At 46.2% G+C, this 71687-nt stretch overlaps 1 protein-coding gene, 1 non-coding gene and 2 pseudogenes across 2 annotated transcripts; 3 read left to right on the top strand and 1 right to left on the bottom strand.

The window, feature by feature from the left end:
• Positions 1-2545: 2545 nt before the first annotated feature.
• Positions 2546-3038, bottom strand: LOC142452679 (mitochondrial import receptor subunit TOM22 homolog pseudogene; annotated as a pseudogene).
• Positions 3039-10476: 7438 nt separating this feature from the next.
• On the top strand, positions 10477-10640 carry LOC142454154 (U1 spliceosomal RNA). The gene has a single exon (XR_012785674.1). It is a non-coding gene; the product is annotated as a U1 spliceosomal RNA (small nuclear RNA).
• Positions 10641-19082: 8442 nt separating this feature from the next.
• On the top strand, positions 19083-19178 carry LOC142453944 (U6 spliceosomal RNA; annotated as a pseudogene).
• A 31092-nt stretch (positions 19179-50270) lies between these two features.
• TNFAIP3 (TNF alpha induced protein 3) lies at positions 50271-68704 on the top strand. Its single transcript, XM_075554481.1, has 9 exons — positions 50271-50547; positions 54211-54520; positions 58184-58374; positions 59436-59583; positions 59738-59908; positions 61138-61318; positions 63209-64104; positions 65117-65298; positions 66560-68704. Exons 2-9 carry the CDS (start codon positions 54226-54228, stop codon positions 66845-66847), a joined length of 2352 nt encoding a protein of 783 aa, XP_075410596.1. The 5' UTR covers positions 50271-50547; positions 54211-54225; the 3' UTR covers positions 66848-68704.
• Positions 68705-71687: the final 2983 nt, after the last annotated feature.

The raw sequence follows: 71687 nt of genomic DNA, 5'->3' as shown, positions 1-71687 counted from the left end.
ACAATGTCTCCCAGGGAGTAAGCCAAGTGGGAGAGAGAGAGAGAGAGAGAGAGAGAGAATCTCCCACCTCTAAGGAGGAATACAGGAGTTCCCAGAATCCTCAAGAGAAGGCCATGACCACACAGAGGCCTCATTGGCTATGACCTAATTGACAGGCTAGACTCCACCCCTTGACTCTGAATCCTCAAATTGACATCAGATTATGTAGCTACCACAGGTTGCTAACCTAAAAGATGGTGGTTCAAACACACCGACCACTCTGAGGGGATAAAAGACAGTCTGCTCACTCCTGTAAAGATATGCCTTGGAAGCCCGATGGGGCAGTTATTTTCTGCCTTATCAGGTAACACGCGGCTCAAGCACAGGGACAATTGTGAGGGTGATGCAGGACTGGCCATTATTTCATTCTGTTGCACAAAGGTTACCACAGACTGGACCAGACTCAATGGCACCTAGTAACAGTAACAATACCAGGTGACAGTGACTTTGGTTGTAGTTTGGTGTTGGAGGATGTCTGACATGTTTGCTCTCAATATACACAAAAGTATATTTTTTACTGCCCAACCATTAAATCAGAACAGTAGAACCCCAGGCCTGGACCCTAATCTGTTCTAGAAGGAGCATTGAGATATGATGCAGTTGAGTTCCAAATCAACTTTTCCCATAAGAAATAACTGAAAATGGATTAATCCAATATTTACCACCAAGTTTTTGCCCTAATCTTACCTTTTTTTGCAAAACATTACACAGATATTTCTTTTTATGCAAAACATTACACAGTAAATAAGTTCATAGTTAAATAATACAATTTAAAAGGTTTTTAACAGCTATAGTACGGCACATCCCTTGAGATGGATGCAGATCTGGATCTGTGGACACGATTGCGGAGAGGAGGGATGGAGAGAGAGTGTCCTTGTTTGGAAGGGGAATCCCCTTCCGTAAAATCAACTGGTAGCTGCTTTTCAGGAGTTTTTCCCCTTCTTTGCCTTTTTTCACGAGGACCTAGCTGGCTTTCTATATATATATATATATATAAATCTGTCTAATGTGGTCAGCTGTTGGCGTTTCCTTAACTGTTTTCTAAAAGGGTTTACTGAATTATCAACAATATCGATAACACAGTTAACCAGTTCCTTATCATGATGATTCTTTTCAAAAAACTCTTTCTTAGGACCCATGTTTTTTATCTGAAAACAGTACAAAAAGCCACAAAAATTAAGAAAAGTGTAGCAAAATGCTTGGAACACAGACGCAAAAGGTTTAACAATGCGTACTAACAATAACAACAACGCATACTGACAACAATGCCAACTGACGCAGAGTGCCGAAACATGGACTGCTTTTGTTGGCAAAAATCACATGTGTTGGGTCAGATTCCAACGTTTCGTCCGAGCTCCAATGCAAAATTTTCTCGACATTTCACGTCAAAACGTGATTATGTGGAATACTGATACAGTCGGGTCTGGGGTTCTACTGTCAGTCTTAACTTGGATTCTACAAACACTGACACCAGTAACTAACCCCAGAGACTCTGATTTAATTGGTTTGGGAGAAGGTAGTTTTGTTCTGCTTTTTAACAAGCCCTCAGGCAACTCCAAGCCAACAAAGGGGTGAGGGGGTCCCAGTCAAGAGAGGTCCTGCTTCTATTCACATTTTTCATGCTTTTTATGTTTTCCGGTCATTGGCCCTCAGACTTCAAAGAATGGTTCTATCAGTAGACTGTTTCTTAGAAAACATCAAACAGTATGTAATAATGTAGAATTTCAAAGTTGGTTATAGTCATAAAGGTCAATTAGTTAAGTGGTTTTAAAATTCTTTTTTTGAGCTGAACTCTTTCTTCAAAGGAAATCTCATGGGGAAACCCAATATAGAGAAACACAGAGAGAGACTCTTTCTGAGGAAGGGGCTTGAGGCTGCATCTGGTCTTCCTGGTACAATTAGTTCAACACTCCCAGTCAGTGACTGTACAGCTTCGCCTGATCAACGTCAGTGTTTGAAGCTGCTTCGTCTTTTTTTCATTTTCAGTTGGAATCATTTTCAATATTTAAATACAAAAAGTGATTGCTGTCATTTTTTATACACACAATACAGGGTTATCAGCCAAAATGCAGAGATACCAGCTCCTCCCAACACATGGATACACAGTGGGGGGTTTGTGCCATGCCACTGTAATGCATTGTGCCTATTTCATGTTGTGTGTCTTTCCCCCACCTCTCCACTGAAACAGCCACGTCACGAATGCTCGGGGACATTCCTCCCAGGGTCTCAGGTCTGACCTCACCATGGAAGAGTGAGGGCGGTCTCGGGAGGAATTTAGTGAGGTGTGGGGCGGTGGGTAACCATCTGCATTGCTGCACTTGGGTTGGCGTGTGGACAGAAGAGGTATCCTGACCGAGTGGAGGGCACAGGTGCAAGGTGGGATTATCTGTAGGGTAGAGGGATTCTCCCTCTGGTTCCAGACAGATCGATGTACCAAACTTTGACCGAAAATAACAGAAACAATTGAAATTCAAACTTCTCCCACTAAGCTCAATCCAGATTAAAGCTAGACCTTCCCAGGCAGTGAAGGCAGAGGCCCTGGCAGTGAAGGCAGAGGCCCAGGCAGTGAAGGCAGAGGCCCTGGCAGTGAAGGCAGAGGCCCAGGCAGTGAAGGCAGAGGCCCAGGCCGTGAAAGCAGTCCTGTTGGGGCCCTGGGAGTATCTGTCCTGTTGGAGTTGCTGCTGTTGCTCCATTTGCAACTTCTCTGTCTCCAAGACAACAGGGAGAAGCAGAACCATCAAGGAAGTGGTCCTGCTCCATAAGGCTGCCCTGGAAAACCTGTACATTTTTTGAGCCACATAAAAGGAGAGATCAAAAGTGGCTCCGGCCGCGGACCATCTCTCTCAGGGAATATCTCTGTCAGACTCGAGTCTCTCTGACAGGGTCTCCTCTAGCTCCTCGAGTTCATCCTCCTCTAGCTCTTCCTCAGTCCTCTCCACATCGTCTTTTGGGAGTAACTCGTCCGGGGATGCTGGCGCCCCAGGGTCAGCGGCGGCCATGGCTGTAGGGGACACCTGCGTTTGAAGCTTCTTGACCCACTAAGCGACTTCCATTTTCTTTTCTTTTTTTTTATCTCCATCATTTCTATTTATTTATTTAAATTAATAAATCTTTTTATTGGGGCTCATACAACTCTTATCACAATGTGACTTCCATTTTCAACACAGCTCAAAACATTCTAAAGTTTGAGCTCAAATCTAACTCTCAATTATTTCCTACCCTAGTGCTGGTTCTTTTCTTAGGACTTGAAAGAACGGATCCCGTCACTTCCTACCAGAACGTTCTCCCCATTTAGTCCCCACACCACCCTCCTGAAGAGCTTTTTAAAAACCTTAGTATGTGCAATACGAGTGAATAATTTAACATGGCCTTTAGCCATAGCTTTTATCATTCCCATCAAATAACCTTAGTTTACCTGATTGATCTGGATAAGAAAGTTGGGGAAGGTATTTAAGAGGTTAAACGATTCAGCTGTGAGGGACTGTTAATGGGCTTGTGATTGCCGTCTTGCTGTGTATAAAATGAGCCATCTCCCAAGCAGGAGGGGAGATTTTATTACCAGCAACAGAGGAGAACTAGGAATAGAGTGTGTCCTTTGGAGCCAGTTTTGGCACCAGAGGGTAGCAGTGGAGCAGCAGCCAAACCGTGAGACAGAGCAGTGGCCTCCCCAGTCCACAAAGCTAGTGCGGCTGAATGCTTTTTCACAGGAGAGTAAATTATGGAGCGGGATGACTCTGAGCCATGAATTGAGGGAGCTGGGTTGACCATGAAGCTGGAGGGCTTCAGGCTGAGTCGTATGACACAGTGGCATGCCCTTTGGGCAATTATTGACCCGCATGAAAGAGCTTTGTAACATTGCCAGAGCAGGGCAGAGGCCTGGTCTAGAGGCTCAGGGCCAGAGAGGTCACAGCAGAGAAGAAACTGTCCTGATGAAGCAACTGTATCCTGAGCATTTCTCCCCTGAGTTGTAACCTGTTAACGTCCCTAATAAACTTCATAATCAAGAGCATTTTCTGGTGAATTCTCTTTGGCCACTGCAAAGAATTACCGAACCCAGCCACCGAAGTGGAGTTCCAGGAGAGAGATACAGCTGGTGGCAGACCGAGTGAGGAAGGCTGCCGGGTAAGAGCATGTCCCTTAAAATTCAAAAAACCCACAAACAACTGCCCCTGGTTTGCCTCAGAGCTATGGAGTAGGACAGAGTAGAACCGCCCCCCAGGGATTCCAGGACTAGAAAGCTTCATCTTCTCTTGCAAGGTGCCTAGAGGTAATGTGTTGGAACCTACCACTAGGCTTCCAGGGCTCTGACTTCAGCCTCGTAGAAATCAGTTTTGTGCATTGCTGACGTGGATTTTGACACCCCCCCTTTCCTTCTTGCGCAGCGAGAGGAGATCAAACGTCATTTCTTCTCTGTTTTTACATTCCAGATCTCCTCAGATTTTGTACAAACCAGATTAGGAGCATCTAATGAGCTCCTTTTGCTTCAGACAAAACTCAAAGAAGCTTCTCTTTTACTTGTTCTTCAAATGATGGCATTTTTGAATGTTCTCTCCATCATCTTCTCTGCCTCCTTTTATGATTGCTCCATTGCCAGACCCCCAAAATAGCTCAAGTGTCACAAACTGCTTTTTCAGACTGCATGTGAAGACAATCAGGACTGGGCTGGTAAACCATTCTTTCCCAGGGTGGTTAAGCATTGGGCTGCTCACCGGAAGGGTTGACAGTTCTAATCTACCAGCCGCTCCCGGGGAGGAAGATGTGACCCTCTGCTCCCATAAAGATTACAACCTGGGAAACGTTATCTCTGTCCCATAGGATCACTGTGAGTTGGAACTGGCTCAGCGACCACGAGAATTTATTTCATCATGAAGGTCCCTGAGCAGTTCAAACTGTGTGCATTTGACTACTAACCTAAAGGTTTGGGGTTCAAGTTCACTTAGCAGTGCTTCTGAGGAAAGGTCCGGGAATCTGCTTTCGAAAAGATGAGAGTCAAGAAAACCCTGCCCCACCCGGGGTGGCCATGAGTCAGGATTGTCAAACCAGCAATAGATTTGCTGGTTTAGGTTTGATTCATAACTCATCAATCATTCCACTCCTATACACCTCTCTCTTTCCCCTCTATTGGAAAGATTGCTCAAATCCTTCCACTTTTCTCTAAGCAGCCTCGGGCTTGATAAAAAAGGAGCAGAGTTCGCTTCCACAGCTCAGATGTTTGCCCTGTCCTGGTTACTTGATAGCTAGTGTGATCAAAATTGCTGCAGCTCCAAGCAACTCCACCCAAATGGCCAAGTTGTTTGTTTGGTGAGGGTTCCTCTTTCCTCTTTTAACCCCGACACCCATTAGTCAGCAAAGAACTCGGCTGTGTAAAGCAGGATGCATAGGTTGTTAAGTTCACCAGCCTCTAAAGGGCCCCTCCCTAATCCTCTTAACCAGTAATTCCTGAATGAAGTTAAGGATTAGGCCAGATGCCAGGAGGTTTAGCTAAAGAGGGTGGTACATAGCACAGGCAGACTGTATTTTGATGTATCTCAAGTACTTAGGATCCAATAGCAAAGACTTGTCTCCACAAGGCTGAAGAACAGAGTTGGGTTGTGCCTATCACCGTGCAAACGTCTGTCCCTGATACTACAGCACCTGACTTCTTTATTGCATGACTCTCATATTCAAGAGGATGTACGGAGCACCAATGGAATTATGCTTGCCTAACCATTTGATTCTAAGTCGAAAGAAAACCAATGGCTCCTTGACTTTGGATAAAGCTGATAGAAACACCATAGTTGTGCTGAGAATGTCACCCCATACACACCCCATACATCCTCAGTTGGACCTTCCGAAGATGCCTCAGAAGAGAGTCCCGATGACCTATTTCCAAAGACTGCAGCCATTGAAAGCCCAAGGCAATATGTTTATATCATGACGCACATGGGTTGTTTGTCATGAGTTGTAATCAGTGTGACAGCAGCTGGTTTGGGATGTTATTGTTGGTGTTCATTACTTATATATTGAACTGTGACCTGCAAAATTTAGTGTTATAAATCCTAAGGATTTACAAGACAAGGAACCACTTATCTGTTATTTGTCATACTGTGGTGGTGTGTGTGTTACTGGAAACTGTGTCACTGATAGTGCAAACGCCAGAGGGTCATCCAAAGTGAAAGGTTTCAGCAGAGCTGGCAGACAAATAACAGACTACCACAAAAAGAATTTCCATCCACTCAGAAGTCTATCCACTTCTACTCATAATCTTATGAATAGCAGCGTAGCATTGTCAGATACAGTGCCAGAAGATGAACCTCTCAGGCCAGAGACACTCAAAATATAACAGAGGAAGCACTTCTGAAACGTTCATTTGCTGATGGTGCACAATTCTAAATGAAAAGAAACAGATTCAAAATCAAGTAGTTGGAACTTGAAATGTATGAAGGATGAAGCTAGAAAAGCTAGAAGTTGTCATAAATGAAATGGAATATATAAAAACTGATATCCTAAGCAGTAGTGAACTGAAATGGGTTGATACTGACCATTTTGAACTTAAAAAAATCATATAGTTTACTGTGCCTTGAATGATAAATTCAACAAAAAAGGCATCATATTCATTGCAAAAGAAAAAGGGGAAGCATTTCAAAATACATTATGAAATTGGACTTTGGGCCTCTACTTAAATCTTACCTCAGCATAAGGTTTGTTCTTGGGCTTCTACTCAAGAACTCCCTCAATGCAAGAACACTTTGTTCTAATAACCTGGCATTCTGTGATGCTCACCTTCCCTACACGATCACTGATGACAAAATGGGTACATAAGCAAATGTGGTAAAGAAAACTGAGGGTTCCTGGCTATTAAAAATTATAGCATCTGGGGTTTAAAAGGCTTGAAGAAAAAAAAAGGCTTGAAGATAGGCAGCCATCTAGCTGGAAAGCAACAAAGCTCACATGGAGAAAGCACACCAGCCAGTGTAATTATGAGTTGTCGACAGGATCAGGAATCAAGCATCAGAAGACTCAAAACAAATAATTATATTGATTTGAATGAGGGGGGTGCAGAGTAGAGACCCAAAGCCCATCTGTAGACAATTGGAGATCCCTTCACAGAAGGGTCGCAAGGAAGGGATGAACCAGCCAGGGCACAGTATAACACCGAGGAAACGTACAACATTCCTTTAGTTCTTTAATGTGCCCCCCACCACACACACACACACACAAATTATCATGACCCCAGTTCTACCTTACAAATCTGGTTGGACCAGAGCATGTACACTGGTACAGCTAAGAGCTCTTGACACATGGAATTCAGGACAGACAAACACCTCAGGAACAATAATGGGAGTAGCAATACCATGAGAGTTGGCGGTTGGTGGGGGGGAAAGAGGGGACTTATCACAATGATCGACATATAACCACCACCACCAGGTGGTGATGAACAACAGAAACAGGAGACAGCAGATGGTGTAAGATATGAAAATAATAATTCGTGATTTATCAAGGATTCAGTGGGTGGGAGGGTGGGAGAGGAAGAATTAAAAAAAAGTGCTGATACCAAGGGCTCAATTAGAAAGAAAATGTTTTGAAAAGGATGATGGCAACATATGTACAAATATGCTGGACATAATAGATGTATGGATTGTTTTAAGAGCTGTAAGAGTCCACAATAAAATGATTTTTTTTAAAAGAAGAACAGTTTGTTCTAATAATGTGGCACTGTATGGTTCTCAACTTCCCAACATGATTGCTGAAGACAAAATGGGTACATAAGCAAAGGTGGTGTAGAAAGCTGTTGGTTCCAGGCTATTAAAAGATCTGGGGTCTTAGAGGCTTGAAGTTAAACAGCCCTTTAGCAGGTAAGCAACAAAGCCCACATGGAAGAATCACACCAGTCTTAGTGATCATGAGGTGTCAATGGGAATAGGTATCAGAAGATCAAAAACAAGCAATCAAATTGACATGAAAGATCACAGACAGAGTGGAAACCCCAAGCCCAGCTGTAAGACAATTGAACAGTCCCTCACAGAAGGGCCCCATGGAAGAGATGATATATCCAGGGTGTAGTAGAGCACTGATAAAACACATAACTATCCTCTAGTTCTTTAATATTTCCTCCCCTTGCTATTATGGTCTTTGTTTTACCTCATTAATCTTGTTAGACCTGCATATGTTCAGTTGTATAAATAAGAGTATTCGATGCATGAAAGCCAATGTAGATAAACCCTTCAGAAACAGTAATGGAAGTAATGATTCCCTGAGGGTACAGGAAGAAAGGGGGAAAAGGGAACTGATAGCAATGATGACTGTATAACCCCACTCTAGGGGAATGAATAACAGAATTGTAGGTGAATGAATACATTGGATGGTGTAAGAGACAGCAAATAACAATAATATATAATTTAATATAATACTATGGATTTGTGGGGGAGGGAGGGGATAAAGAGGAGCTGATATCAAAGAGTTCAAGAAGAAAGAAAATGTTGTGAAACTGATGGTGGTAGCAATTAGATAATTATGCTTGATCTAATTATAGATTGTTATAATATCTATAAGAACTCCCAATAAAATGATTTTTTAAAAATCTATCATGAAGTACAGTTCTGGCAGTGATAGGGTAATATCTACTGGAATACAAGGAAATCCAATCAATACAATTATTATTCAAACTTATGTACCAACCACTAATGGTAGTTATGAAGAAGTTAAAGACTTTTTACCAACATCTGCAATCTGAAATTGATTAAGCATGCAATCAAGATGCATGGATAATTATTACCAATTGGCATGCAAAAGTTGGAAACGAAGTAGTTGGAAAATATCTTGGTGATAGAAATGAAACTCTAGATCACATAATAGAATTTTGGAAGACCACGGACAACATCATCGCAAATACCTTACCTTTTTCAACAACACAAAAAGTGACTATACACCTGAATTTTTCCAGATGGAATACACAAAAAACAAATGGACCACATCTGTAGCAAGAGATTGTGGTGAAGCTCAAAGCAGCAGCTAAAACCAGGCCAGGAGCTGACTGTAGAACATAGCACCAACTGCTCATCTGTAAATTGGTACTGAAGCAGACAAAAATTAAATTTGTTCTTGAGATGGTCTAAAAATTCAGGTGGGTGCATTCCAGGTTGTGTTCTGGCTCTTGTGGACTTGTTTTAATTTTCTTTCTTAAAACAAGTCCACAAGAGCCCAAATACAACCTGGAACACATCCATCTGGATTTCTAGACCATCTCAAGAACAGATTTAATGCAAAGAACACTAATGAAAGGAGACCCGATGTGCTGTGGGAGGACAGCAAGGGCATCATTCGTGAAGAAAGCCAAAGGCCATTAAAAGTGCGAGGGGGAAAGAAAGCTTCCTCTAGAGCAGGCACCCCAGCTTCAAACGTCTAGCTTCCTACATCATCGTGAGACAATGAATTTCCGTGTGTTAGAGCCACACTGCGTAACAGAGATCACCGTGAAGAAAGAGGTGCGGATTGCTTTGGTGTTAACAAAACCCTTTGTTACCTCTTCTCTCAAGACCCTAACTCCTTCCCACTCTCTCTCATCTTACGGTCTTCTCCTTTCTTAAGGATCAGAGACAATGTGTGGCAAGTCCTTGATGTTCGCTTTACCGCAGAATCTGTTATAAAAATTCTTGTTTGTCTTCCTTCTCTGCTTCACCCTAATGCTCAAACCCTCCCACCCCCAGTGCAGTGCCCCATGGGGAATTCCCCTGCAGCCTCCACTGTGAGCTTTGAGCACTGCACTATCAGAAGGTTTAAAAACTGGGTCCTTGCGCTTGAAAAGAGTCGAACAGAGTTAAAGTGAGGGGGGAAGGGCCTACAAGGTAGCTCATAACAAGTGCCACATGAGTTGAGAAAAAAAATGCTCTAGCCTTGTTAAAATTCTGTAAAAAAAAAAAAACAAAAACACCTCCCACCAGGGAAAAACATTCACTCCTGAAATTCTGTAATCACATGGTAAAATAGCAGAAATAATAGTTATTACAGCAAGGTTCATTGCCAACCTGCCACATGCAGTGATACAATCTTGCTTACTGAAACAAAGAGGAGTTGAAGCACTTAGTGATGAAGGTCAAGGATTTCAGTAGGGTACGGATTATGCCTCAATTTAAAGAAAACAAAAATCCTCACAGCTGGAACAATAAGTAACATCATAATAAACAGAGAAGAGATAGACATTGTCAAGGATTTAATATTATTTTGATTTATAATCAACATCCCTAGAAGCAGGAGACAGGAAATCAAATGATGTGTTGTTTCAGGCAGATCTGCTACAAAAGACCTCTTTAAATGATTAAAAAGCAAATTAGTCATTTTGAGAATTAAGGTGTAACTGACCTAAACCAGGCTATTTTCAATTGCTTTATGTGCATGTAAAATTTGAACAATGAATAAGCAAGACCAAAGGAGAATGATGTACTTAAATTGTTAATGATGATACTTACCTGGCAGGGGAGATACCATGATCACGAAGGTGTTTTTCCCAGGGCGAGGCTCACCCATTGCACTCCGGATGGGCTGACCCCTTTGATTTCCCCAAATGTGGGAAACTTGACTGCATAATTTGTGGTAGTGGGGGACTGTGTTTGCGCTCTCCCCTGTTAAGAAAGAAAGAGAGAGAGAGAAGTTGTTAATGATGGATATCAAATATACCTTGACCTGACAAAAAGATGAATGACTGTGTCTTGGAAGATGGAAGGGCGACATGATGCCTTCTTACATAATTTGGATGAATTATCAGGAGGGACCAGTCCCTGAAGAAGGACATCATGCTTGGTAAAAGAGAGGGTCAGTGCAAAAGAAGACGCTTGATGAGATGGACTGACAGAGTGACAGAAACAATTGGCTCAAATAGAGCAATGATTGCGAGGTTGTCACAAGACTAGGCATAGGTTGACTATGAATTGGAACCAACGTGATAGCACCTAACAATGACAGGAATAGCATTCGAACCTGTCTAACAACTGGGGGTATAATAATCAGGATCCCGATGAAGTGAAGGTCAAATATACCTCCATCTTTCCCTTCTACAGCACCCTCTGCTTTTTATTGTTTGGCAATCCATTGCAGTGGCCACACAGCTCACAGACTAACTTCACAGCTTGTGTGGCTTATTAAGGAACAGGATACAACTCAGGATCAGACTGAAGAACCATGTATGCAAAATATGCCCCTTTCTGTGCCAGGACAGCTCTCTGGGCTCCTGTCAGCAAGACAAGCCTCCTCTCTGACTTGAGTGCAAGCCCCCGTTTAAGCCCTACTCAAAACAGATTCCACTTACTCTCCTCAGAAAAGGCTCCTCTGAACGCTGGCACTTGTAGCAGCTGGCTCGGCCACTGGCCCCTTCCATGTCTCTCACTGTCTGCAGTATTCAGACCTCAATTCGTGTTGCAGCTTTTCTAAGAGATCCCTTGCATCCTCGCTCCACTTCTTCCATCTCCATTCTGCTTTTTTTCCTGCTTCTTTCTGTCTCCAAAACCTCTGTGGGACTGGCTATAGAGGAGAGTGAGTACAAAAGTATTACTACAAAGTCACCTCGCTCACTGTCACGGAGCTGATTCTGACTTACTGGACCCTATAGGGCAGAATAGAACGGCTCCTGTGAGTTTCCGAGAGATAACTCCTTATGGGAGTCGAAACCCTCATCTTGCTCCCAGAGGGCTGCTGGTGTTTGTGAACTGCTAATCTTGTGGTTAGTAGCCCAATGTGTAGCCCACTACATGACTAGGGGTCCTCACAAAATCAAAGCACACTTTATTAAAGGAAAATATGGAGGTTTTGTTTCTCAAATTATCCTTCATTGACATCTATAAACTTCTTTCTAACCATTGACTGCAGAATTCCACACTTTAATAAGTTTTTTTTCTTTCTTTTTTTATTAATCATTTTACCAGGAGCTCTTACGGATATTATAACAATCCATAATTCAGTTAGATCAGCATAATTTTACACTTGCTACCATTGTCAGTTTCAAAACATTTTCTTTCTTCTGGAACTCTTTGATATCAGCTCCCTTTATCCCCTCCTTCTCCCACCTTACCCCCCCCCCCGGAACCCTCATTATTATAGTTATTATTATTATTTGCCATATCTTACACCATCCAAAGTGTCCTTTCACCGGCAGTTCATTCTCCTGGAGTGGGGTTATACAGTCATCATTGCTATCAGCCACCCCTTCCCTCCCCTTTCCTGTCCCCACTTCCCATACACTCAGGGAATCATTACTTCTGGTACTGTTTCTTATGGGTTATCTATCTTGGCTTTCGTGCATCAAATGCTCTTAATTATACAAATGGGCATATGCAGGTCTAATATGATTAATGAGGTAAACAAAGACCATAATAGTAAGGGGAGGAAATATTAAAGAACTAGAGGATAGTTAAGGGTTTCATCAGAGCTATACCACTCCCTAGATTTATCATCCCTTCCATGTGGCCCTTCTGTGAGGGCCTTTTTTATTTACACTATGTCAAAGGGGCAGTTTTAGCATCCTTAAGGAATGCCAATGTGTTCATTTTCAATAATTTTGTTTGTTTGGGGAACAAAATGAAAACAAAAGGGACAGTATCAGGGTTGTAGGGTGAATGGGGTATGATCTAGTCAGTTCCCACTTACGGCGAGCCTGTGTCCAACAGAATGAAACACTCAGTGTCTGCTCCTGCCCCATTCTCACAATTGTTCTTATGTTTGAGCCGCTGTGATAGCCACCGTGTTGCTCTATCTTGCTAAGGGTCTTCCTCTTTTGTGCTGCCCTTCTACTTTGCCGAGCATAAAGTCCTTCTCCAGGGTCAAGTTCAGAAGATTAAGATTGAAGGGGTGGCGTTAAGCCTTTTAATCAGTATGACCTCGTTTGGAGTCGTTAAGGAGATAAATAGCTCACCGGAAGCAGGAAGCAGTCTGACTCGCTGGGAGACACACGGAACTACACTAGTGCCCTGAGCTGAGGGAGTCACATGGAGACCCCTGCCAGCACTGAGATGCTTACAATGCAACTGGATCCACAAGACTTCCCGCCCACTGGCCTGTGATCTTCCTGCATGCGGCGTCACTGCATGTGTTTCATGAATCTGAAGAGGACTTTATACATTTGTATCAAACATATGGGCTAATATCGGACTTGTGGACTTGATCTTGACTGGGCTGGGATGTTTTCTCAATATTCAATTGCTCTTGTATATAAACCTCTTTCTTATATACATATGAGTGTCTATGAATTTGTTTCTCTAGTCTACCCGGACTAACACAACTGGTCTCTCCTGATAACATGAGCAAAGTACCTAAGACAAAGTCTCACCATCCTTACTTCTAAGGAGCATTCAGGCTGTACTGCCTTCAAGACAGATCTGCTTGTTCTCAGCAGTACATGGTACTTTCAATATTCTTCCCCAGCACCATAATTCAAAAGCATTGATTTTTCTTTAGTCCTACTTATTCAGTGTCCAATTTTCAGATGCTCATGAGGCAATTGAAAATGCCATGGTGTGAGTTAGGAGCACCTTAGTCCTCAAAGTAACATCCGTGCTTTTCAACACTTTAAAGAGGTCTTGTGCCACAGATTTACCTAATGCAATATGTGATTTGAACTCTTGGCTGCTGCTTCCATGAACATTCGTTGTGGATGCAAGCAAGATGAAACCCTTGACAATTTCAATCTTTTCTCCATTTACCACGACACTACCTAATCGTCCAGTTGTGAGGATTCTGGCTTCTTTACACTGAGTTGTAACCCATACTGACAGCTGCAATTCTTACAGCAAGTACTTCTAGTCCTGCTCACATCCAGCAAGCAAGGTTGTCTCATCTGCATATTGCAGATTATAAATGATCCTTCCTCCAATCCCGATGCCACATTTTTCTTCATCTAATTCAGCTTTTCTGTTGATTTGCTCAGCAGACAGACTGACTAAGAGTGATGAGAAGATACAACCCTGACAAACACACTTCCTGCTTTTAAACTAAACAGTATCCCCTTGTTCTGTTTGCCCAACTGCCTCTTGATCCATATACAGGTGCCCCAGGAGCATAATAAAGAGTTCTGGAATTCTCGATCATCTCAAGGCTGCCCATAATTTGTTGTGGTCCACACAGTGGAATGCTTTGCATAGTCAATGAAACACAGGTAAACATCTTTCTGTTACGCTCTGCTTCCTGGAGTCAGCCATGAGTGGATGTGGCCAGGTTTCCTAATGAGACTCTCACAGGACAGCCTTTGCTGGCCTCAAAGAACGAGCAGGTGCATTGTCATGATAGGACCAAATGTCTCAGTGCAACTTCCTGGCCTTTTACTCACCAAGGAAGCTTTTAATTTTCTTAAAACTCCTTGCTAATAAGGGCCCATGATTGTCCTATAAATTTAGAGGAAATATGTGAAGATTACCCTTTGGGGACCCCCAGAATCAGGTGTCATAACCTAAATTGACCGCTCTGCCTTGAATTGAACTGGTCCACTGCATCTCTTTGAAAGTTTCTGTTTTAAATGAACCTTAAAATAACAATTAAGCCACCTAATGAGACTAACACATATGAGTCCGTTACTGAGAGAATTGTCTGGAGCCATCCACCGTTTGCCGAGACATGTAGAAACATGTCTGGTTTGGAAAAAAACCTATGCAAATATGAACTGGTACACTATTAAGCACACACACACACTTGCCTCCTTATGGATTTTAAGGCTTGGCCCTAACCAACAGGGGCTCCCAAGCCCCTCTCTGTAAGCCATAGACAATTCATTTTCATAGTAGGCTACAATGGATCTAACTGCCTAGTCTATTGATCAGTCTCTCCAAGGTGTATGCCAATTACAGGGCAGGCTTCAAACATAGACCTGGGAAAAAAGTATCAAACTAAGTTGTTTACAATTTACCCAGGAAGTGACAATCAACCTAGACAAAAATATCAAGTTCTCTGGGTTAGGAAAGTAGGGCAACTGTATGTAACTCCTCACAGTTAGAGAGGGGGAAATCTCTCAAAATGTTTTCCAAAGAACCAAAGTGAAAGGTCAAATACGGAACTCGCATCACCGCACGTATTTAATAGCATTTTAATATCTTATTGCCTTTATAACTTCGTTTCACAAAAACTACTTCCACTAAGCTACTTAGCCTAGTGAGGTGCACCCAGTAAGAAGCAACCCCATTGTTCTCAAGTTGATTCTGAGTCATGTAGATCATCTGAAGCTGTGATTCTTTCTAAAATCATTTTATTGGGGACTCACACAACTCTTATCTCAATCCACACATACATCAATTGTATAAAGCACATCTGTACATTCATTGCCCTCATCATTCTCAAAACATTTGCTCTTCACTTAAGCCCTTGGCATCAGCTCCTCATTTTCCCCCTGCCTCCCCTGTCCCCCCTCTCTCATGAACCATTGATAATTTATAAATTATTATTATTTTGTCATATCTTGCACTGTACGACGTCTCCCTCCACCCACTTTTCTGTTGTCCGTCCCCTAGGGAGGAGGTTATATATAGATCCTTGTAAGCGGTTCCCCCTTTCCACCACCCCCTCCCTCCACCCTCCCGGTGTCGCCACTTGCAGCCCTGGTCCTGGCCGCTGTAGCTAGTTTCGTCTCTCTCCTTCAGAGCCGCTGGTGGGTTTGAACGGCCCAGCTTGCGGTTAGCAGGCTAACACGGCCTGACAGTGCCAAGGAAGAGGAATAGTCAGTCCATTTTACAAATGAAAAGATTAAAAGACCGAGGCTGAGATTGCCTAGGAAAATTCCCCAGATGTGCACCTAGTAAGTGGCAGAGCCAGGGCTTGAACCTGGGTGTTAGGTCTTGTGGTGAAGTAAAAGTACTTGGCCTGGCTCGCCTATTCATAACCTTTGTAACTCCTGCACAGTGCGTGTGTGGGAGAAGGCAAATAAAGTGCTGCAACCTACCTTGGGTAAAAGAGTGAGCTACTTCAGAATCACTGGAAGATGATCCCAAGACCAAGAAAGGAGAGCCACTGGTGGGGCGCCTGTAAGATCTCTGTTGGAAGTAGCAGAGGCAGCAGAGGCCTCAACACCAAGCCCATGAAACTGAGCAGAGAAGTCACCCCAAGACAGTGAGGGAAAGCGGAGGAGCTGTGCTTAGAGCAGGAGGCAGAGGGGTAGCCTTCCAGAAAAAGGCAGGCCTCAAGGGATCACGTGGCTGAGAGACTGAGGCCCAGAGAAGAGATGCCTACCCACATGGCTGAGAAGAGGCATTGCAGGCAGAGGACTATATCTTTAACATGTTTCCACTTGTCCCTTCCCTAATAAACCCCATCATCATGAGTATTGAGGTGAATTCTGTGTGGCCATTGTCATGGAGTATGAACCCAGCATGGAAGTCAAGTGTCCTGGAGGAGATGGTGGGTGTCAGAATAAGGCAGAGAAGGATGGAGAGTGGAGGCTTGTCTGGCTTCTGCTTCATGGCAATCATCCTGGGACTGGTGTGGGGTTGGATTCGCCTCCCTGGTGTAGCCAGAGGGGGTCCCCATGCCAGCTACTCAGGTCCTTTCTTCTTTTCAACTCTCGGCCTTTGAGTCGATCCACCTCACAGGGATGCTACAGGACAAAGCAGACCTGTTTCGTGGGGTTTCCAAGTCGATACATCTTTATGGAAGCAGGCCGCCTCATCGTTCTCCCCAGGAGGCACTGTGGGCTCCGATTGCTGACGTCCCAGTTAGCAGTTAGTTGAGCACCAAACCACTGTGCCACTAGGGATCCTTTTTCTGCTGAAGGGGGTTAGCATTGGTTCGCCTACTACTTAACAGGTTTACGTTGAGAATTTAACTTGCTGTATCATCTACCCTTTACAACTACTCGGGGAGAGAAAAAACAAATGAAAACCAAAAGGGGAGGACCGCGTGAGGAGGAGGCCCACAGGGGTCTAAGTGGACCCATTGCAGTGGAGTGGATCCGGGCTCCTGATGACTCCACACGCTTCAGCGTAGACCGTGCTCCATGGCCTTCAGTGGCTGGTTTTTCAGCAGTAATCACCAAGCCTTTCTTGCACAGCACTTCAGCGCGGACTCATATCTCCAACCCTATGGTTAGTGGCCAACCACGCTAGCTGTTCATGCCACCCAAAGATGCCACCTGTCAAGCCACTTTCCCCAAACCCGTCTATTAGGATACGGTAGAGTTTGCATGTAAACCCAGAATAGTTTTCATTCCACTGTATTCCATACGTGCTTAGGAATGTTGCTCATGAGATCAAGAGATGATATCAAAAACACAATAAAAGCAAGTTGAGTTTGGAACAGGTGAAACTGACATCAGCAACTATCTCATCAAGGTTAGGCAGCTCTCTGGCAGCTCACACTGGTCCAGGGTACGGAACCGAGAGCAAAAGGGCATCATGGGCTAGTGGTCGGAGCTACTTAACTGTCCACACTAGATGCTCTTTTTTTTAAATGGCTATGATTGTTTGAAAGTAGATGACTTAACCTTTCTTGTGAAGTGTCTCTGGGTAGATTTGAACCATTAACCTTTGTATTCATAGCTGATCTCTGAACTGTTTACACTAGCCAGGGGCTTTGGTTATTTTAATAAACACTAATTACTAATCTATTTAGGAAAGGAACAAGATTGGATGTAAGTATCTTTCTTGGTCCTTATTGCTCTCCATTATAACAAAAGACTCCTTCTAGAATCAGTGAGGGGTTAATGTGCAGGGGAATTCAAATAAGCCCACAGACACCCTCTAACAAATTATTTATCCCTTATGTTTTTAAAATGCATTCATTCTTTGTATTGCTTTAGACATGTAGAAACAGCTTTAAAAAGAACTTTCATTTAAAGCTTGGGATGTAAGCAAAAGTCCCTTTAGAAGAAAAACATTGAGGAAAGCGTTCAGAAATAGTTTAAAGAATGCGTGTTCACCAAAACATATGAAAGTAAACATATTTAACATCAGGTGGGAAAGTTTATAGCAGCCACGTGAGATGGCAGCCCCTTTGGAGGCTTCAGTTTAAGAATCGTTCGCTATTTTGACACATGACTGAATGATTTTCTCCTGGGTGCACTGGACTTTTGTGAGAATTTCTTTCCTTTCCCCTGAATGATGTTCACACTGACCTGGTTCATGACGCTGACTCAGATGATAGACTGACTGTGGTTTGAAGAGGTTACTTCATAATTCGAACATCTTTGTCATTGACCATCCCTGGGGATTCCAAAGTATTTCTACCCTGAAAGGAACTCCCCTTTCCTCAATAAACCCCAGCTCCCAATAAGAAATTAGCCACTTCTGTTAGTGAAAATGGGACGTTTTTAAAGTACTAACTAATAGTAAAACCAGGTCAAGGAAACTCTCTCTGAAATGCATTATTGACCATATTAGGAAAAGACACACGAGAGAGAAAAAAAGCTTCATAAAACATAAACTGGAATCATGTTATTAAAAGCTAACTACCGGGGGTGGGGTGGGAGGAGCATGGAGTGGACACCCAATGCCCATCTATAGACAATTGGACATCCCCTCACAGAGGGGTTACAGGGAAGAGATGAGCCAGTCAGGGTGCTGTACATCACTGATGAAACACACAACTTTCCTCTAGTTCTTTGGTGCTTCCTCCCCCCACTATCACGACCGCAGTTCTACCTTACAAATCGGATTAGTCCAGAACATGCACACTGCTACAGACAAGAGCCCGAAACACAGGGAACCTAAGATTGATAAACCCCTCAGGGCTTACAAAGAGAATAGAGATACCAGGGAGGTTAGGGAAGGGTGGGGATAGAAAGCAGGAATCGATCACAAGGATCAATTAGAACCCCCTCCCAAGGGGACAAATAATGGAAAAGTGGGTGAGGAGCGATGGAGGACAATGTAGGATATGGAAATAATCATCTACAGCTTATCAAGGGTTCATGAGGGAGGACGGGTGGGAAGGGAGGGGGAAGAAATGGGGAGCTGACATCAGGGGCTCAAGTAGGAAGAGAATGCTTTGAAAATGATGATGGTGGCATATTACAGAATGAATGTATGGATTGTGATAAGAGATGTAAAACCCCCAAATAAAAGGTTTTTTTTTTTTTAAATAGTGCCTGCTTCGGGGGCACATATACTTAAAAAAAAAAAATTGGAACAATACAGAGAAGATTAGCCTGGCACCTATGCAAGGATGACACGCAAATTTGTGAAGCGTTCCATATTAAATAAATAAAAAATAAAAATTTACTATCCAAATGGTTGTTGTTATTACTGCTTTTATCAATAAAATAAATTCAAGTTAGGGTGAGAGGGAAGAAAACAACAACCAAACTAATTGCCCACAAGTCGATTCCAACTCCTATGGGATGGAGTAGAACTGCCCCCGGGGGGTTCTGAGACTGAAGCTCTTCGGGAGCAGAAAGCTTCTTCTTCCTCCCTCGGATCGTCCGGGGTTTCAGACTGCTGACCTTACGGTTCACAGCACAACTAGTAACCCGCGACACCCCCAGGGTTCCTAGAAAATAAAAAACGATAGCTGATAATCTACCTAAGGACTCTTGCTCCGCTTTGAAGATAATTCACAGGTAAAGCATCTATTTCTGGGCAGTCTTTACTCAAATTCATCATAGATAAACACTGACATACACTGCACTTCCTGTGTGCTATCTTGCAACAACGGGCATGGGACACCCAGCAGTTAGAAAGCTCACTGTTGAATGGAGGAGTTCATACTATAGTGATAACCCTTTATACTGATTACAGATTATTATGCACGGACTCCCGGAGGGCTGTGCTCTGTCCTCAGATGGCATAAATGAGGGGACACAGGAGCCTATGGACAGGCTCACATAGCCCATGTTCAATGTATTTCCTGATGACAGACTTTCATGGGAGGTTTTCTATTTATTTTTCAAGTAGAGACTGTATTTATTTTTCAAATGGATTCACTTACACTCACGCCTCACTTATCAATCTAGCTAGAGTCCAAAGACTAGGTCATTATGTAACAACTGGTATTATGGGGAAAAACAGTTAAGATGATCAAAATAGAGGATGATTACATCACTACTTAACTGCTAAGTGACATCATTTCTGCCAAGCCACTGAAAATCACAGTGCAACCAAGCTGATAACTCACCTTAACCTTCGCACCCAGTATTTCTTTTGCTTTGAACCTTGGTATTTGTTAAAAAACCAAAATGTTATTCTTAGTACATTGTCTATGTACAACATAGTCAGATAGCTGATTTTTTGCTATTATCATAAATGTGTAATGTCAGATAATGAGATAGTTGATAAGTAAGGAGTAGGTGTAGTAACTTACTGGCCAAGGTGGATTAGTCAGTACATCCTGAAAAAATACAATGCACTCATTTTTAACCCAGAAACATTTTTTTAAAGTAAGAGCCTAATTAAGATTTTTAAAAAAGAAGAAATCTATCTGAAAATTAAAAGGGTACTGGTCAAAAATTCAACAGTGGTTGACGTTATACCAAAATCGAGCCCAAGGTTTCTTCGATGCTATATTACAGTAGTTACGGTGAATTTACAGAGTGAAAATAGTGTGGCGCTTTGTGCAAATCACAGTGGTTTTGTTTGATTGTGTGTTTTTTACTTTTTATGTGAATTGTGTCAAGGTTTCAAGGGAGATTAATTTTCCATTCAACAATTCATACACATTTTGTTTCATCTTATTGATTGCAATCCCCACAATGAAAATAATTTGGTATGAAACAACATACTATAGATAAAATACTTGAACTTTTCAGATTTAAAATTCCCAAGTAGAACAATGAATAATGGGACTTTTTAAGGGATTAAATGATTCAGCTTCACTATTTAGCTTTATTCAGTGTTCGAAAACAAACAAAAAGGGTACACATAAAATGTCATGGCTGTGTGCTTAGGGAGTGTACTCAATTTATCCTGGGTCAGTCATCCACTTTTCCCTACCCTCACCCCTCAAACAAGGACGTGCACAATCTGATTCTTTTCACAGAACCTCACCAAATGCCTTGGGCATGAACGATTCCATCAATCAGTGCTTCTAAGTGTCCATGTGAGGTCTGGGAACAGATGACTGGCTACTCTCTAAAGACAGCATTGGGAAGTGTCAATGAACCAATTCAATATTTTCTAAACTCACCTACTTATAAGAATCACAAGGCCAACGTGGAACGAACACATTTCCAGGACTCTGTTCAAGCAATTATGAGTTGTGAGGAGCCTAGGAACCTCAATTCTTAACAAGTAATTCCTGCTGATTACTATTGACCAAACAGATTTAGGAAATACTAAGCAAGGTGACTGACTTTGCTATTTACAATATTTCATTTGGTTGATTATGGCCTCTCTACCAAGGACATTCTCAATGGTCCTATTGTCAACTCCCATCCTCATTTTCCTCTTGGAATCTCACCTGCTCCCTTAAATGAAGATGGTTGAAAATCGTATCCCAGTCTGCCCTCCTCACAGGAAATTCCAATCCATTCGTGCCTGAAGTTATCATTGATAAACCATTCACTAAAATCCTAGTAAGTAGAGTGATACGTGTTCGGTGCAAGAACTTCTAAAACTATGGGGAGATGGCATAAATGTATCATTCAAACGGGCTTCAGGGCAAAAACAAAACACTTGGAGAAGTGAAAATGTCTGAGGCCTGAAGTTAGGGAGTATACCAAAGAAACGAACTTCCCAATCTCTTGTTCACACTTCCTCCAGACAAAATGATTTGCACATTCCTACTTCAGAAGATATTAGGTTCTACTGTGATCAAAGTTTGTGATATGATATTTGTGTATTTTGAGCATAAATGGTCAGGTATGTGAATATGGTAACTCCCACTAATGCAGGAACCACATGAAGAACTCTATTCATTCAGCAGCAGTCTACAAAATGCCTATTCTAGGCCACATGGCACTTTTTAAGCCAATCTACAGAGACTAACCAGTCCTGGTGGCTTCGTGGGTAACATGTTGGCCTCTTAGTCCAAAGGTCAGCATTTCATACCCATCAGCCACTCCTCAGGAGAAAGAGCTGTCATTTCGGAAACGCCAAGGAACAGTTCTGCTCTGTCCTGTAGGGTTGTTATGGGCTGAAATTCAGTTGTTGTTCACACTGGAGGAAGTGTGAACAAATTAGATGCTGGTCTCTAAGATACAACAGCTGAGCTTCAAGGGGCTCCTCACTAATTGGGATAACGTCTGTTATACGAATAATAATAATAATACGAATATTTGTTAAGACACATATATAGTATATATGACATATATATGTTTAAATACATCTGTGGACATACATATAGACATACACATACTTATATATGAAAAATGCTATGAGAGCAGAGAAAACAACACCATAGGTGTGAGGAAGAATCACTATAACAAAGGAAATGGCACATATTTTTGTACGTGTCTATTTTTTATCTTCTGCGAACACCGTTCTAAGCCTAGTAAGAGGACATTTGCACTACTTTGCACATCGGCTCTTGTTCCCTTTGCAGTTGTCATTGGTGTGGCTCCTCCCAGGCGTCTGGAGAATGGTGCCCAGGCAGGTCCTGGGGAACTGCGAGCCTTCCCATTCCAGGGAGTTAGGAATTTGAGTTGTACTTTAAGCTAGTTGTAGACTTGAAGTATGTAGTACAGAGAACATTCATAGATCTGCACTTCAGGTTTATTTTCAGAGTTGAATACGTGCAAGTAAACTTCTTTGACTATCAAAGTGTTCGGTGATTAGGTGGAAAGGTATCTCTCTATTCTATCCTCTTCCTATACCTGTTACATTTCAAATGAAAACAAACAAACAACTTCCACTCCCACTCAAGACTTCAGGTCCATCCACAATATAATCCCAACTGAATTTTTCTACCTTAATCCTTCATTTATTAGTGAAATGGAAATCCATATATATAAGAAAATTGAAATGGTATCGTCCATTAATGAAAGTCTAGACACAACAGAAGGAGTGTCTTCTTTTTTGCTCACACATTCCAAAAGTCGGTGCACATTTGGCTGTTTGAAATCTGAATTGTGCTGCCTTATAAAATGAAAAGTATTCAAGATTGTTGGATTTCCCAAAATGGCAACGCAGTGCTTGCTGCCAGGTAAGCAGTGGACTGCTAGTGACAAGATCAGCAGGTCAGACCACAGGCTGCTCTGCAGGAGATAGTCTAACTATCTGCTCCCGAACAGATTCTAAGCCTCAGGCTCCCAGCAGAGCATTGCTATAAGTCAGAGACTGACTCATTCTCAGTGGGGATTTTTTGAGGGGAGTGTTAACCCTATTATTCCATCATTTGTCTATCAGTTTGTCAGACTGTGGTGGCTTGCATGCTGCTGTGATGCTGGAAGCTGTGTCACCAGTAGGGTCACCTACTGGTTCAAATGCCAGCCAGGTTACTCAAGGTGAACACGTTCCAGTGGGGTTTCCAGACTAAGGAACAGATTATGAAAAGGGACTATCCTGCTTCTGTGGGATGAGCTACTGAAGGCCTTATGGATAGCAGAGGAAAATTGTCAGATATAGTGCTAGACGATGAGCCCCTGAGGTTGGAAGGCACTCAAAATCAGCGGCTGTAGGAATGGGCTCAAACACAACAATTGTGAGGATGGCACAGGACCTGGCATTGTTTCCTTGTGTTGTTCATGGGTTGCTATGGGTTGGAACCAACTCGATGGCATCTAGCCACACCACCTTGTTATTATACTACTGCTCTTGTAGAGCAATCAGGTAATTATGGAGTACTTAGGAAAATGTATTCCTTTATAATAAACTTCTCTAGTAAAAAATAAAACAATATAGTGTTAAAAAAATTTTTAATGTCATCCAAAGGCTGATCTCTGTGGGACATCAACCAGATGCGAGCAATGGACAGTTCTAATTCCCTTTGGTAACAGTATAGCTGAGGACCATGGCTTCTAAATCCAAAAATGAGTGGATGAGAGCAGCCAGCAAAGTGTATTTTTCTAATCTGGAGAAAGCCGTTCTCTCTGTGATAGGGACACATATGAGCATAGGAGGATCTAGCTCTCTTCTAGTGAGCTGAGAAAACTTGGATCCCGAAAAAGCCAGGCATCCTGGGGAGCACAAGCAGTGTACACTCAACTGCTAACCTAAAGGATGATGGTTCAAACCCACACCGCAGAAGACAGGCTTTTAACAATCTCCTTCCGGAAAGATTAGAGCCAAGAAAATGCTCTGGTCAATTCTACTCCATAGCACATCGGGCAGCCAGGAGCCAGCTTTGACTTTATGGCAATGGGCTTGGTTTTGAGTTCACAGAGCGACTGTGGGAGAGAGAGAGGAAGGCAGTGAACAGGCCCACCCTGGAGATGAGCGACTGGTCCATGAAGCTATTTGCTCTACTTGCCTGAGACGCGACACTCAGGAAGAACTGCAAACTGTCCGCCACACTGTAGGCGCTGGACCCGGACATCAACTGATTTTTGAACAGGAGTCCAATAGCAAATTAGCCAGACAAGCAGGATCTGGAAAATGGTACCCAGGCAGGTCCTAGGGAACTGCGAGTCTTCCCATTCCAGGGAGTTAGGAATTTGAGTTGTACTTTCTACCTTAATTCTTCGTTTATTAGTGCAGTGGAAAATATACATGTATAAGAAAATTGAAATGATAGCATTGAGAACTGAAATTGTAAACTTTGTTTGTAGTACACAGAACATTCATAGATCTGTACTTCAGGTTTATTTTCAGTAAAGTTATTTGACAACCAAACTTTAAGGTAATTAAATTCAATGGTATCTCTCTATTCCACAAATGTGTTACTAAATCAGTTCAATCTCAAATTTAAAAAAAAGATATGCCTGTTTAAGGAATAATTCATTTCACTAATAAATTAAGGTAGAAAGAAGAATTAAGGTAGAAAAGTCCAGTTAGGATGATATTGTGGATGGACCTGAGGCCCTGAGTGGAAGAGTTGAAAAAATTAAATTGTTAGAGGTAGCAAGAGATATTTTTAATGAGTTTTTGTACAGCTGTAATACGTTACGCTCATGAGACAAAACTCCGAGAACGTGCTTTTTAAATGAATTCTTCCAAAGGTTGTCTATACAATCACAGGATTTTGAGGCTGGTTACAAAGGGCAAGCAAAGATTGAGACTAGAGGCAGAGATTTTTCAACAGGAGCAGCACCACAATATGGTGCCTCTAACCAGTGGGAGGTGTCAGAGATAAGGGACAGAACCGATGCCAATGATTGAAGTCTGTGGGAATTGGAGGACTAAACTCTCGTTTATTGAAAATACGGAGTCCAGAAGGAGGAAAATTTCTGATGTTTTGAGGTTAAGGTGAGTTTGAGATCACCAGCAGGAACTTCATTTGGAAATCGGCCAGTGGGAGCCCTGGAAAAGCCCAAGGATAGAGTGGCAGGCTAGCAGTTCATTCACTTGGACATCTCCATCGAGTCCTCTGCAGGGGGTGAGCTGTAACGGGCTGTGGAGAGTTAGAAAAGACTTCCTCCTAGAAAACAATTCACAAGTTGAGTGGAGAAGATGAGCCAGTGAAAGTGATGGAGAAAAATAACCAGAAGTAGGCGCATAAGCAAAAAAACCAGGTTAGTGTATTCTCCCAGAAAGTAATACAGAGAATTTCAAGAAAAGTCTATAAATACCACAGAAATGTCAAGGTCATTGGGTTTGGTACTAAAGGGGCCACTGGCAAACTCTGAATGAGAAGTTTCAGTACAGCAGTGGGGTTAGAAACCCGAATGGATTGGGGAGAGCAGGGCAAGTGCAGAATTCAAGGGGGGTTGGCAATAAAGAGACAGGAAGTACATTTGCCCCTTTAATCATGTATCTAGTCACTCAACAATAATTACTGAGGGCCAATCTTGGCACAAGACATGGTATCAGATATTAAGGAAACTGTCTATCCCCTTGTGGGGCTCACGTTCTAGTAAAGTTTGGGGATTTTTTTAAAGAGTTCCCAGAAAAATAAAACAAGGGTGTTGTGAAAAGTGCAATTAAGAAAATAAGGAAGACAACGAGGCATTCAAGTGATACATAGTCCCTGTCTTTCAAAAGTTTCCACTAATGTTGAAGAGAAGAAAGTTGAAAACAAAGTATTGCAACTATGTAAAATATGCACTCATATCAAAATATGCTGAGCGGAGTGAGAGCCTGAAGAAAGAGCAGCACCATTCACCAGAAAGCAGCATAAGATGCCTCAGAAAAAGCTCTCTGATTCTTGAGCCGAATCTCAAGAACCATCAGCCATCAGAGAAGTGACCTGGATGGGGAAAGGCACTACTGGCCAGAGGCAGCACCTGCCTCGAGACAAGGTGGGTTAGAGGAAGAAGAGCAATTTTGAATGACTAGACTATAAGGTTCAATGTTGGAACGGGAGAGGAGGTGAAAGAGAGGTCGCAGAGGCCAAGACACAGAGAGTCCTATTTTTCCAAAAAAGAAGTCGGATTTCCTCCTACAGATCATGGTGGTCATTGGAGGGCTTTAAAGAAAGGCATGGCAAAGCTAGATACTGTAGTCTGAGACCAGATGGAGGAGGGATTGGAAAAATCCCAGATGCGAGGGAAGAAAACCAAGGCAAGGAAAGCAGTGATGGTCTGAATTTGGGAAACAACTATGGGGTAGAGAGAATGAAACTGAAAGAGGCTAAGCAGGTGCACTTTTGGAGCTTTGGCCACTGTGTAAACATGAGAGTAAGAAAGGAGAACCCCGGGACAGTGCTCATCCCTGAACTTCGAAACAGTGAGGCTAGGAAGCAGGCTGGAGCAAAGCAGGAGACAACTGGAAAGTGGCCAATGAAGTGGCATAAAGCTGGAATGAAGGAAGCGACCAATGATAAACGAACGCAATGGTTATCAAGTAGCATGGAGGTCAAGCTGAGACTAGGCGTGAGAATCAGTAGTCAAGTACACTGGCGGCCACGTGAGTTTGCTAGGGGCATTTAAGCGGGGAGGGAAGGAAAAGGGGCAGCCTTCACACTGGAGTGGATGTGGGAATGGCAGAACAGCAGTAGGCCAAGCAGAAACAAACTCTCAGAAACTGAGAAAGGCACAGAGGAAAAATGTTTCACAGAAATAGGGATCTAGGAAGGAGACTTCTCATCCTAAATCCCTTTGATATGAAGGTTTTTTTTTTACTATATTATCCTCTTCATAATTAAAAAGTAAAAGCTTCACAGAGCTTGCGTTCCATGTTGGGTTGGATGAAGAACCAGCAAAGGACTAGAGAACAGGAGATTGGAAATAGAGAAGGCCACAGAAAATGCTTTGAGGTCACACAAGAGATTCAGTGGCAGGTAAGGGATCAGAATTAGTCAGCCTAAGAATTAGTCAGCCGAAATTCACGCCTAAGAATAATGGAGGCGTTTCAGTTGACCTGGAATGCTAAGGTGTGGCCTTGCTCAAGACGCAGGTTCTTTGCATTGAAGTGGTCAAGGGGTAGCATGAGGTTTTGTATCAGAAGAGAGTAAGTCTGGATGTCGATGTCACGGCCAGGAAGGGAGAGGACACCTTTTGAGGAAGATGGATACGGACCACAGCAGCCCTTCCTGTGGTCTGGAAGGTTTGTCACCATCGCTCAACACACCAGCCCTCTGTCCCTGCTGCTCAGCCCGGCTGGCCTTCTTTCGGTTCCTTGAACACTCGACTCCAGTTCTCCTCAGAGCTTCACCAGGCGATTTCCTCTTCTGAAAAGGTTCTAACGCTTCAGCTTCGACTCCTTCTTCCATCCCCATCACATCTCATTTTGAGTGTCACTTCCCCAAGAGATTTTCCCCAAGTTCTAGTCCCTAAGTCTGGGTTAGAATCATCGGTAAGACTTCCCCAAATTACCTAGCACTTCTCATTAACATGGACCACTAAATATGTCTGTATGGATGTGTGTACAGCCAATCTCTCCATGGAGACGCTTTCTGAAGAGAGGGTCCCTACGTGCTTTGTGTACCAAGACAATTTCGATCCTTAATGAAGTCCTCACTTGCTCGTTGTTACCAGGCCTTGCTCTAACAAGGATTGGACGTGGTGCAATACAATTGCATGGAGAATTTTGATATAAATTATTAACATAATATCATATTAAATACAGTCAAAATATTAGTGTTTATTTTCAGTGGAGGTTTTTCTCCATTTGGCTTGGTTATTGTTGTTGGGTGTTTTGTTGTTTTGCTTTGTTTGGGGATGAGGGGGTTGGTATGGTTTTCTGTGTATGAAATCCAAGAGAGGTCAAACTGTAGAAAGAGTAACTGGATTGACCATTTCTTGGGTGTGTGGGAGGGCAGCTTGGGGGAAAATGAGGAGCCAATAATAATGTGTACAAGAAAGAAGAAAGTTTTCTAAAATTGATTGTGATAATGATTGTACAACTCTTCCTAATATGATTCAACTGTTGAATTGTATTCTAGGTGAGTTATATGACAATAAAACTATTTTAAAATTATAGACAATGTTTAAGTGGATAGAGAGGTAAATGGTTCATTGGATGGTAAATTAGTCCATTTTCTAAATTCAGCTATTTACAGTACCAATACGTAACAATAAAAGAAGCTCCTACCCCCAAACACTATTCTTGGTATTTCTAGGTCTGCCTCTGTGCTAAATTAATCTTGGGACACCATTAGAGTCATGTTTATTCCCTCTTAAAGTTGTCAGAGCCTCCCTTTTCCCATTCCTAACAAAGCTAAAGTCTTGACTGCCTTTCAGTGGGCTCTATGTTTGGCTGCCTTTGTTTGGCTGACTTTGCTTGGCTCAAGTCCTGCCAGTTTCTTGGCTTTCCCATTAGCTTGTGTTCATCTCTTATCACAGGGATTTGGCCACTGAGCTTCCCTCTCTTGGAAGACCCTCATTGGTCTCTAGAACCCATCAGGGATTGCTGTTCTCATTCCAGACCTAATTCAACTCTCAGTTCCTTCGTGTGGCTTTCAGTCCCAGGGCCACTCCAAGTCTTTTTGATATAGTCCCTTCTGTAGTCCTATCTCATTTGACCATCTGAACCACATGGCGGTATGTACTTCATTAGATGCTGTCCTGAATCACTCTCGGTTGATCTTTGGAACTACACGTATCTCATACTAGATAAGAACTTTCTCATCTAGCTAAGGGAGCCACGGTTCCAAATCACCTAAATTACCTTTGTGTACCCCGAGAGCCTCTTAGACTGGTTGGGTTAACTGTGTCCTGAACATCCGAACACCTTTAGACATGCTTGTAACTGGAGAATTTCCTTTTTAATTAATAACATTTGAGAAACTACGTACGCAACCAACCTTTTCCTGTTTATTACAGTCTTGTCTGAACAAACGTTTGTGACTGGGAGGATTGTCACTTTGAATTATGAACAATCCTTTCTGCAACACAAATTAAGCATTTTACTGTCATAAGACTCGGTCCCCAGGCAGTTAGTAAAGGTAGCACGCTACTCCCGAGGGAGACTGGACGGAGATGAGAATGCCTAGCGTCTCATTGTTGTTTTCTCCCAGCTGATTGCACGCACACTCATAACATCTTAAGAAATGGCTTTTAAAATTTGTCAAAAGCAACTCAGGGATTTTGCGATGACGCTCCATGAACCGAACAGCTCTTTCCAATGATGCGCTCAGCTCCCCATGCCACGAAAGTTGAGCAAGCTCTGCTTTTTGAAACAGCTGAAGAAACATGTCCTAGAGGTTCAGTTAAATCAAAGCATCTCAAAGTATGAAGTCAATAAAAAAAGAAACTGAAAGGAAATCTGTATCCCACCAGCCGCTAATTCTGTGTCTGTGTGGTTGTTAAGCTAGTATTGTATTAATCAAAATAATCACTAGGTGCCAGGTTAGTATCCAAAGCGGATCTTGCACTCTGTTGGCACTAACACAGAGGCACATAATCACTCGCCAGCAGGGAAGACGCCTCAGACAACTTAGAGAATTTCAGATGGTCTTGTTTAAAACAGAAAGCTAACACTACATCAGAGATCAAAGGTTTGAATATGGTTTTGTTTGCTTGTTGTTGTTTATTCAATTCCATAAAGATACGCTGTTTGTCTATCCTTCTTTATCCTTTAAGAAAAAGTGGTATACTATTTCTAGGTTCAGTGGTCCTCTTGAGAGAAACAAACAAACAAAAAAATGCAGCCAAAGTAATTCTGGAATATCCAGGAATTCTGAGCTCACCGAACAGGAAGTTACCAAATATGGGCATACAATGAGATCAATCCCAGCGCAAATCCTCTGAAGCATCTGGAGCCGGGAATGCCCACTTTAAGAAGTTCTTTCCCAAATACAATCAAAAGGATCTGTTTAATTGCTAAAAAAAAAATAGCTGGTGTGGAGAGGGGGGAACCAGTCACGTTGTGGGGAAACACTCAGAGTTTTCTACAGACTCATAAGATCCAAGTCATCAGAGGCCCCCACCTCAGGAGACAGGGCTCCCGTGGCATTTCCTTCTGCTCCATGCGGTATCTTTCTGTTTCATGTTGCCTGTGCACAGTCCACAGATGAGGCCCTGGCCACCACCCACACAGAAATGAGGCAGAAATGTGTGTGCCACCCCCACCTGCTTCTGAAAATGAATCTACAAAGCAATACACCAAGCGCCTGAACTGGCGTGGGGAGCTGTGGGCTTGTGTGCTGAGGGAGGCTCTGGCTGGGTGGTTAGTGAATGTGAGATAGAGAGACAAAGAGAGCCCTTAGCACTTCCAGATGAATCACCTTTGCTCTCTGCCACAGCCTGGTACCGTGAAAGAACTGCAAATCCCTAGAGCCACGGTCAGTCCCTGGCAGCCGACTTCCCATACTGCTGTCCCCACATCTGGCCAAACTTGTGTGATCAAGAGTCTCCAGAACATGGAGTCGGGGCTTCCAACGTGGTGATGAAGAACAAGGATGTCGGGGCTGCCGCTTAGAGAAAGAGGACGTGTAATTTACCCTCTCTGTGCCTCATTTTCCTCATCTGTGAAATAGGAAGCGAACCGGACCTACTTTGGAAAGCTATTGTGATGATTAGAATGCTTAGAAAAGCCTTCGGGAAACCTGGGAACACTGTGAGGTACGGGGTAAGTGCTACACAAGCTATTGCTGACTCGGTGTCACAGTGACTCTGTGTTTTTAAGCCCTGCCCAAGAGACATCTTCCTAAGGACTGGGCACTAGCTCAGCCCATCCTTGACTCTAACTGCACTTAGCCCTCACTTCCTCAAAGCACTCTCCTCACAATGGGAAGCTTACACCCCAGGTGTGAGCATGGGCAGAAAGGGGCACTTGGGTGGGTGTCTGGATGGCTGGAGGCCCGGTGAGGCTCTTATATGCACACGCCTCCTCACATCCTGTTCAGTCCCAGATGCTTTGTAACCTTCTAACATCATAAGTCAACTCTGGCTGCTCCTGCAATGACTTTGTGTATTTTATCTCACCTTAGTTCATCTTCACAGCAACCCTACGATCATCAAACCAACCCCACGGCCGTGGAGGAAGCCGAGGGACTAAGAGAATAAAATGGTACCCTTGTGACCTGCTGCTGAGAGCCACAAGCCTGCCATCGAGCCGATCTGAGTCCAAAGCTCCGGCACTTCCCTCTCAGACACCAGTGTGCCAGCTGTGAGTGGTGATGATGAGCTCACAAAATCTCAGACCCCCACCTGTTTCTTTGGGAATGGTGTAGTGGTTATTTGTTGGGTTGCTAACCACAAGGTCAGCAGTTTGAGACCACCAGCCACTCTTCATGAGAAAGATGAGGCTTTCTACTCCCATAAAGAGTTACAGTCTCAGAAACTCATGGGGGGCAATTCTATCCTGTCCTATGAGGTCGCTATGAGTCAGAATGGACTCGATAGCCCTGCTCTTGAGTACATATTGAGGACACTGAATCCTTTAAACCGAAGTTAGGAAAATCCTGCCTGTGGGCCAAATTTGTATGGCCCACAAGTTATGAATGTTCCTGACATTTTTTAAAGGTTGAGAACATTTTGTGATGAAATTAGAATTTCAGTGTCCAGAATAAATATGCATTGGGGCACAGGCATGCACACAGTTTCTGTATTGTCTATGGCTGCCTTTTGCAATGCTAAAATTGTTATAGGTGGTCCCCAACTAACAAGTTAGGGTGTGTTTGAGTTCAGCTGAACTGAAACTAAAACCTCCACTTGTGAGTTTTTAGGTTCTTGTTGTTGCACACGATATCATTGGTAATATGTATTACTCACAAGACGGCGGCATGTAACTTGCTGATAGTGCGTGGTTTAAACCCGGAAAGGTGTGTGTTACACTTGCATCCTCTCACCGTTCTTATTCTATCTGTATGCTGAGCAAATCATCAGAGAACCTAGGTCATGTGAAGAAGAATGCAGTATCAGGATCGGAGGAAGGCTTATGAACAACCTGTGATCTGCAGATGAAGCAGCCTTGCCTGCTGAAAATGAGGAGGACTTGAAGCCCTTAATGACTGCAGTCTTCCATGTGGATTCGAACTCAATGAATAGAAGAACCAATTCCTCACCACCAGACCAATAGGCAACATCATGATATATGGACAAAAGTTTGAAGTTATAAGGATTTTGTCTTGCTGGGATCCACAAGCAATGTTCATGGAAGCAGCTGTCAAGAGGTCAAACTGTACATTGCATTGGGTAAATCTATGGTGTAAGACCTCTTTACCAGGTTGAAAAGCAAGGATCTAACTTTGAGGTCTAGCATGCATCTGACCCAAGCCATGGTACTTTCAATGGTCTCCTATGCATGTGGAAGTTGAACAAGGAATAGAGAAGACTGGAGAATAATTAATACACTTGAATTAATGATGTGGACAAAGACTATTGACAGTATCATAAACTACAGGAAGAATAAACTACTCTGTCTGGGACAAAAGATGGCCAGACCTTGACAATGAGAATGGCAAGACTCGGTCTCATCTATTTGGGGAATATTATCAGGAGAGACCAGGGCTTGGCAAAGGGCATCATGCTTGGTTAGACAAGCAGAGAAAAAGGAAAAGACCGTCAATAAGATGTGCAGGAGGCATTGGCTGATCAAGGTGTTTACTGGTGGGTGACCAATTAATCCCCGTGCCTCTGCACACAAAAAGCATTGCAAAATGACTGTTATTTGTGACCTGGCCTGCTAAAAACATGGAGAGTTAACTCAGTTATTTACGATCTCTTTAAGGCTCTCTTGAATCTTGCATATCCTCCGTGTGGTTGTCTTAGAACATAGTGCTTTTATTATTCTAATGTTAATGAAAGAGTGACTAGTTAAGTAACATTTGCATAGATAAGAGTTTAAGAATGTTTTTTTTTTAAGTTCCTTGATGTTTGTATTGTAACCAATCCCTTGTAAGAAAAGTATAAAAACCAAGCTTTAAATATACTCGGGACTTCAGTCCATCAGACTGTCTTCCTCCCAATCCCATACTTTGTAAATATCTCTTTCTTTTCCTTTCATCCGCACGCCTCATTTCGGACCCCGCTTGATGCGGGATATCTGGTCTAATCACCCGCAAAGATGGACTGACGCAGTGGCTGCCACAGTGGGGTCTAACATAACAGTGATGTGAGGATGGCACAGGGTCAGGCAGGGTTTCGTTCGGTTGTACATTGATCCGCTATGCACTGGAACTGACTTGACAGCACCTAACAATATGATGCTCCTAACAGCCTCCAAAGGCAAGTAGAGATTAAGACTTACAAGAATGCTGATAATACAAGAGGAGTCCTGGTGGCAGAGAGGTGACTCGTTGGGGTGCTAACCACAAGGTCAGCAGTTCCAAACCCCTAGTAGCTCCACAGGTGAAAGACAAGGCTTTTGCCTCCCATAAAGTCTTACAGGCTTAGAAACCCACAGGGGCAGTTCGACCCTGTCCTATAGGGTCACTATGAGTCGGCATTTGCTCTATGGTGGTGAGTGTGTGTGTGTGTGTGTGTATGTATGTGTGTGTGATCATTTTTAAAAACTTAGAAAAATAGAGGTGCTGGATTTACATCAAAGCCAACTGACAAAGGCGTCATCAGAACACAATCCTAGCCTAAGTCAGGACTATCTGTGGTTGTGAGAGAGACCATTTTCAGTTTCCCTCAAAACTGAAAGTATTTTCTATCTGGTCCACCCCTGCTTTAGGCTCTTGCTACTCAACATGTGATCCAGAAAACAGTAGCATTGGTATTATCTGCAGCTCTTCAGAAATGCTGAGCCACAGGCCCAATGTGGAGCCGACTGAACCAGAACCTGCATTTTCCACAAGATCCTCAGGAGACTCCTCTGCACATGACAGTTCTGTGGTAGGGAGAGGACCAGGCCAATGAGAGAGCTGGGGGAAGATGGTAGATGCCAGCACTGCCATGTTCCGTGGTTGTGTGGCTCTTGGACGTGTCACTGAGCTTTGTCCTCAGGCTTCTCGTCGGTATAAAGTAGATCCAGGTGCATCAACGTTTAAGGATGCCTTTTTTAGGAAGCGTCATCTGTAGGCCCCCTCTCTGAGGGCCAGGCCCATGTGGGTGGCCCATCAAGGCGATTTCTCCCTGAGAGCCTGGGTCGACAGAGGAGATCTGCCCCAGCAGGTCACCGGTCTCTCTTCTGGGAGCTGCCGGGTAGTTTCAAACTGTCAACCTTTTACTTAGTGGCCACACACTTAAGTGTCCCATCAAGGGTCCCAGGATGCATTTAGCAGCTGGAAACTGAGTGGTGGCTCTCCAGATTATGAACCTTAATAGTCAGGGCACGTGACTTTCCTCGTAAGAATCTACCGTCCTGTCTGCGTGGAAACACAGGAAACTGGCAGAGAATTTTCAGTGCGTGATACAAACGGAAGACCACGTGGCCCAGGAACAACATAAAACTGTCCAGGAATGAGTAAGGAACTACCGGATCCTCTTCCTTCTAATTGTCCCACCTGGGCCCCTGACTGCCACCTGCAGGTTCAGCCCCACCCTGGCTTTAGGGATGATGAAGTCCTTAGTCATTGTGCAGGTGACTCAGCGGCAAAACAAACCCACCCAGAGGCCTGCTCTCCTTAAGTGGCCTGCTCTCAGAAACTGGGTGCCTGCCTTACACCTCATCTATTCATTCGATATGTATTTCATTGTCTTCCACATGCCGAGCAGAGGGCTCCCTGAAGGCCATAGAGCCATGAGCAAGACAAACGACGTATAGTTTCAGGGAACAAGCCCTCCTGTGCAGCCCAGTGAGTCGTATCAGCTCCGCTGAACATCAAACACTCCACTTCCTCCAAGACCAGGTTTCATATTTGCTCTCCCTAGTGGGGTCGGATGACATCCATCCCAGCATAACACACAATGCCTGGCCCTGAATATATTCTCAACGACACAATGCATGACAAATACACATTCACTTACCATATCCTGGTATTTGTGTGACTAATTCAATACGATAAGTCCATCTCTCAATAATCCCAAATTTCCAAAGTCATGACTCACCCTCGGCTTCAACTTGTACCCATGTGCCCACTCACCTCCGTGCCAGGTTTGTCCAAATCATTACACTCATGATACCTAGCATGTGACCTGTGCTTAGGCTTGTTCAAGTGGCCTGCCAGCTCTGTCAGCATCCTGGGTCTCCAGTACTGTTGATCACGGGCTCCAGGCCATTGCCCTGGGTGGATCTGTTGGACACAGGTATGCTCCCCCCTCTGAGTCCTCAGGGCCTCCCCACTCCACACTTACTAAAACCCTCTTTCTAGTCGAGTATGTATTCCTCTAGCTGCTTCCCTGACCATTTCACTTTGAGAAGCCCCACAATCTGTGTGCAAAGAAGTCCATGTTAACTACATCCATGGAAAGGATCAGAGAAATTCTGGCTTTGTTCATAAACTGCTCTGATCCTGTGATTGTCCTTCTGTGTGATGAATCACGCTGAAACGCCTTAACTGTGCTCTTTCCTGAGAAGTTTCCCCTGATTCATGGACCAGACGCATTTCCCTTTGGGGAATAAATAATTCACGTTTGCTGAAAGGAGCTATGTCATTTTTCAGGGAGGTTGGACAGATTACCTGGGAAAGGTCACATGGCCATGTGATGCAAATATGTTTTCTGCCAAATGAAGGAAGGTATTACAAAAGTAAGACCACTAATTGGTGTATGGCACCCAGGTGTATTACTGCCAGGGGATTTTCAGATCATGTAGAAATGTTAATCGTATCACCTAAAAGCAAATGCTACGGATAGGAGAGTTCAAGTTGCCAGGACTTTTTCAGGCTGATGTTTAGAAGCAGCAGGAGGAGCTGCAGCAGTCAGCCAGGGTGTGATTTTATTAATAAAATCATTCATGATGCCCAGCATAACAGTGCTACTGGTTGGAAGGAAGGAACATACTTTGACATGTAGTCAAATAGTTTCTCTACTTAGCTTACAATGGATTTTGCTTAACTGGTTCCAAATCGATTAAAGCAAGCATAGCAAATAGGTTTTGGAGATCAGCAAGTGTCCGGTTTACCTGCTTCTAGTGCAGTGACCTTGGGCAAGATTAATAGCCTCGAGTCTCAGTTGTCTTATCTGTAAACTAAGATAATATTGCCTAGCTCACCTACAACACATGATAGAACTAAAACATTTAGGGAAAGAGTGAGCATAAAAGTAGTGTAAAATATGTAAATGTGAGACAGTGTAGGAGGTGAAATTCAGACTTCTCCTTGCTGCTGACAACTGAGCGATCTTTATGAAATACCCTGCTATCTCATGGCGGAAGATGCCCGTGACGCAAAACAGAAATAAATACCTTCCGAAGTTATTTTGTGGCTGACAGTATTTTCTCATTCTGTATACAGGTATCAAGAGAGATGTGAAGTATTGGAAACAAAGGTGTCATACATCCTTAATCTGTGGGTCCCACTTGGTCACCTCTTTCTAGGTACTGACACTTGTCTCCCTAAGTCACGGCAGCTATAACTTCTTTACCTTTTCCATCCATTACAGATGTCCTCCATGGGACTCTGGGTCAACGTGTACAAACCTCTGAAGGTGTGCGAAGTACAGGTGAGAGTGGCGTAGGTTAAAAAAATGCTATTTTCCTCAGTGAAGGGTCAGTCAAGCGTGAGTCACCAACTGCGGGAATTTTTGATCACTGAGAGGTTGATTTAGCTTAGTGTATTAGTCACACATGTGGCAGGATATGGCAAATACATGTGAGAGTGGCATAGATAATAAAATAGTGTTCCTACATGGAGGACTGAGCCAAGTGAGTCAATAAAAGGGAAATTTGAAATTGCTGAGAGGGATTTATCTTATTGAATCAGATGCATAAATGCCACATACATAGAGACCATCTCTATATGAAATACGCATAGAAATCATGCGAAGAAAAGATTTGATACATTGAACACTAATGACCAAAGACCAAACAAGTGTGGAATGGCATCAAGAATGCCGCACAATAAAAAAGCAAAGCAGGTCATTAAAAAGACAGGAATGAAAGAAAAGACCCAATTAGATGTCAGAAGAGACTCTGAGACGTGCTGCGGAATGCAGAGTAGCTGAAGCAAAAGGAATAAACAATGAAGTCAGGGAGCTAAACAGACCATTTCAAAAGGCAGCCCAAGAAGACGAAGTAAATTACTATAATTAAATGTACACAGGTTTGGAATTAGAGCGGCAAAAGTTGAAAAAATTGCAGAAAAAAATGTCAGCCTTGAGTTGCACTGTTGAAAGATTCTGTGGGTGAGATATGGACTAATGCAGGGAACATCAAAAGAAGATGGGAAAATGTAGTCAGTTCATCAAAACGAATTGGCCGAATTTCAATCTTTTTAAGAGGTGACATATGATCAAAGACCACTGGTCTGAAAGGATAAAGCACAAGCTGCAATGAAAGCACTGGTGATAAACTGTGCTCCGGGAATTGAGGGATGCTAACTGGGACGTTTCAACAAGCGTTTGCAGCAGTGGGAGCACTCCCCGGTCTATGCCCCAAACTACAAAAGACAGCTACTTCGGACTAGACGAGATCCATAGCTATGCCCGTTCCCAGTAGACCATGAACTTTATCTAACAATCTCTTTACTATCACATGCAAGTGAAATGTCACTGGAAATAATTTTTTTAAAGTTGCATCAACAAGAAGCTACCAGAAATTTAAGCTCAATTCAGAAGAGGATGTAGAACAAGGGATATCATGGTATCATTAGGTGAGTCGTTGCTGAAAGCAAAGAATATCAGAAAAATATTCACTTGTATTTTATTGACTACAGAAAGGCATCTGACCGTGTAACTCATAACAAACTATAGATAACATTGGAAAGAATGCAAATTCCAGAACCCTTAAGTGTATACATAGACAAAGAAGTAGTCATCTGAACAAAACATAGGGATACTGTGCATGGTTTTAAATCTGGAAAAATATGCATCAGGGTGGTACCTTTACACCATCATTAATCAATCTGTGTACTGAGAAAATAATCTGAGAATGGAGGAACGTCCACAAACAACCTTTGGTGTGCCGGTGACAACTCTGCTTGTTGAAAGTCAAGACAATACACTTACTGACGACGAACGACTACACCCTTCAGAATGGGTAACAACTCAATGAAACGAGAGAAAAAAATCCTCACAACTGGACCAACAGACAACATTATGACAAACTGAGAAAAGACTGAAATTGCCAAGATTTCATTTCACTTGGATCCACAACCCGTGCACATAGAAACAGTAGTCAAGAAATCAAATGGCATATTACATTGTATAGCTGACTCCACTAGATTGTAAAGTGTTACAGAGCAAAGGCTTCGGTCTGAGGACTGAGGTGCGCTTGATCCAAGCCATGATCTAGTCAATCACCTTGTGGGCATGTGCAAGATGGACAATGAATAAGGAAGGCTGGAGAAGAACGAATGCATCTGACTCATGATGTTGATGAAGCATATTGAGTAGACCATGCAGGGCCAGAAGAATGAACAAATCTTTCTTGGAGGAATGCCACCAGAATGTTCCCTGTAAGACTGTCTCACATACTTCGGGTATGTTATCAAGAGGGCCAGTCCTTAGACCAACACAGTAGCTGCAGCAAGGCCTGAAACATGAATAGTAATTGTGAGGATGGTACAGGACCAGGTAGTGTGTCATTCTCTTGTACATGATGTTATCAGTCAGAGCTGACTCAATGACACCTAATAGCAAGATCATGCAGGATATGGCAAATAAATGTGCATTTTTTCACAAACTATACTTATTGAGAATGTGCTAAAGGTCAGACACTGTGTATTGTCTTCCTTTAATCCTTGCAATAATTCTCTGAGCTTGGTACCATTATTACCTCCTCCATATTATCTTCCGATTATGATATTTACATGGAGAAACTTCAAAATACTACTGCTGAACACACACACATAAAAACATGGTTAATGGAAAGACACATCGTATTCTTTAATAAAACAATTCAAAAGACAGAATCAATTTGATGACAACTGGTAGAGGAAGCTAGAGGAAGTCTTTTCCATTGTTTTCAACAGGGAGAATTGAGCCACTTATTTAAAATTATTACTTGCCTTACACTATCCAACTTTCAAACATAAAGATAGTTTACCCAGCAATTCCCCTTACAAGGATATATCTTATAAAGACAAATGCACATGTGTGAAATGATTGGTATTGTAGCATTGTCTCTAAGTTCAAAAAGCTGGAAGCAGGCTAAATGCCCTGTAGTAGTTAAGGAACGGTACAACCATATCATCAAATACGATGTAGCCATTAAGAAAATAGAGTAGATTGTATAACTGATATGGGACATCTCTAGTATCTTCTAAGCAAAAATACATGGTTGCTGTTAGGTGCCATTGAATTGTGTCCTACTCACAGGGAGCCTACGTACCACAGAACGAAACAGTGCCCGGTCCTGCGCCGTCCTCACTATTATTCCGTCACCTAAGCCCATGGATGCAGCCACTGTGTCAATGCACATCCTCGAGGGACTTCCTGTTTTTCTGCCACCCCTTCACTTTTCCAGGGGCTGGTGTCTCCTAACTACGCATGTCCAAAGTGTGTAAGACAACATCTTGCCATCCTTGCCTCTAAGGCTATACTTCTTTCAATACAGATCAGTTTGTCCTTTCAGCAGTTCACGGCCCTTCCCAGATTCCTCTCCGGCACCACCATTCAAGTGCATGGATCCTTCTACGGTCTTCCTTATTCACTGCCCAACATTCATAGGATGCAATGAAGAATATCATGACTTGGGTCAGGTGCACCTTAGTCCTCAAAGAAACACCCTTCCCCTTCAAGACTCTAAAAAGATCTTGGGCAGCAGACTGACCTAAAGCAACTCATATTTTGATCTCGTGACTGCTGCTTCTATGAACATTGATTATGGCGTCAAGTATGATAAAATCCTTGACAACTGCAAACTTTTCTCCATTTACCATGATGTTACCTAGTTTGGGTCCAGTTGGATTGTGAGGAGTTGGGTCTTCCTTACATTGAATTGTAATCCATCCCGAAGGCCAAAATCCTTTATCTTCATCAGGAAGTGCTTCAATTCTTCTTCACTCTCAGTAAGCTAGGTTGTGTCATCTGCATACCATAAGTTGTTAATAAACGTTCCTTCAATCCTGAAGTCGCACTATTCTACATATAATCCAGCATCTCTGATAATTTGCTCAGCATACAGATTTAATACAGCCTTGAAGCACACCTTTCCTGATTTTAAATCAGGCAGTATTCCTGTGTTCTGTTCCCACAACTGCCTCGTGATCCATTCAGAAGTTCTGTATGAACACAAGAACGTTTTTTGGAATTCCCATTCTTCCAAAGGTTATCCACATTTATTATGCCCCACCGAGTCTAAGGCCTTTGCATAGTCGATGAAACAAAATTAAACATCCTTCCAGTATTCTCTGCTTTGAGCCAAGATCCTTCTAACTTTTGCAATGATATCCCTTATTCCACATCTTCTTCTGAATCTGGCCTGAACTTCTGGCAGTTCCCTGTCAATGTACTGCTGCAACCATTGTTGGGTGATCGTAAGAAAAATGCTATTTGTGTGCACTATCAATGATAACGTTCTGTAGTTTGAGCATTCTGTTGGAATGGCACAGATTTGGATCTCTTCCAATCAGCTGGCCAAGTACATAATAAAAAACATAAAATGTGTAAGTCTGAGGAAAGAGACTTTAAGAAGTTGCCTAAAATAACACTGCTATTAAGTAGAATACTAGTAATCAGCGTTATCTAGAGCAAATCCAATTCTTACTGTTTGTCTTCTATGGAAAATTCATTTTGATAATAAGATGGTGAAAGTCAATGGAGTTCCTCTTGGTAGGTGGTCATGTCTTCTGTTCCATAAATCCATTGCTTCTTTGGATAGTTTTTCAAGGAGTGGGGAATAGCGTGGGACTGGGGAATTGACTCCACAACTACTCTATTTAACAATTGTTTATGGACATTTTCACTAAATCGTTTCCCTCCACATCTTTTAGAGACTTCCAGGATAAATATAGGAGCTAGGACTTACTGATTTCATCTGCGAGGCTTGGGAGGTCACTTCCTGGGTGCTGGGTGATCTGGTATTGGGAAACATGGAAACTGTGTCCCTCCTTCTCTGTAGGTCCATCTAGTGTTTCATACATTCAATATAGTTAAGCCCACTGCCATGGGCATCATTCTGAATCTTAGGGACCCTATAAGACAACGTTGAACTGACCTGGTGAGTCTCCAAAGCTATAAATCTTTAGGAAGCAGACAGCCTCAGCCTTCCCATAAAGAGTGCCTGACCTTTCCATTGGCAGCCCCACCTGGCAACCGAGGACCCTACCAGGGCTACCTCTAAAGAGAAGAATGCACTGCCCTTGAGCCAATTCTCACTCACAACCCACTTTGGGGGCATGGTGGAACTACCCTAAGAGTTTCCGAGGCGGTAACTCTTCTTTCTTAACCGAGGCTAGAACTCTTTAAGGGATCTCTCTCAGAGTAGCTGAGAGTGGTTTCGAACTGCTGACCTTGAGGGTAGCAGTCCAATAGTACCCACCAGGTACTTATGATGGTGAAACCATTTCCATTCCGAAGGGAAAGGCACTCAGCAAACCAGAACACATTAACAGTCGCTGAAAGGCATGCGGCAACACCACAATTCCGTTTATGAGCGGAAATCAGGGCAGAGTTCTTATCTAATTAAAATAGCTTGGGGGAAAGAAAGTGGGCAAAGGGTAATTACCCAACTTGGCATTTGGCCCAGAAAGGAAAGGTAGTATTTCTGTCTTGGAAAAAGTACCAGGAAACCTCAAATTATAATGCCTTAACACTGTGGGGCTTTTTCAATCCCTACATGGGTCCCATGGTACTTGTCACATATGAATTACTTGGTCCTTGAAATGTTTGCTACAATGTAATCATTCACTTTTTTTTTATAGTTGGGGAAGTTAGAGGAGATCAAGGTTCATGAATTTACAAAGCAATGCCTGCATGAAATCTCTGGAATCTTTTTCAACTGCCTCATCGTGTCCTAGGTTTAGCTTATGCTGTTTTTAACATGTTAGAGAAACACGTGTGAGACAAAATGGCCTTGGTATTTCCCCCTATTACCCTGGGCTTGTGGGTGTTACTGTTAGTTGGATTGATTTTGCTTTAAAACCAAACTTCCTGTCATCTAGTCAATTTTGACTCCTCTCAGGGTAGAACTGCCTGGTTCTGAGCCTGTAACTCTATACTGGAGTGCAGAAAGCCTTAACCCAGCCCCAGCAGCTGGTGGTTTAGAACTGCTGACCTTGCATGTAACCACTAAGTTTCCATTGCCACATGGTATAGAACGTGGTCTATGGAGCATTCTAAAAACCTGGGTTTTATAAGTATTTTCTCACTTTTTATTAACTAGCTCTGTATCCCTGGGCATAGATCAATTCACTTCCAGTTTTTTTTTCATCTGTAAATGAGAAAATATGTGCGAAATCAGATCAATGCTTAGCATTGACAGTATATAGAGTACAGTATATAGAATGTAGTTATGTGCCAGAGAGATGATGCAATCCCACAGGACAGAGCAGAACTGCCCCCACAGGATTTCCAAAACAGCTGGAGTTGGGAACACCTAACAATCTTTCTGGAAGAAAATTGCTCCTTCTTTCTCCAGCAGGGCTGTGGCTAGAGGGTTTCCATGGGCACCTGTCGGTTAGCAGCTGAGTGCTCAACCAGTGTCTCCACTGCTTGATGGAAAGATTCCCTCAAAGACTTGTCATCGTGTTTTCTTCTAGGTTCCATTAGCATCAACTCGGAGGGACCCACGTATCAAGGAATGAAATGCCGCCTGGTCCTGTGCTGTCCTCAGAACATTTGCACCCATTGTTATAGCTACAGTGTCCATCCATCTAGGCGGGGGTCTTCCCTGGTGGCATCGTGGTGACACACGGTGGGACTAACTGCAGGTCAGAAGTTTGAAACCATCAGCCTCGCCAAGGGAGAAAGACGAGGCTCTCTACTCCCATAAACAGTTACCGTCTAGGAAACCCACAGGGGCAGTTTGACTCTGTCCCATAAGGTCTCTAGGAGCTGAAATCGACTCGACAGCAGTACGTTTTTTGGTTCTACTTTACAAAGTCTGATGTCCTTTCCAAGGGTCTCTTCCCTCCTGACAGTTCACAGTATGCTTTCTCCTCCTGTAAGCAGGATCCCTATGAATTCTGATGGACTGATGGCATTGAGTGGTTTAGTTTTGTTTTTGTAGAGGATACTTGGTGAGCAAAAGAAGGTACTTGTGTACTGTGTACAATTAACACAATGAAATTGTCCGCTCCAACCATGTTGTTATTAAATTCAGGGTGTGGGAATAGGGACTGAGAGGGAAAGATGAAGTCAGGAAGAAGGATTGAAGAGAACAGAAAACAAAACAAACAAACCAGTTGTCAGCACATGGATACTGACTCGTGGTGGCTCTGTGTGTGTGTCAGGGTTTTAGTGAGGGTAACTGATCAGTGGTAGATCGCGAGGCCTTTCCACGGAGGTGCCTATCGGCGCATTTGAACAGCCAACCTTCCAATTAGGAGCTGAGTGCTTGCTTAACTTGTTAGCACCTCCCCACTGCTAGAGTCCATTCTGAATCATAGTGACCCTATAAACTTTATAGTATAAAGGGTCTCCGAAACTATACATCTTCACCGGGGTAGAGAGCCTTCTCCTTCTCCCATGGGATGGCTGGTAGCTTTGAACCCCTGACCTTGGGGTGAGCAGCCCAATGCCTTCCCCATATCGCCACTGGGGCTCCTGTGCACCTCCCAGGGACTGATAAAAGACTCTTTTTTTTTTTTACATTTTATTAGGGGCTCATCCAACTCTTATCACAATCGATACGTAAACATACATCAATTGTGTAAAGCACATCGTACATTCTTTGTCCTAATCATTTTCAAAGCATTTGCTCTCCACTAAAGCCCTTAGCATCAGGTCCTCTTTTTTCCCCTCCCTCCTCGCTCCCCCATCCCTCATGAGCCCTTGATAATTTATAGATTGTTATTTTGTCCTATCTTGCCCTATCCGGAGTCTCCCTTCCCTCCCTTCTCTACCGTCCATCTACTAGGGAGGAGGTCACATTGGATCCTTGTAATCAGTTCCCCCTTTCCAACCCACTCACCCTCTACTCTCCCAGCATCGCCCCTCACACCCCTGGTCCTGAAGGCATCATCCACCCTGGATTCCCTGTGCCTCTAGCCCTCATATGCACCAGTGTACAACCTCTGCCCTATCCAGCCCTGCAAGGTAGAATTCAGATCATGGTAGTTGGTGGGAGGAAGCATCCAGGATCTGGGGGAAAGCTGTGTTCTTCATCGGTACTACATCGCACCCTGACTGACTCATCTCCATATATATATTTGCATGATGCCTTATACCCGGTCCCTTTGGCACCTCGTGATCGCACAGGCTGGTGTGCTTCTTCCATGTGGGCTTTATTGCTAAAAGACTCTTAATCATAGGGCGGGAAGGCCGCAACAAGGGTACCTTTTCACCATGCATTGCCTGCTCCCAATAACTGGAGCGAATGGATCCCAGCTAACAGTCGCCTTACTGCTAAAATGAACACAGCGGCTCCTCATTAATGCCCATTTCAGGATTCTTTGTCATCGCTCCTATTTGGTCACTAATAACAGCCTCTAGAAATAGAAATGAAACGAAGAACTGAATCTGTTTTATTGGTGATGTCATGTACGATTACTCCGTCAAACGTTGGCAGGAAATTAAACCGGAATTCACAGAGGGATTTCTGAATGAATTCTCTGACAAGTGTTGGATTTCCGCATATCATGCTTTCAGGCTGTGGTTGGCTTTAAGCCACTGCCTCCTAGCCAGTGGGGAGTCTTTGCTCCCATTACTAGTGACTCATTGGGTTACTCCAATTACACTCCTTTGCCATGGGGGGGGTGTCTCATTTTCTTCATTCACCCCAAATAATCCCTACAAAAGATCTGAGCTCTCTAGACAAGATGTGCCATTCCCGCCGGGGAAGGTCTTTATATGATGGTGAAGTCGGTGGCCTTGTGCTGCAGTTCTCACTGCAGTTACAGCCACAGAAAGCTTCTATTGTAGTCTCAGAACCAGCAGGAACAGCACTGAGAGCTGCTGTGGGAATGCAGGCAGGCTACTCTCCTCCCCAGCCAGCTCGGCCAAGATGGAGTCAAAGTAGAAGCAGGATTCAGAGCGGCCCAGCCAGAACTAACCTGCCTGACATGCCTAGGCTGCTTTAAAGTAAAATTAATATGGATTCTCCTTTTCCAACGCAAGGCAGGGGAAAGAGAGGCGATGGTACAACCACCGCAGAATGGCCCATTCTAGTTTGACTCATGACTGTCATCGCCAAGACTTGGGACACTCTCTGAATGTCACCATCACCATCTTTTGATGAAGGGCGTTTCATAATCTACAGTTTGGCCCGGACTAGACTTGGTTCCCTTCCCCGTGCCGGGTCCCTGGATCTGGCGGACATTCTGCTCCAAATCAAAAGGTTGGCTCTTTGCTCCTTCCCAGCGGTACTAGCGGCTTTTCGAGCTGCTTACATAAAGATTGCTTTGAAAAAGAAAACAAGCAAACAAAACCCTGTAGTCATCAAGTCCGTCCTGACTCATGTAATATGGCTCCTTAGTTTCCAAGACTATAAATCTTCATAGGCACCGCCAGCCTCTCTTTCTCGTGAGGAGCAGTTAGTGGGCTTAAATTGCAGCCCACTGTAGAACCACTATACCACCAGGGTTCCTTTGTAAACTGCAGTCAAAGAAACCTGCTCGGCGACACGCAAGGTCTCCGGGGTGGATTTGCCTTGGTTTTTCCAGTGTCACACAATCCTCTCTGTAGCTGGTTTCTCCGGCTCCCGAGATCTCCTGGATGCACAACTATTTCATTATTTACTGCAAGTTTTTGGGTCCCTGGGAGGTACAAATGGTTAACACAAATGGAAACATTCCGAGTTCACGTCCACCTGAGAAGGCCTGGCAATCTAGTTTCCAAAAACCAACCACCAAAAATCCATGGAGCACATTCTACTGTGACACACATGTAGGGAGTTTCCAGGGCTGGAACTGACTGGGTCACACTTGATTTGGTGTAAGGTAACGGGCTGGAGGCATAGCTCCACAGAGTGGCGTTGAATTCCAAGGAGTTGTGTATGCCCACGACAAAGTTCATGACGTAAGAATGCTGGCAACACTGCTCAACAGTACACAACTCCAAAACTTTCTAGAACACTCCACATAATGAGAATCCTTCTTCTCTCGACTAAAAAGATACATTTTTATTTCCTCCTATGTGTCCACCAAGGAGCCTAAATGGTGCTGTGGCTCGGCATTGGACCACCAACTGCAAAGTCAGTGGTTCAAACCCAACAGCCACTCCACAGGAGAAAGAGGAGGTTGTCTGCTCCCATAAAGGATTTTTCTTCTTGACAAGACACTCACTGCAAAAATATAGAAAATATAGGGGGAGAAGTTTTACCACTCAAGAAATAATGGAATCACTGCTTTTCCTCCTTAGCTATATCTCAGCTGAGCTATATCACTACTTAGACGTTCTTATATGCGATATTTTAAAACAATTCAAGCTTTTAAAACTGTTATTTCACCATCAAATTAACGCATGACATGAACAACTGCTTCCTTTGCCAAGGACCAGGAGAACCGGCTGGTCCCTGGCCATCGTCACTGCCCATTCAGATCCAAGATGCTATAGAAGAACAGTGCATATTTTGAGGCCGTTTTGTTTTGGGCCTACCAACTAAGACTTGTTTTAACTTTCTGCTGAACTGAATTTTCATTCTTCTACAATGTATCTGTTTATATCTAGTAATGCTTTTTTACTTTTAACACTCTATATTTGGATAATATAATTACACAAATGATTTGTTTCATGCTTCCATTCTATAACATGACTTTTATTGGTCTTTTAATTGAAATGTTTCTATAGCTTTACATTTAAAATGTGTCATATATATAGGACACACATTATATATATATATATATATATATATATATATATATATATATATATATATATATATATATATATATATATATATAGAGAGAGAGAGAGAGAGAGAGAGAGAGAGAGAGAGAAATGTTGTGGGCATCCCAAATAGGGCTGCCATGAATTAGAATCAACTCTATATGCTATTGGGATGCATCCACCAGATGTTAGTAAACATTCCTCCCACCTGCAGAGTTCTGTTCATCTGGATTACATCTATAGTTGAAATTAAAGTCTTTGCAAGGCCTTTGGACATTCGCCATCTCTTTGTTTCCCTCTCATCCCCACATCTCCTGAAATTTTAGCTTCTCTTTCCCATAGGAGTTAAAATAATTCAAGCTTTTAAAACTTGACTTCCCTTCTCCTACCTTTGCCTTTTGAGGCATCACCAACAAAACTCTCACTGGTCTTGCCTAGTGCTAGAAAAGGGAAAGCTATGATAACAACCACACGGAGCCTAAGTCGGCATCTTCACCATGACTCTAGGCCAGGGGAATGGAACCGAATTCATGAACTCATCCATAAAATTATGGAGAACAGAGGTAGGGAACAAAATGGAGAGCTTCAGGCCACTCCTGCAGTTTGCTCTTTCTACTTTGTGATACGTAAATATTGGCAGGTCTAACCGTAAAGAGGATACCTCCATCCAGTAGGATATGACAGCCATGAACATAACCTTTCACACTAATTCTGTCCTATTAGGTTACCTAAGGGCCCTGGTGGCATCGTGGCTACAAGTTGGTCTGCAATCCAAAAGGTTGGCAGTTCAAAAGCATCAGCTGCTCCTTGGGAGAAGGTTGTGGCTTTTTACTTCCATAAAGAGTTAGTCTCAGAAACCCACGTGAGCAGCTGTGTCCTGTGGCAGTGACCTGGGATTGGCTGACTCTTCCTTATTGCATCCCGACGAAGGAGCGGAGTGAGAGTCAGAGAAGGGTCCATGGAATTTAGAAGGCTGGAAGCCTGCATCCCCACAGAGGTGTCTGGAAAGAAAGGACTGGCGGTCTACTTCTGGAAAACCCTGTGAGCCCAGTTGTTACTCTGATGGTAAGTTGAGGACTGAGGTACTCCTGACCCAAGCCATGGTAATTTCCATGGCCTCATAGACATGCGTAAGTTGGATACTGAATCAAGAAGACTGAAGAAGAGTCAATGCATTTGAATGATTGTGCTGGAGCAGAATCCTGAGGGTACCACAGGCTGCTACAAGACTTGGGAGAAGGATGGCCAGAATGTTCCTTTGAGGCAAGGATGGTGAGACTTTATCTTACATACTCTGGACACGTTGTCGGGAGAGAAGGACGTTGTATTAGTAGAGGGCAGCGACAAAGAAGTAGGCCCTCCAGGAGATGGAGTGACACGGCGACAGCAGCAATGGGCTCCAACCATCAGATCTGTGAGGACGGCAGTGTTCGTGCTGTTGTCCACTGGGTTGCTATGAGTTTGAACCGACTCCCGGGCACCTAACCACAACAGCAAGGCTCACGAATATTTAAAATGGATTCTACAAAAGGAGCCGTAGAGCACGCGTGCTTCAAACCCAACAATAATCCACCACCATCCAGTCCATTCTGACTCTAACTTCGAACTCACATCTGTCATCAAGGGCCGAGTAGATCTGCTTCCATGGGCATCCAAGGCTGCAAATCTTTGCAGGAGCAGAGAACGCCTCGCCTCATCCTTCTTCCTAGGGACTGCTGGCGGGTCCTAACTGCTGAGTTCACCTTCACACTGCCATCGAGACAATTCTGACTCTTATGACACCACAGGACAGGGTACAATTGCTCCTCTGGGTCTCTGAGACTAGCTCTGGACCAGAGTAGAAAGCCTTATCTTCCCCCCAACAGAGCTGCTGGTGGTTTCGAACTGCTGACTTGGTCTTGGACGGACCTCAAAAGACCACTCCTACCAAGTCCATTCCAACTGCCCCCGTAGGGTCTCGTTCTGAAGGCAGCCTGATGGTGCAGTGGTTAATACACCTGTCTGCTGGCCAAAGGTAGGCTGCGAACTGCTGCTGGGGAGGAAGATGAGACCGTCGGAAACTCCGTGGGGTAGTTCTTCGAAATCTTATGTTCGCCGTGAGTTAGAACAGACTCCGTTGCAGACTTTTTGAAGGGGGGTATGGTAAGGTCACTCGGGTTAGAAGTGAATTTTCAACTGAACTGCTACCTGAATGTGGTGCCCCCCAAGCACATGACGTGCAGAAATGCAAAGGGGGATGAGCGGGGGTGGATTGGCTCTGAGCCTTAACTTTAGCCCAGACTGGCCATGCTCTTGGGAAACGCAAGGCCACAGGCATGTCCCCTCAGGCTGCATCCCACCTAACCTGGGGGTCTGGGCGGGCAGGCGGGTGTGGATGAGCCCAGGGCAGTCCCCTCCCTGCCTCTAGACCTCAAAGCCTCCTACCAGCACCACCCTCTCCTCGCCCCCCACCCCCGCCCCACTGGCTTGGGTCCCCACCCCGCCACTCAGAGCAGGTCACGTGCACAGCCCCAGCTTCTTTACCCGGACACGCAGCTCGCGGTCCTGGGCGCCTGGGGCGGTTTGGGGGGTTTTCTTTGTCTATGATTCCCCTTCTAGCTCTCCACAGTTGATGATTTTCTGCAGAATTGGACTGAGGAAAAAAAAACACACGAAAAAACCTTTTTTTTTTTTCATTTCCACTTCCCATCATACCGCGATTTCCACATGGATGTGACGTTGGGCCTAGCTTCCGAAATGCCCAGGTGACTCACGCGGGGACACCCCGGGGCGGGGCGCAGGAGTTTCTCCGCGGCCAGGGGGCGGGGCGGGGCGGGGCGGGGCGGGGCGGGGCGGGGCGGCCGGGCCTGGGAGCCGGGAGCCGGGAGCCGGCGGGCCGCCCGCAGTCGCTCGCCCGCCGCCTGGCGCCCCCTGGCGGGCGCCGGGAGGTCACGTGACTGGAAAGTCCCTGGCTGGAAATCCCCATCCGCAAGCCCTAAAACAGAAAGCGGAGAAAAGAGAACTGCGCAGTCTGCAGCCTTCGCGCCGGGCCAAGTGCAGCAAAACTCTGAGCCCGCGGGGGCGGAGCGGGGTGAGCGACCGCTGCGAGAGCTGCGGCGGCGGCGAGCGACGTCCACACCCCCCGCCCGGCCAGCCGACCGGCGAGCGAGCCCGGGCCCGCGGTCCACGGGCTCCGCACGACCTCCGCACGCCTGCTCTGATCCGCACTTGGACTTGGGGAGAGGCCGGCGCCGCCGCGGGAGGTAAGCGCCGCGCGCCGGGCTGGTCTGCGACCCGGGCTCCGGGTGCGTCTTTGGCAGTGGCTCGCGCGCGTGCCGCAGGGTCTCCTTGGCATTGCTTTTGCATCGGTCCTGGACGGGCGTTTGTTGGCCGCGTGTGCCCACCGGAGGGGTAGGAATGCTGGGACTTGAGGTCGCCGAGCCTGATGGTGGGATGACAGCCCGAGATTCCTGGAGCCAGCGGTTCCTCTCGGGTCCCTGATAATGCAGAGAAGTAATTTGAGCAACAGCTGCCTGGTGAAGCGTTGACTTCCAGGGACCTTTGTTGGCCGGGTCGTTGCGGCTTTGCTATTTTCGTCTCCCCCTCCCTCAACCCCCCTCCCCTTTTCCCCCTTTTTTGGGGGGGGAGTTCAGCGATGCAGGCTCGTGGCCACGTAGACCTTGCAGGACCGCTGCACTACCGGCCCGATGAGGGCGGCGTCGCAGGGGCTGCAGAACCCGACGTTTCCAGACCCGTTTCCAGACCCGCTGCAGTACAGGAAGAGGAGAGGTGGGGAGGGCGGGTGGGCTCCCCTTTTAAAGCTGCAGCCCTGGAAGACAAGAATGCTCGGGAAGCGAACCACCCGGCCGCCCTGGAAGGGGGGCCGCTCAGTGGAGGAGCCACCCGCAGGCCCCCCACTCCAGTCAGACAGTCTTTGTCAGCCCAGGTCGCCCCACATCCTGCCACCTGGCCTCTGGGCAAAGCAGGGGTATTAAGGAAGGAGGTTGGCGCGTTTTGAGGCCGCTTTGTTTTCAGTTCTCCGTGCCTCTGATCTTTCTGCCGTGGAAAGCCAGGCTGGCCGAGTGTCTCCGGGCAGCACTTGGGGACAAGCAGTGTTCATTCATTAGAGTGGCCGGACTGCAGTTCTCAATGTGCCTGATGCGAGAGTGACTCTGGGAGCGCCCCATTTTCATGGTCCAAGAGGCCGCTTTGGGAGTTGCAGTTGTTGCTGACAATCTTGGGGTGGTTGGAGGGTAGTTTGCAAAAATCAGACGAGCTCTTTGCTGGTAAATAACTCGTAGATTTCCACCTCAGAGACATCCAAGTCTACCTTGCATGGAAACATAGCATGACTGGGAAGGGGGGTAAGACTTGAATGAATATGTTCTGGAGGATCTCATTGCTCCTAGTGACAAAAGTTGGAAAATTATCCTCAAATAAAGTACTGTCGTCTTCCTTTGGCCTAGCAGCACATTGCAGTCATAGGTCAACACGTGTTGCCCCGTTATGGAAGGTGTAGAGAAGGCCAAGAACTAGGAATGTAGACCATGGATTTTCATTTCTCCTAAAAAGGCCGTTCTGCAGGTGCGGTCAGCAAAACCTATGAATGAGATGATAGTGGCCTAGCAGATACTGACATTTACATGTCTTACACTAGCTGACAACTCGCACTTCGATGTTTGCTGAAAGAGCTTTCCACCCAGGAAAGAAACCCAGACGATTCAGAAAAGCAAAAAGAGGTCGCATCAACCTTGTTTAATCCACCTGAGAGTAGCAGGCACTACAGTCATAGGTGTGGTGTTGCAGGGTCGGCAAAGGGCAGGTATTAGGTGACCTAGGTTCTAGGCCAGCCTCTGCCCCTGGATAGCTATCGGACCCTGAGCTGGCCCCTCTATGTCTCTACTACCCACACCGCAGACAAAGGTGGTTATCTGATTTCAAAGAGGGGCAATAAGGTCATATTTTATTTTTAACCTCTGAGTCAACCAAGTCCCTGGTCCTCAGAGGTAACTCAGGTATTACTTGTTAGATGGGTAGGTGGATGAGTGAATGAATGGCCTCGTAGAAGAGACTTCTGGCATGCCACCAGCAGGTTGTATGTGTAGAATTTGTGTTTCCTGATTGTATCTGTGGTCCTGCAGTTACTATGCATGTGGTACCTACAGGGGATTGCTCACATCAAAAGAGCAGTCACCCCCTGGTTTGGTCTAGGCCTCTCCTGACAGACAAATCAGATGGAGATTCCTAATCCAAAACACCACCAGAAAGCGCCTTAGAAGGACCCTCTGAGCTGTGTCATCCATCCTCCCCCCAGTGAGGCATAGGCTTTAGCGACTTCGTGGAGCTTTCTTAGACCCATTAGCAGTGGCCTCCCTAAAAGCTACCGAAAACCTTCTCTCTAAAATCGTTCCCAACCAGAGGCCGGTCCTGGCAAATGGTATGGTGCAAGAGCGGGCTTTAAAATCGCCATGAAAAACTTCCCAGAAAATGGCTTCATGCTCTGAAGGCTGTTTATTTTGGTCATCTTCTTGGAAATTAGGGTGTGTGGGGAGGGCGGCTGGCCCACCCCTTGGGAAGATCCCATGCTTTACCAATTCCCATCATCCCACACTTCGTGGGTTGGGTTGTAGATGCTGGCCTTTACTCCTATTCCTCTTTTTTTTAAACTGTAATTCAGTAGTTCAGTCACTATCAAGAAGCGGTGTACAATTGCTTCCACAGTCAGTTTTAGAACATTTTCTTCCTCTTGTATTTCCCCATTAACCCCCAACTTCCCCTGCCATACCCCCCTCCAAACCTAACCCATTGCCACTGAGTCAACGCTGACTCATAGCGACCCCCTGTGGGTTTCCGACACTGTAACTCTTTACAGGAGTAGGAAAATCAGTCTTTCTCCGGAGATGCTGCTGGTGGTTTCAAACTGCCGACCATGTGGGTTGCAGTCCAACGCATAACCTCTGTACAACCAGGGCCCGAATCTAGTTATTGTCTCCATCGATTCACCCTCCTCAATTCCTCTTTATATTTGTCTGGCTGAACGTGACTTCCTTGTCTACTTCCACACGTTCGTCTCTTCCGTCCTTATGTAGACTGGGTTGCTATCTGGAGGGGGCGGTGCTACTTGCTGGAAATCCTGGAGCGCCTCTGTGGATGCTTGGAAGTGCAGACTGTTATTCTTGTGTTTGTCTTAGTCTGTTCACTGTGATGGTGCCGCGCAGTCCAGCAGGGAGGTTCTGACAAATTGCAAAGCAGTTTGATGCAAATAGACTTTTTCACTGATTATCCAACAGTCCATTTTAATGCTTCCAAAATGTTTCTCTGGGACTAAAGCAGAGCTCTCCGTAGCAGCCCAGGTAACAGCCTTTCAGTGCAATTTGCAAACTTTGTAGAGGCCTTTCAGTAGAGGGATGGAGTGTTTGCAAGACAAGACCTGGACCGAGAGCAAAGGATTGCTTGGTGGTGGTCTTAGGGGAGGAGCAACAGGCCTGTCAGGCCTAAGATGTGCCCGTCACTGGCAGTCAGGGTTCACCAAATCCAGGGACTTCCCCGGAGTGGCGCCCAAATGAAATGGGAGCTTAAATCGATTAGCAGCCATAGTACCTGCTGCTGACAGACAGGCTTGTCACCATGACAAGCCTTACTGAAAACTCGGGTTATTCCCCTCCTCCTCAGAACCCACTCTCCGCCTTCCTTCTCCTGTTTAGACTAAGCTTTAAAAGTGATGTAACTTGAAACAGTCCAGTGTGAGTTAATCTGTGGGGCCAGCTAGTCTCCCGGAGTCGAGGTGACTAAGATCTTTTGCCTACACGATTAGGGTAATGACAAGATCAGACACTGGGGTTTCCTGCAGGCAGGTACACAGGAGTCCTCTCAAACCTGGCTAACAGAATGGGGTTTTTGCGTTTCTTTTTGTCCCTCCTCTTCAGGTGGCGAGGAGCACCATGGCAGTACAGCTCCTGCCTCAGGCTTTGTACTTCAGCAATATGCGGAAAGCTGTCAAGATCAGAGAGAGAACCCCAGAAGACATCTTCAAACCCACCAACGGGATCATTCACCATTTTAAAACCATGCACCGCTACACCCTGGAAATGTTCCGGACTTGCCAGTTTTGCCCGCAGTTTCGAGAGAGCATCCACAAAGCCCTCATCGACAGAAGCACCCAGGCTTCCCTGGAAAACCAGGGGCAGCTCAACTGGTGTCGGGAAGTTCGGAAGCTCGTGGCTCTGAAAACGAACGGTAAGCCCGGGCTGGGTCCCACTTGACTTCTTCTGTCTTGTTGGGGTGGCCCCACGGGGCTTGGTCTCCATTGGTTACCTTTCAATAACATCAGCCGGAACTCCAATCTCTTTGAGACCATGGACACCTTTGTATAGAAACACAGGCGCATGCCTCGTAAAAGCCACCTGGTTGGGCCAGTGTTTGCGGAGGCGGGTTTCTCGTTGTGTGTGTTAGAAAGCAGTGAGCCCTGGCTAGATGATGTGTGTGTATCCAGCGTGTGACTGCTTAGTCATCTGTAAAATGGCCTTCCCTACCCAGGAATGGAAATGTGCCCAGGCTTTAAGTTCAGAAGAAAAGTTTGGCGTGGATTACTATAGTTTTCCGTGATAATCAGAAAATGTTTGTGATGGCTTCAGCCTCTTGAATGGATGGTGCTTTCTGTGTTCATGAATGAGTGGCTGCTGAGGACAGGAGAGGTCCTTGTAGCCCCTTCCCACAAACCCAGTTTCTATGGCTCTGCCCAGGACCCCCTTCTAGGAAGTCAGAACACACTCGAGCAAGCTAGCAGAGACCGTAGACCTCTACTTCGTTTCTTTTTAGTGGCTCCTGGTCATTGCTGACCTGTGCACCTTGCCACAGATAGCCGCTCTGTGCGCAGTGCACAGTCATGGCTCATGCAGGCATGTTGCTTATGCGTATAGACTATCTGTTCCGGGGATATAGGTCACTCTCGCAAGTCACAAGTAGACTCTCCGTGATCAATTAAATGCACGTCGCCTAGTATCATATCAATGATTTTCCTGAACCATCCTTTCCCAAACATTATATCCAAGAACAGATAGCTATGATTTCGCTAAGAATGTTAAATGACTGAACTTAGTCAGTTCAATAACCTTGGCCATTCCTGGGAAACAGAGTGAGGAGTAAACATGTGGTTTATTTTTGTGGGGGAGGGGGAGCGGCGAGAATCTCGCTTAGGTGTGGGGTACTGAGTACCCCCACAACATACTGCCTACGTGTGTGCAGCATAGACTCTTGGGAGCAGAGTCCTTAGAGAAGAGCTGGGAAGAGAGAGCCATTGGATCCATTGCCCGGGGCATGAAATCCAGTGATACAAAGAAGTTGGTGATTGTGTTATCAACAAGGGGGTTGATATGCCTGACAGTTTGTGGCTCAATGCACCTATTTTGTTACTGCCCCCCCCCCAAAAAAAAGAGAGATGGAGTCCACTTTGGGAGGGTGGGAAGAATGCTGTCCTAAAGAACGTAAGAGAAAAGAGGAAAGCCTGGTCGCCATCATCAGTATTCCCGGATGTCATTAGATGGGTTCCGTTGTACTTCCTTAAGTTAAAGAGAAATGTGGAGTCTCAATAGTAAACACCCAGTTTTCAAAAATGCATCACTTGCGTCAACAAGGACTCACAGCAGACATAAAACTACCCAAAACTGCCTGCATTTGTGTGACATCTGGAAACTGGGATTATTTTAGGCTCAGAATTCCATGCTTTCCCCACGTCCAAGAAGAAAAAATTCTGGCGAACGGGAAGCAAAGGCATTCAGAAGAGGGGGAAGCGAGTGGCTTTTCCTAAGTTTTATTAGCACCTTCTCTTTCTTTATTTCTCCCCTCTGACCTGCCCCCACAGGAGTGTTCCACAGGGTCAGCGGGCCGTGTGAGGAGGGGGCGATTCACAAGTTTGTGTTTGAGGATATGAGCCGGCGGGTGAATGAGGAAGGGAGTAGGTGGCATAAAATTGAAACTTCATGTGAAAAATCCCAACGTCTATTGGCTGTAGCATTTCACTTGTATAATGAGTAGCCCTATTCCAGCTCACTCTGACCACACCCACTTGGAAAGTCCAGGGTGCACCTCGCAGTTTAAATGTCTGCACACTGGGACAAAAAGTACAATAGCTGTTGCTCAATGACTAGTCAAATAACTTTGCACTGGGGAATTCCACATGTTGCTTAGGGAATTTTATACTGGTGCATCTCAATAAAGAACTGAAAGTAAGCGCAAGCCGAAGAAAAAAAGCCTTATCTTTGCTCTAGATTTTGCAAAGGGGAAATTTCAACAGAAGGCGATCGTTACCACACTTCTGCCAAGACACCAGGCTGAAGTGATCGCGCTCTCCCGTCCATTTGTTAGTTAAGTCTCTCTAAGTGTGTGCGGTGGCGGGAGCCGGGCTGTGCACAGATTTGAGTGTGTTGGGGTTTCCTTTGCTTTTTTATGGCTTAATTTCTAGTAAAACTTCAGATCATTTCACTGCTCTGGTGACGGGACTACTGTAAGAAGCAGTGTGTCTTTTTCTTTTAGAAAGAGAAGTTTGCACCCGCCAAGGGAGAGAGTTGACTTTTCTGTATCAAGCATTCCCCGCAAATATTTGTCTTTAGGAGGTTGGAAGATCCAGAGCTTTATGAAGTTGCCGTTTTAACCCGGGAAAGGCCACACATGACTGGAATAGATATCAGTTCTGGGTTGTTGTTTTTCCCTCTCAAAATCCCCCAGATCCTCAGAATCCAACTGTCAGTGCTGATCTTCACGTTCAGACTGCCAGGCACTGCCTAGCTCTTTAAAAGGACATGCTATTGCCAATTGCTCACACACGGGGCCCCATAGCGCGCCTCTAGGGGAAGGAGGAAGAGGACGGCAAGTCACCCAGTGGTGTCATCCCACTTTATAAATCAGCCGAGGAAACTCCCTGGCCCCACAGGCTCAAGTGGAAGGGTCAAGGCATTTACCAGTGAGTCATCTCCCGACCAGTCCCTGTCTAGCGAGAAACCTGGCCATGCCTGCTTTCTGGTTGGTGTGTCCCACCACTTGGGTCCCCTCTGAGAGCTAGAGTGTCTGAGTCTTAGCCAGAAGTTCAAGGAATGTTTGAAAGGGACAGGGCTTTTGAGATTCCCTAGCCAATGGCCTCATGGCACAGAGAGGAAAAACACCCAGAGGTGAAGGGATTTCCCTCAGCTGCTTAGTGGCAGTGCCGAGTTGAAACCAATTTTCCCTGATGGCCAGGTTCTGTGCCCTTTTCTCTATTCTTCCAGTTCTTTAAAACTAAGACCGAAAGAGTTGTTTTCCCCTTTGAAACTATGAACGCAAACTTGTAAAATCGTCGCAGCTGACTCTTTATGACTCAGAAAGGGTTCTATTTGAGTGGCATGCTCCCTTCGGGGGTCCCCGGTGATAGCAGAGTTGATGTTAGCTGCCATCCGGTCCCCTTAGCTCGTGGAGAGCCAAGATCCAACAGAACACAGGATTCTCGAGTACGGTGTCGTCTTCACAATCACTGGCTTGCTCAAGTTCATTGTTGGACCGCTGCTATGTGTTTTAAGTGCCTTCCAGCCGAGGAGCCTCATCTTCCCACACTATCAGACTACATTCTGTTGCGTTCCATAAAGCTTCCAAGGGTTGATTTTTGGAAGTAGATCTGCAGGCCCTCCTGTCTCTTCTTCTGGAAACTCCACTGACACCTGTCCACCCTGGGTCACCCTGCAGGCCCTTGAAATGCCAGTGCATGGCTTCCGCCATCACAGCGACTTGCCAGCCAGCGTGGAAGGACGAACTACAGGAGTGGGGTGGCTGGTGGCGCTCTCGGTTGCTTACTCTGAAGACATTCACCAGGTTTTATATCCAATGAATGCCGCTAACTACTGGGTTTGGTTTTGTTTTCCCTTCTGTCCTCAGGGGATGGGAACTGCCTGATGCATGCTGCTTCTCAGTACATGTGGGGCGTTCAGGACACAGACTTGGTCCTCAGGAAGGCGCTCTTCAGCACGCTCCAGGAGACGGACACGCGCAACTTCAAATTCCGCTGGCAACTGGAGTCTCTGAAGTCTCAGGAATTTGTGGAAACAGGGCTTTGCTATGACACCCGGGTATGTTTTGCTTCCTCTTTGAAGCTCCATAGTGATCATCTGTTGTGGTGGTTGTGGGGGTGGTGGTGGTGGTTGTGGGGTGCTTTCAAGTCTGTTCCAGCTCTTAGCGACCTCATGGACAACGGAATCAAACACAGCAGGCTCTGCGTCCTCCTCACCACTGTTGGTCTGTCTGTTGCGGCCACTGTGTCAGTCCATCTTGTCAAAGACCATCTTGTCTTATACCCTGGCCCTCTGCTTTACCAAGCATGATGGGATAGCCTCCTTTAGGGCCCAGTCCCTCCCGATAGCACATCGAAAGGAGCATCCTGGCTATACTTCTTCCAAGAAATGGACTGAGGGAAATTTAGGCCCAGTCCCTGGTTTAGGTACAAGTTCGGCTGCAAACCTCAAGGTCGGCATTTTGAAACCACCAGCTACTCTGTGGGAGAAAGATGAGGCTTTCTACTCCTGTGAAGACGGATAGTCTTGGAAACCCGCAAGGACAGTCACTATGAGTCAGACATGACTTGAGGGCAGTGAGTGAGGTCATGTGAATCCGGTCACACACAGCCTACTCAGTGGAAAACACCAGGAACTCTCCCGTGGGATTAACTCGGGTCTTTGCTGTTGCTCAGAGGCTCCCGGTCAGTGGTCAGTGGGGTTCTTCACTTCTCAGATGGCCCTGTGACTGTGGCCTTTTCACAGGCAGTGCGTGTTGGGTTTCCGTCTGGGCACCTCGCGTGCTTTGCTGAGCCAGCACCTCACACTCAGCCACATGCTCGCCAGTCCCAGTCACAAGCTTGGGACTTTTGCCTACATTTGGATGAGGGGCTCCAAGTTTGGGCCTTGTCAGGGTTATTATAACTATTATTCGTTTGAAGGAGGTGCTGTCCCCAGCCTCCCTCACGTTTGCCTGGTCGTAGAGAGAAAGAGTGACCATGCCGATCATTGTTTAGCAAGGTGGGAGGGGGGGAGAAGCCGAGTTCTATCAATGAATAATGCTAGTATGTATGAAGTCCGAGGGATGTTTTAATCCAAAGTAACTTTTTTTTCTCTCTTTTTCTTCTTCATCCTCTCAGAACTGGAATGATGAATGGGAAACCCTTGTGAAAATGGCATCCATTGACACTCCGGGGGCCCGAGCCCGACTTCAGTATCACTCTCTGGAAGAGATACACATCTTTGTCCTGTGTAATATTCTCCGAAGGCCCATCATCGTCATCGCCGGTGAGCAGCCTCCCGAGGGCTGGCTGGGTGTAAGGGCATTGTAGGAGAGTGCCTTGGCTCTCCACCAAAGCTACAGGTCGCTGGAGCGCAGTGGAGTTTGAGGACATTCATTTGGGGGAACTTACTTATTTTTGTTTTCTCTTTCTCGACACAGACAAAATGCTGAGAAGTTTGGAATCGGGTTCAAATTTTGCTCCTTTGAAGGTGGGCGGAATTTACTTGCCTCTCCACTGGCCGGCTCAAGAATGCTACAGATACCCAATTGTTCTTGGCTATGACAGCCAACACTTTGTCCCCTTGGTCACCTTCAAGGACAGCGGGCCTGGTAAGAACGCAGCACGGGTTCACATTCGTAACTTCTGTTAGCTCCGGAGCCTCCGGTTCTCGCTGACCTAGCAGGCTGTGCTCCTCTGCGGCTTTCAGCATGAGTTTTATTTAAATAAATTACTTCCTTGGTTAGTAACCGTTCTACAATAGTAGCGATTGTCACATCCCCTTCTCTTTTTGAGCCTTGTGTGATTGCTTGGAGGGCACTTCTAATTGGCCCGTTTGTAGTAAAACCAAAAACGCAATGCCATCGAGGTGCTTCTGACTCACAGCGACCCTCTAGGGCAGGGCAGAACTGCGCCTTGGTTTCGGAGGCTGTAAACCCTTATGGAAGTAGAAAATCTCATCTTTCTCCCAAGGAGTGGCTGGTGGGTTCGAGTTGCTGACCTTTTGACTAGCAGCCCAGCGCCTTGCCCACTACGCCACCAGGGCTCCTTCGATGCGTAGTCAGTGGGAGATGGATATGTATATGGTTACCTTGGGCGGTGCGCATGGTTAATGACCTTTGCTGCTAACCGAACTGCTAGAAGTTCGAGTGCCCCAGAAAGGAGGCCTCCGAAACCAGCCCTGGAGATCTAAGGTGGACAAGCCAGCCATTGCAAACCCTGATAGCACAGTTTTACTCTGATGCACACGGGGTTGCCAGGGCTGAGGATCAGCTCGATGGTAACTAACCACAACGTCCGTTACTGATACGTAATGAGTCCCGGCTCACAGAGCGCTTAAGACCGGACCTTAATGCAGCAGGTGAATGTCTATCCTTGTCATCTGTCGCTGTGTAGGTCACTTCCTAGGGGAGGAGGCACCGCTGGTGCTTTGCATCCTTTGTTGTATGTCACTTCAACCATCTAGCCTGCAGATGAGGTCTTGGAGCTCGGAGAAGTTAAGAAGGCCGTCTAATGCCACACGTAGTGGGAAAGCTAAGATCCCATCTTGAGTCCACCTGATTCTGAAGCACGGGAATTGACTAGTAAGGTCTGCTCCCTGGCTTCTGCTTAATCTCCTATGAGGCTATTCCTGGAAACCATGCGTCTCGTGCTAGAGTATAGCGATGCTATGCTTTCCCACTTGGCTTTAACTGTGGTTAGTAAATCCTCGCCGCTCGTTAATGGTATCCTTTGGGTATGTGCAAGATCTAGTCGTCTATCTGTGTGCCTCGCCTGCACCCTCCCCAGGTGGGATACTCTCTGGCTCACATGCTCTATCCCTTCTCCCCCCGCCCAACAGAAATCCGAGCCGTTCCACTTGTGAACAGAGACCGAGGGCGATTTGAAGATTTCAGAGTTCACTTCCTGACAGATCCTGAAAACGAGATGAAGGAAACGCTATTGAAAGAGTACTTGATGGTGATCGAAATCCCCGTCCAAGGCTGGGACCTCGGCACCACCCACCTGATCAATGCTGCGAAGTAAGCCGTGTGTTTTGTGTCTCTGGCTTCACCTTTGGCTATCATTACCACTTCACCCTCCTGCACTGCTGGCCCCCCCAGCTCAATAGACACAGGATTTAAAGAAAGCCGATTTCCTTTCCTCCTGGGCGTGCATCTGAAAGGATCACACCAGCAGGTCTGCCTTCGGTTTCCAATGAGAACAAGTCATTCATCCAGGGGGGGTTTCTGGATATGTGGGTGCTGAGGATGGTGGGGTCTCGGTGTCTGCTTCCACTGCGGGGTAGCTGGGGGAAGAGGGAGTGTATCAGTCATCCTAAGAAGGAGACCAGTTGCCTTCGAGTTGATTCTGACCCCTGACACCCATAGGCATTGCAGAATGCTGAGTCCTTTGGGAAAGGCTTTGACCTTCCAGGAGCAGCTAGCCAGGCCTTTATTCTGAGGCACTTCTGGGTGGTGGGAGACCACCAACCTTCTGGCTAGTGTTTAAGAACCCAAGGACTCCAGAAGAAAGTCTAGCAGCGGAAACCGGTGGAAAGAAAAGCTCTTCTCCCTGAGCTCCGTGGCGAGGCTAGCCAAGCCAGACAGAAACAGTTGTAAAATGTGTTATGTGGTCGCTGCATGGTTTTCACCACATGCAAATGGGAACAGGCCCACGGTGTGCGTTATCCACATTTCCAAGTATTGGGCCTAATGTTATGCGAAAGACGTGCCTGTTTCTGAGAATTAGAGGTGGTGCACCAGAGAGGGCCCGTGTGAGATCTTTGTCCCGTGCATTTCTCAGGTGCACTGGATCCCAGCCCAGCCTCTGCTGACTCATAGCCACCCTGCAGGCCGGCGAGAGCTGTCCGGGGTACTTGTGAGACTGTCATCGTTCTTTCTTAGGGAGAGTAGAGTTATTAAATCACGCACATCACGTGTGTCAGTGCTAAGTACAAAGTAGTTTTCAAACAACTGTTTCCTTGACAAAAATTATAATCCTGAAGTCAGAGTTTCAGAACAATCGTTGCAGTACCCTCTCTACAAGAAGTCCTGGGTGCCGCGGGCCCATAAGCGTGCTGCGGTGTGGTGGCTTCATGCAACAGAAACTGAAATGGGCCCCGTGCCAGTATTTTCTCCGGTCCTTTACGACTAATTCCTCCACAGACCTAGCGATCCTCCCCACAGCACGGCCAAACAGCTGAAACAAAACTTTAATGCATGACTGCCCAATGCCACAAGGCACCCTGTACCCTACCCTCCTATTTCAGTCTTTGGCTAGACTTGTGGGTGGCCACAGAACATTCAAGGTCTGTCATCTTGAAGGGAGCAACCTGCCACCTCTTTTTCCCCTCCGAGTGGCTCGCGAGGTCGTCCCTCCCACCTTCACGCTAGCTGCCAAACACGTTAGCGCGTCAGGATTGGCCAGGTAGTGTCTGTGCTGTGTCGGCATGCCTCAGAGTCCCTGCGCAGGGCAGTGAACTCAAGTGAAGATGAAGCTTAAGAGGACGGACAGCAAAATACGGAACCGAGCATTTCAGAGCCCTTTGTACCGCGGTGGGAACCTGCCCTGAGCGAGCCTCAGGGGTAGCTTTACTAGACATGCCGTCTCCGAGAAGTTAGGAAATCAAGCTGGTTTTTCAGAGGAGCAGCTGGGTAGTGCGGGGAGAGTCGACCCAGACTAGCCCTTTCTTCAGAATGATCCATAGTTCCTGCCATGAAGCTGGGCCTTCATCGGTAACGACTGTAGAGAGAGCGTGTCGGCGCATGGACCGGATCCCGCCGTGGCTGTCGGGGTGCCGGCTCAGGCCTGTGCTTCAGTGGGTGCTGATCATAGTGCCCGCCCTTGCCCGCATCGGGGGTGCTCGCTCCCTGAGCCGACGGGGTAAGATTGATGGCGTGTGTCCTCACCTCTGCCCTCTTGATCTTTAGGTTGGATGAAGCTAACTTACCCAAAGAAATCAACCTGGTGGACGACTACTTTGAGCTGGTTCAGCACGAGTACAAGAAGTGGCAGGAGAACAACGACCAGGGACGGAGAGAGGTGCACGCCCAGAATCCTCTGGAACCCCAGCTTTCTCTCATGGACGTAAAATGTGAGACGCCCAACTGCCCTTTCTTCATGTCCGTCAACACCCAGCCATTTTGCCACGAGTGCTCCGAGAGGCGGCAGAAAAGCCCAAAGAAACTCCCAAAACTGAACGCTAAGCCAGGCCCTGAGGGACTCTCTGGCCTGGTGCTCGGGCCCTCCCGGGGTGAGGCCTGGACCCCCGAGGAGCCCGAGGGGGGACCCCGCTCAGCCCCGCCGACTGCGCCCAGCCTGTTTCTGTTCAGCGAGACCACCGCCATGAAGTGCAGGAGCCCCGGCTGCCCGTTCACGCTGAACGTGCAGCACAACGGATTCTGCGAGCGGTGCCACCACGCCCGGCAACTGACCCCCAGCCACAGCACGGACCCCGCGAGGCACGCAGATCCTGGTAAGTGCCGAGCCTGCCTCCAGGCCACCGGCAGGACGTTCAATGGCATCTGCAGCGCCTGCTTCAAAAGGACTACGGCCCAGCCCTCCTCCAGCCTCAGCGCCAGTGCCTCTGCTTCCTGTCACCAGCGCTCCAAGTCGGACCCCTCTCAGCTCATCCAGAACCTCACCCCACATTCTTGCCACAGAGCCGGGACGGAGGGCCCGCCGGGCCACCTGAGCCAGGCTGCACGGACTCCCGAGGACAGGATGGGCACAAGCAAGTGTCGCAAAGCCAGCTGCACCTACTTCGGGACACCAGAAAAGAAGGGCTTCTGCACCCTGTGCTACATCGAGTACAGAGAGAACAAACGTGAGTGAGGCAGCCCTTCCGACAGCCGCGGCTCACCCCGGGGGCTCGGATGCTCCGTGTCGCCCAGGAGGGGCCGTCGGGGGTGGTAGGATGGTCGGGCTGCCGGAGTGTCACCGGCTGTGACAGGCACGCAAGGGGCAGAGGCTTTGCATAATTTCCGCAGCCCTTAGGGCGCCCTGTCCAGAAGGGAAAAAACAAACAAAATTAAATTCACTCCCCTCCGGTTGACGCTGACTCATAGTGACCCCACAGGACAGGGTAGAACTGCCCCTGTGGCTTTCCGAGGCTGACTCTTCACGGGGGTAGAAAGCACTGTCTTTCTCCTGCCGAGCGGCTGGTTTCGGATTCGGTTTGGAAATACTGACCTTGCAGTGAGCAGCCTATTGTGCCATCCACCCCATCTCCGGAATGTGTCCATTAGAAAGTGCTGGGCATTCCTCACCAGGAGTCTTAAATGTGAATTCTGAAAGTGGATCCGGTAGACAGACCTCCGAACCCGACCCGCTGGGGAGAGGGAAGTGGTGTCCGGGGCTGGGAGAGCAGCCGTGACCGTAGACTCTGGTTTGAGAGACGGTTGGACAGCGGTCCGTGTCTATCTGCCTTATTGGGCTGTCCCTGTGGCTCAGCCGCAGCGTGTGTCCACCGCAAGGGATTGGTGGTGCGAAAGATGCTTCAAAAGTAGCATTTAAAAAAAATCGAACCATAAAAGGCTGGTTTTATGTAAGTAGTAAGCTTGGCCGAGATTAATCTGTGTGTGGAAATTGAGCCTACTCACAGAAAGCTGACTGGCCCGGAAGCACCTCAGAAGAAAGGCCTGCTGGTCTGCTTTCGAAAGGCCCGGCTCTAGCCCCCGTAGCACAGCCCCAGTCTGGCACAGCTGGGGTGTCTGTGAGTCAGCATCGACTGGATGGCAGCTGGTGTGTGGGACCCACTTATTTCCCTAATGTCGGCATCCCTGCCCCTGCCTGGTGACTCCTCTGTGGTACTTACCGCGCATCGCTCTGTTCTCCAGATCTCGTGGCTGCCTCAGGGAGAGCCAGTCCCCCGGGCTCCAGGTTCCAGAACGCGGTGCCCTGCCTGGGGCGGGAATGCGGCAGCCTGGGAAGCACGGTGTTTGAAGGGTACTGCCAGAAGTGTTTCATCAAAGCCCAGAATCAGAGATTTCACGACGCCAAGAGGACCGAAGAGCAACTGGTGAGACATCGGGAGGCCCTTCCTTCCCTGCTTGGGCGTGCAGGTCCCCGCCGGGGCAGTGACTTCCTGCCATCGCCAGATAACCTCCCACCGAGCCTGAGCACAAAGTCCCTGTCGTCGGTCAGTCACTGTAGCTCCAAAGGGCAGAAGGGTAGCAGCCCCCATAAATCGTTGTGCCCCCTGTTTACCGCACCCAAAGCCAGTCAGACCAACCAAAGACTAAAACTTGAAGCCCCCAGCACGCTAGATGTCAGAAACCTCCTCAACTGGTAGCAGAGAAGCAAAGCCATCAAGTGGCCGGGGAGGTTCCCAAATACCCACCCCCGTGCAGTGAGGGCAACTGCAGTGGAGCGCAAGCAGTGAAGCGCTGGCTACGGACCAAACAGTCGGTGGTTCAGACCCACCCAAAGGTGCCAGCGGGTGATCTGCTTCAGGAAGGTCCCAGCCCACAGAATCCCTGAGAAGCCCCGTTCTCTGGGACACCCAGGGTTGACGAGGCGGCACCTGGTCTGGCTTCGCTGGTTGGTTTCCTTTAGGAGACAAGCAGGTAGAGCTGACTCCCCAGGAGACCCGTGCTCCGACCTGCGTCCGAATAAGAAAAGCAAACGTTGGTCAGCACTTCTTACCCTGCTCCGAGGAGGCCAGTAGGAAAGCGATCTTCAAAAAAGACACCGTAGTACTAACTCACTGCCATCCATCGTTTTCGACCTGAGACCCCACAGGACAGCGTCGAACTTGCCCCTCTGAGTTTCCGAGACTCTAACTTTTTTTCAAAAATCATTCTATTGGGAGTTCTTAGCGATATTATAATAATCCGTGATTCAATTAGATCAAGCATAATGGCAAAGTGACTGCCACCATCATTTTCAAAACATTTTCTTCCTTCTTGAACTCTTTGATATCTTTTTATGGGACTAGAATGCCCCATCGTCCCCCCCGGGCACAGCTGGTGGCTTCATGCTGTGGGCCTTGTGGATAGCAGCCCAAGCTGTACCCCCGGGGGCACCGGGCTCCTTGCTTCACATTACGAAATGGGCACACAAAATACGCGGCCAGGTTTTCATGGTCCTGCTCAGTGTCCTTGGGGCCCCTGGCTTTTCTTGGGGTCAGAGGGTATCCCTGTTCTTAGGCTGGCTCATCTTATGTCCTGGTCAGGCAGATGCTCTGTCCCCCATCATGCTGTGTGTAGGCGCCACACCACAGTGGGGTCCCATGTGCTCGCTCTCCCTAAGAAGCACTCTCTCTTTTTGTCCCTGGCCAGAGATCAAGCCAGCTCCGAGACCTGCCTCGAACCACCCAGAGCTCGTCCAGGCCCAAGTGTGCCCGGGCCGCCTGCAAGAACATCCTGGCCTGTCGCAACGAGGAACTCTGCATGGAATGCCAGCACCTCAGCCAGCGCGTGGCCCTGGCACCCCACCCCGGCGCCCCACCAGCGCCCGACGAGCCCCCCAAGCAGCGTTGCCGGGCCCCTGCCTGCGAGCACTTCGGCAACGCCAAGTGCAATGGTTATTGCAATGAGTGCTTCCAGTTCAAGCAGATGTACGGCTAAGCAGACCCAGGCGGGCCAGCCCAGGCCAGAGGGGCCCAGAGCTGTTCGTCACCATGGTGCTATTCTCTGAACAGCTGATGCCACTGGGGCATCAGTCCCCGCCGCCAAAGTGGGTGGGCGCCAGGATCCCTTTGAGCAGGGAAAGGAAAGATAAGCTCCCTTGGTAACCTGGCAATGTGCCCATCTTGCTGTAAAGGCGTGGTGCGAAGCGTCAGCCAGGCCCATTGGTCCTCACGCTGAGTGGGAAACCGGGGACCTTGATGGACTTGGAGTTGGGCGTGCCTGGACCGAGCCTCGTCCTGCATCCTCCCCACCAGGATGGCAGCAGCAACAGCTGGAGAGAAGGGAGAAGACATGCAGGCAGGCAGGTCGGGGAATCCGGAGCTGAGTCCTGGGGCCCCAGGGCCTTCCGCAGGAAGCTCAGGGAAAACGGACATACTGGGAGTGTGTCAGTCAGTTCAGGGTTTCTTCCTGGCGGTTCCTGGCTGCCTGGTTCCTTTCCTTTGGGCATGGCAAAAGCCGAATTGTCCATAGACTGTGATTCTGAGGCTGCTGAGACGAAGCTCGCACTGAAAAGCACACAACACACCGCTCGGACCAACATGCACCTTCGAGAGATTCGGAGATTTGGGAGGAACACGCTGCAGCACCTCTTCTGGTTATGGCCTTCAACACAGTTCACCTGCCTCGCGGTGTGTGTCCACACGTGTACATATATAATACACCCTTAGGTGTGAGGGGACATTTTCCTAAGATGATGCCATGCTGCCTAGAAGTTTAAGTAGGAAGACTGATTAATAATAACCTGTTTTCTGGTTGTTGGGGGTTTTTTTTTGGTTGTTTTTTGGGGGGGGTGCACTTCTGTACCCGGCTTATACGAACTTGACCTGCTGCCTTTATAAAGGGAGCATGCTATGTGATTCACTTTATTTATTTGATTATAAACTTCAAGGTTATTTAAATGAAGATGTTTCTTCTTCTGCTTTGGGGTGGGTGGGGTGAAGTGCCTTCTTGAGATGACAGAGTCACGCTGGGTCAGATTCTAGGACCTGGCAAGTGCCTGCTGCAGCAGGGTTGTGGGCCTCTGGGGCTCCCTTGGCTTGCCTTCCCCTGGGGAAAGCAGGAATGGCAGGACCCAAAGCAAATTCATTAAAATACCACTCCTCTGAAGAAGCAGCCGCTGTGGCCAGAGACACTTCCCAGCCAGATGCGAAGACATCTCTTTACACTCTTACCAATGTCTCTGAGTGTCCTACCTCCTTAAGAGAGAAGGTTGGGAAGGAGCAGAAGGCCGCCTGGAATGATGGAATTTTATTTGCGGGGCAACAATGTGTGTCCAGAGGCGCTGGGCAGCTTCCTGTGCCCGATGTCCCAGGAAGACCAACCAGGTCCCCATAAGCCCGAGACCGCGACTTTCTCTTCCTGGTCTGCAGTCTCTGGACTCTGCCACTGCCAGCACGTGAAAAGGTGGAGAAATAGAGTTTCCTCAGACATGCAGGAGGCTGCTTTTCCTTGTGGACTTCAGGACAGGAAAATCCCTGTGCCCTCCAAGTCAGCGACACCTTTCCTTTTCCCTCCGGGCTCCCCTGAGCCTTTTGTTCTTTTCTGACGCCGATCTCGACCATCTCTTTCCAAAGAGAGCAGGCCAGCGCCGGTGTTCCCATCTAGTTCTTTCAAAGGTATTTTAATATTTCGTGTGTATCAATATTTTTATGCTTAATGTGAAAATGGAATTATTTATACTTATTATAGAAAGTATTTGAAATTTGCACATTTAGTTTTCCCTAGTAGAACACCTCTGTACACTCAATTGATTGGATTTCTTGATGTTTTCATGAATAACGTCACTTTTGAAAAGAGTGAATATTAAATAAATTATTTAAGAACCTAAATTGACGGTTTTATGTCTATGAGTGTTAGAAAAAAAGAGAGAGAGCGAGCATGTGGAGACTCGAGTTCCCGAACCACTTTTTTTCTTCCTCTACACCTGCACACCCTGACCGCACCCTAAGTGTTACGAACTAACTGCTTGAGGTGGAGCTGTGTACTCAGGGACAAGGCTCTGGTGTCACTGTCAAGACAGAAGCCCAGATGGCAGTGTGGCAGGCTGGTGGGTACCCTGTGCCCACTGGGAAACACTGCAGCATTCCTTCGTGGTGTAGGTTTGAATACTCTGTCAACCGGAAGGTGAGGCCTGGGGGACGTCCTGAAGCAGCCATGACCCGTGACATTTCCACGAAGGGCACAGTCCACAGGAGAGCAAGGTCTTTGTGCCCCTCTGCGTGTCCCTGTTCTCGGTCTGAATACAGAAGCGGGGGAGAACCAGAGCCAGGTGAGAGGGGAGAGAATAGGAAAGCGAACCAGAGACAGGGGAAAGGAAGAAGGAAGGGGTCTCAGGCTCCACATGTCAGAGCGGGTTGGGGAAGGGGGTGGGAGGGGCACTGGCAAATGGCAGTAATGGCTACCAGGACCAGCCACATCAGTGTCGCACAAGATTAACATCAGAGAGCTGGGACAGATCCAGAGTCTTCCCTGAAGCTCCCCAGATGATGCTGATGATCCATCGGATTCTAGAACCACACTTCCTATGAAAACAACTTGAAGTCTCTCATTTTCTCTTCATTTTACCTTATGTGGAAAATTGGGTACCTACAGAAATTTCAGGAATCTAGTGTGTGAACTGCCATCGGGCCCTCATGTGTTCCAACAATAACCAGCATTTTCCCAATGTGTTTTACTCACGGCGCCCTTTTTAGCTCGCTTCACTACATACGGGAGTATTTGGAAGCAGGTCCCAGGCCCGTGTCCTCACACCCACTAGTACTTGCCTCCACGTGTGTCAACAGTAGGTCTGTGTTCTATTTCTGCCACACTGTTGCCAACCTCTACATGCCAACAAGCTCCTCGGGTGATTCTCACTGCCACTGAGTTATTTCTGACTCCTGAAGACCCTATAGGACAAGGTAGAATTGCCTCTGTGAGTCTGAGAGGCTGTAAATCTTGACGGGAGCAGAAAGCCTCGTCTTTCTCTCAAGGAGCAGTGGGTGAACTGGCCTTGTGGTGAGCAGTCCAGCCCTAACCGCTATGCCCCTGGGCTCTTTGAAGTAGTTCTTAGGTGTGTTACAGTGAAGGTTCTGATTCAGCATTGCTTGGGTGGAAAAGCAAATCCGCAGCTGGGGGTGGCCAACTGGACGGAACCCAATGAAACGCTGGCTCTTTAAAGATTTTGGTTCATTCTGTTTAGGGAGGATCACACAAAGGTTCGGCCCATCATATCCTGCCCCCTGTGCTTGGAGAGCCATGCGAATGCTTGCCCAGGGCACTCAGAGTCTGCAAACTGGCCTCCATTTCCTCCGTGTGTCCTCCTATCTCTCACCCAGCACTGAAGAAAGACAAATTCTCAATGAGCCTGATGAGCATAAGCATTTGACCTTAAGTCAACAGGATTTCTAAAACAGGAAGTGACCTGTAATTAGCAAATTCCCTCTGACTCAAATGATCGAGCATCCTTGAAGAAATAGAGCAGGTTTGGAGGTGGGGGAGGTGGGGAGCAAACTTAGTTCCCCGATGACATCTTGAGCAGTCGCACAATCTCATGTGAGGACATGTGCACTCATTTTAACGAAAGGTGGTTATGGATTGAATTATGACCTCCCAGAATTGGGGCTCCAACTCGAACCCCTTTCCCTGGGGATGGGAGCTCTGAGCTAGTGAGTTCATGTTGCACTGAAAACACCAAGGTTGGCAGATTAAACCCACCAGCTGTCCCACAGGACAATGGAACCGGCGGTGGTGTAGTGGTTATGTGTCGGGCTGCTGACCACACGGTCAGCGGTTTGAACCCACTGACCACTCCTCGGGAGAACAATTAGTCTTTTCTAAAATTCCCGTGAAGAGTTGCCATCTTGGAAACCCACAGGAGCAGTTCTGTCCTGCCCTGCAGGGTCACTACAACCTCAGCGAACTTGGATTTGGGTTTGGGCTGCCACCCCCATCAAAGTTTTGTCTTACAACAGAAAAGTGGGTAAAGGGAGACGTCGGGCAGTGTAAGATATGACAAAAGAATAATTTATAAATTATCCAGGGTTCATAAGGGAGGGTGGAGTGGGGAGAGAGGGGTAAAAATGAGCTGATGCCGGGGCTTAGGTGGAGAGCAAATGTTTTGAGAATGATGAGGGCAATGAATGTACAGATGCGCTTTACACAATTGATATATGCATGACTGTGGATACGAGTTGTATGAGCCCCTAATAAAAAGGAAAAAAAGAAAACACACAAAATCTTGCAAGGTCACTAGGATTCAGAATGTACAAAGAGCTCTTTAAAGTGTCTTGGGGGCTACATGGATCTCCACTGACCATTCGAGAACGTCTACTCTACAAACAGTGGTTCCTAACCAAGAGTTCCAGCTATCCCACCAGAAACACCAGCAGATTCAGAGTACACCATCAGGGGTAGAGACCTGGGCAGATTCACCTCCACCATGCCCTCCTTGCCCTGGTTGAGAAGAACTTTTCTTAACAATGGTCTCTGTCTTTGTGCATGTTCACCCTTATTGGTCGAAGTTTTTGAGCGTGAAATATATGCTCATTTCTTTTTAAAAGTTCCTGGAAAATTCTCACCATCCTGTAAGTAGATCTTCTCACGGGCTTTTTGAAGCCCCCTTGTATACACTGTTAGTTGATGCTCGTGGTCAGTGAGTAGGTCCTCAAACTCAAGGCAATCCCTGCAGGAGGGAACATGATGCAATCTGCATAATGGGCTGCAGATACAATCACTGTAATCCATAGGGTTTTCATCGGCTGATCTTTGGAAATAAATCACCAGGCCTTTCTTCGTC

Source organism: Tenrec ecaudatus, chromosome 7 (genome assembly GCF_050624435.1).
Source record: "Tenrec ecaudatus isolate mTenEca1 chromosome 7, mTenEca1.hap1, whole genome shotgun sequence".
Taxonomy (NCBI): Eukaryota; Metazoa; Chordata; class Mammalia; order Afrosoricida; family Tenrecidae; genus Tenrec; species Tenrec ecaudatus.
This window is presented reverse-complemented; position numbering and strand designations above follow the sequence as displayed.

What these genes read in the sequence shown, in the direction of transcription:
- TNFAIP3 (XM_075554481.1), top strand. Translation starts at nt 54,226, where the DNA reads ATGGCAGTACAGCTCCTGCCTCAGGCTTTGTACTTCAGCAATATGCGG. An exon ending in CGTGGCTCTGAAAACGAACG is followed by an intron (nt 54,521 to 58,183) that starts GTAAGCCCGGGC and finishes TTCTGTCCTCAG; the next exon opens with GGGATGGGAACTGCCTGATG. An exon ending in CTTCAAGGACAGCGGGCCTG is followed by an intron (nt 59,909 to 61,137) that starts GTAAGAACGCAG and finishes CCCGCCCAACAG; the next exon opens with AAATCCGAGCCGTTCCACTT.